The sequence below is a fragment of the Rissa tridactyla genome, chromosome 5 (assembly GCF_028500815.1).
Source record: "Rissa tridactyla isolate bRisTri1 chromosome 5, bRisTri1.patW.cur.20221130, whole genome shotgun sequence".
NCBI classification, from domain to species: Eukaryota; Metazoa; Chordata; class Aves; order Charadriiformes; family Laridae; genus Rissa; species Rissa tridactyla.
In genome coordinates, this window is record NC_071470.1 from 75,272,291 (window position 1) to 75,324,796 (window position 52,506).

The 52,506-nt window shown below is 45.6% G+C and overlaps 2 protein-coding genes across 2 annotated transcripts in view; one reads left to right on the forward strand and one right to left on the reverse strand.

The window, feature by feature from the left end:
- Positions 1 to 806: 806 nt before the first annotated feature.
- CDS1 (CDP-diacylglycerol synthase 1) lies at positions 807 to 34,765 on the reverse strand. The gene is made up of 13 exons (XM_054204108.1): positions 34,585 to 34,765; positions 26,497 to 26,624; positions 23,494 to 23,590; positions 19,097 to 19,194; positions 16,645 to 16,784; positions 15,038 to 15,096; positions 12,733 to 12,815; positions 11,181 to 11,268; positions 10,048 to 10,116; positions 9,099 to 9,251; positions 7,583 to 7,702; positions 4,772 to 4,875; positions 807 to 3,582 (listed from the first exon to the last, which is right to left on the reverse strand). Exons 1-13 carry the CDS (start codon positions 34,678 to 34,680, stop codon positions 3,453 to 3,455), a joined length of 1,365 nt encoding a protein of 454 aa, XP_054060083.1. The 5' UTR covers positions 34,681 to 34,765; the 3' UTR covers positions 807 to 3,452.
- Positions 34,766 to 51,969: 17,204 nt separating this feature from the next.
- NKX6-1 (NK6 homeobox 1) overlaps positions 51,970 to 52,506 on the forward strand; it is a 2,815-nt gene continuing 2,278 nt past the window's right edge. The window contains 3 exon segments of the mRNA XM_054204109.1: positions 51,970 to 52,300; positions 52,303 to 52,374; positions 52,377 to 52,506. The exon segment at positions 52,377 to 52,506 is cut by the window's right edge and continues 32 nt beyond it. Of these exon segments, the coding sequence (XP_054060084.1) occupies positions 51,970 to 52,300; positions 52,303 to 52,374; positions 52,377 to 52,506 (533 nt within the window).

The following is a 52,506-nucleotide window of genomic DNA, read 5'->3' on the forward strand; positions in this document are numbered from 1 at the left end:
AGATTACTTGTGTTTCCAGAGGCAGAATGTGGCAGGGTGGGAAGAGGAGTGACTGAGTCCTTCCCGAGCAGGAGCTTTAGTCTTGGCCATGCTTCACCCTCCCCTCTCTGCCATTTCTTTGCAGGTACCTGGAGTGGAAGCCACTGGTGGCCGGGAGCAGCAATGCCACCCTTATGACACAGCGGGGGCCCAGACACCAGAGAAAGTCCTGCCTGGCCACCCCAAGAAGCGTCCCCAGGAATGGGGGTCGCCCATTGAGCAAGCGCAGCACTCACTGCAGCACTTCTGGCTGTTCGGTCTAGCCCACCTGAGTGACCTCTCTCACTGGTTGCGAACCAGTGGGAGAATCAAGAGAGCCAGCATCAGGCCTCGGCACACGGGGCAGCCTCTTCCAGCCTCTCACTGGTGTGCTGTAAGGGCAGCGATATTTCCTACGGGGAGGGAAGCCATTGCAGAGGGCAATGAAAGCGTCACTTTTCCATTCTGTCTGCTCCAGGGCACTGCAGTAGCCATGCTGCACTGCACGCTGTGCACCGTCCACTCGGGGAGCACACAACGTTGAAGTGAGCACCTTTTGGAAAGGATGGAAAGTTTGCACATCTTTGGACATGAGGCACATGGTACAAGTTGCTTGCGGCAAGTCAAGGATGGCCTGAAGTGTTGAGGGGCAAAAGGCAGGAAATTAATAGCAGGCTTTGCTACTAAGACCACAACTTTAAGGAATATATTAAGTATTTCTTGTTAAGGAATCTCCACTCACTCTGCATGCTATAGGAAATAAAATACAGGAGGATTTCTGTCCCAGTTTTATTTTTATTTATTTTTTTTTTTCCCACAATGTCTGCTTCAATGAAAGATAGAAACAGTCAAACCAAAACAGACCAGGACAACATTATATGCTTATACCATTTACAATATTTACATAATATACATTTCTTTTGCTCAAGGGGCAATTATAGCAACTTGGAACAAAAGTGCAAGTGAAAGGAATCACTGCTGTAAAAAGATAAACTTTCCTGTTGGTCATGTTGCAACGCTTGAATTAACAGAAGTCACAAGTGGGGGAAATGCACTTCATAGAAAGCAAGCATAGTTGTCACTTCACAGCGACAGGTCCTGCTGAGCTTTATTTACACCAAGCCTAAGCCATTACTCTATCCAGAAAAATTGATGAGTGAGTTCACAAGTGATCCCTTCTTCATTTTAACATTGAACAGCAGAATCTCAGGGTTGAGCCGTCTATTGTGCAAATAGTTAGCAATTAGTTTCAAATGCTCTGTTGTATTAAATGCTAAAATATATTTTAACTTCCTTATTATACATGCTATAAAATTACACTAAAAAGTTCAAGTTTCTGAAGTAACAATTACCTTTCTATATATATATATATATATTCCCTCTATATAAACTTTTAAATTTTTAATTTTCTTCTTTAAACACCCAGGATAAAGATATACCAGCTCTGGTACGGCTGTGTTTTTTTCATAAGCATTTAACAAAGTCCCACACGTAACCAAAGCCTCATCTAAAAGTTAGTCTTCCAGGTACGCTACTTTGGTCACCCTCTCATTTTCCCTTCCCTTCTTTTTAAAGCACCTTCCCATGTGTCCCACTGTGACCTCAGGCTATGCTGCTTTTCCGGCGGAAGGGATGAATTTCTGTCCCCTCCAATTAATAAGCCAAGTCGCGTGGCCACTGAGGGATGAGCAGCTGTCAACATTTTCCACCTCTTGGAGGGTTCCTTCAACAGAGTACTGCAATCTCCAGGTCAGACACAGTTTAATTCTGTCAAAGACCTGACATCAACGGGAATTACTTTAGACCCAGATTTCGTTTCATAGCCATGCACAGGGGTGTTTTTTCACACACACACTGTACACATGCTACCACGGCTTAAGTGCAAAACAGAGCGCACGGTGCTCTCAGCCAGATGGTGTTCAACAAAACACAGTCTGGATTTTACAGAGACAGCTTGTCACCCACCCTAGTGATTTTCCCCATGGTTTTATCCTCAGGTAGCACCAACCATTTAAAATTTTCACCTTTTATATACATACACCTTTTAATATTTTCTCTCTATGTACATACACACACATATATGTGGCATCGGTACGTTCACTGCAGGAGAAACTTATTTACATTAAGTTGGAAAAATTCAGTTGTATCAAGTTACAGTACACCAAAACAAAATTGGCATTTGTGCTTTCTTTTTTCTACAGGAGTCATTTTTGTCATTTCAAAAAAAGTTTATATTTTTATTTGCATCGAGACATGTCACGTAATGAAAAAAAGTTAGAAAACAGCTAGGACTGAGAATTACAGGGCATCAGCTTTCCTCATATGCTCCATTAAGTCTACAGAATAGCTGCTTTCTATAAAAATGCTCCATTCAAACACCCCTGCAGCTACCCACGCTTGCTTGAGGATCTTCTTAATAAATAACACACAGCAGAAGAACCACACACCTGTCTTGCACTGTGCACATTCATGAGACAAAAGTTTCTGCATTCACTGAGTAACACATTAATAAAACAGCGCTTAAACTTCTCTTTTTATTTGGGACATCAAAGTGCTTTTAAAAAGAAGGAAACACCCCCATTCTACGCGGTAGTTAAGAGGCACAAGGAATAAGGCTTGAATTACTGTCTTCAGACACTGACTAGGCTGTGGAAACCAACGGCTTAAACTCCAGATTCTCCCCGGTCTCTTTACTGGGTCGGAGAATCCCATTTTCTCAGATAATCTCTACTCTTGAATGTAGATGCTTGTTTATAATCCATAACATTAACCAAAAAAAATAGCAGCTCCACAGCCCAAACAGCCCAGCTATACTTCAGTAAAGGTACTTTTCCCTTGAAAGCATGAGATAGTTTCATAACAAAGCTGTTTAATTAAAAACAGAGCAAAGTTTAGCCTTCATAGCAATTTAGTAAATACAGGTAGTCTGGTCCAGCGGGCTGTAAGTACCTCTTTGACCGGGTAACGAGTATTTTCCGGCCAATTGTAATTTCAGCACTGGGCTACATAAAAGTGACCGCCTGCCTCATCTGTTTATGCTTCAGTAACCGCTGGAGACCAAAACCGTATTGCTAAATTATACAATATTAAATAACTCATTAAAAAACTAACAGTGAATTTATTATTATTTTTTTTTTTAAATTAAATACAAAGCCTGTCAGGCTGGGTGCTGAAGGAACACTGCTGCCATCCACTTCAGGAACTACAACATACAGCACGTGTCCTGTTACTTTGCGAGTATGTTAAGTATTTTTGGAGTAAGAGATCTGTGTCCAAATAGGGAGCCATAGCATTCACATCCATTTAAAGAAATATTCACCTCTTCCAGACCACAAACTACTCTTCCTTTAGCTATTATCAACGTGCACGTTTGCAATGCTTTTCCACAGGCTTCTTGTAAATGGAGGTTTCTTCTAGTCCTCCACTTTGACAAACTACCCTCTCAGAGATGGCTGCAGGATCCCCTTTTCAACAAGGTGAGATTTCAGGGTTTTATACACACTTAGTTGTTGCTCAGGCTGAAGTATCAACAACTGTTTCAGTAATTTGCTGGGATTTGGACCCCTGTCAATGAAAAAAAGAAAATTTTTTTTTTGGTGAGCAGCTGCTCTAAAGAAACTTTTTGACAGCTTTCCATTTTCCTCTTGCTGCACAAACAATGCCTTCCCTTTTTTGGGGACACCAAGTTATGGATTACTCCCAGTCTATGTTCTCAGGGTAGATGGGCAAGCGTTACTGGCAGTGTTCTCCTTAGCTCAATTTGAGCAGAAACTAAAAAGCATTTCTTGTATTTGCTGTTAAATGGGCATATTAAGAAGGCTTATGACAAATAAAATTCACTTATTCATCCTTAATTGCTGTAATCAACATTTTTCATCAACAGATCCTTTTTAGTTTAGCATCTATTGCCAGATAAGATGTATACTATTGAACTAAATGGAAAGTTGGCCAAGTTGGTAAAGAAAACCACAAATTAAACCAAGCTTTTCTAAATAACAGCCTTATTTTTAGCTAGTCATTTATTTACAATCTACTTCTAGGACAGACTGAATAAGAGGCAAATAATCTGATCAGGTATCAAATAATTATTTAGCCATATGCATTTACAAAACTAAGGACACGTATCAGGACACCTACAGCCCCTTGATTCCCCCCTGCCCCAGGAACTAAAATGACTGACTGTAAGAGAATTGTCATTCCCGTGATTTCTTCCTGAAAGCTGGTGTGGTTCAGGGGAGATAAGCAGTATTTTTAAGAAGTTGTCTCCTCTCTTTAACCATAGTGTTTTCGTCTTAAACAGAAGATCCTGAGTCAAGCGACTGAGAAATACTGAAACTCACAGGAAGAACTGCAGTCTCGCAACCTACAGGCTCTTCAGAAACCACACAGGGATAAAGCAGATGCTGCAGCAGCCCTCCTGCCCCAAACCCCACCCTCACACCTCTCCGTAATCAGTAAATTCTAGTAAAACTTCTATGAGGCTGCTCCACAAAACTTTCTGGTACTTAGGGTACGCAGGTTACCTTTAACAGCAGCCATGGGAACATTAAGGCATAGCTTGAACCTGACACAAATCCTCGGCAGTGACATGTGTTTTCTGAGTAGTTCTGTATTTGAAATCATTGCATAAATCAGATTTAGAAACCTGCAATCGTCACTATGCTAACAGTGCAGAACATAAAAACTCATATGAAGTAACTGTGGTACAGCTTCTATGCAAGCTTAAGCAGTTAATATTGTAAAAAGCCCATACCTTATGAAACTGGTGATATAGACGTGAACAAAAGTGGCCATCAAGTACTGACAATCAAAGCGATCCATTATCCCACCATGCCCAGGGATTGTGTCTGCGAAATCCTTTTGAGTGTGAAGGATGAGGGGGGGGAAAAAAAAACCAAACAAAAACACGCATTCAGTGATTCCTATGAAACGCACTAACGATGTATCACTTGACAGCAGCACATTAAGGCCGCAATTAAGCTATGGTTTCACCGCACTGAGCCAAAAGTTAGCAAGAGCCTCCTTTGCTAAAGGAGGTTTTCAACTGCAAAGGTGAGTCAAGGGGCGAGAAGAAAAAGAAGAGATGAAGCAACTTGTCCACAGTAACACACAAGAGGACAGCAGTAGGTCAGGTGCAGGTTTGCTACGCTTGCGTGCCTATACACACTTCATTTTGGAGCTAATGGCTGTGTTTCTTGCCTCTGTAGAATCTAATTCTCCTCTTTAATACTTTTATTGCTTTATTCTCTACTGGTAGCTGCTGCTGAAGCACTTGTTACCAGGGAGTACGTTTTTGCTACGAGAGAAGCAGTGATCTGAGGACTCTTTCCACTGTCTAACACTGGCTTTGCAAGTTGTACTGCCCATTCACCTACTGGTTTTTTCACTGGGTTCTTGGTAACCGTAGTTAAAAACCATAATGTGTGCATACAATATAAATATATTTAACAGAATCAAAAAACCCTGTAGTGAAAAAATTATCACCACTTAAAAAAGTATATTTCTGATGCAAACAAAACTTGATACGCTACCTTTGTGTTACCTGATCTTGTCTGTAGAGCAGCTTTATAAGCCAAACTACCTGCATATATCTTTTTTGTCATCCACAGTCATTTGTATACTTGCTGGGTGAAAACCCTGACCTTAGCCATGTGGGGCAACTGCCAGCAAGTTAAACCAGTCCTGTGTCCGTGCCGCTCCAGCCACTCCAGGCAGGCATGGAATGTCCAACCTAACCTATGCTGTCCAACCAACCTAACGCTGCCTTCAGTAACAACTCCACAATATCATAGAATGGTTTGGGTTGGAAGGGACCTTAAAGATCTTCTAGTTCCAACCAACCTGCCCTGGGCAGGGACACCTCCCACAAGACCAGGTTGCTCAAAGCCCCATCCAGCCTGGCCTTGAACACTTCCAGGGATGGGGCATCCACAACTTCTCTGAGCAGCCTGTTCCAGTGCTGTTTCATAGTAAAAAATTTCTTCCTAATATCTAATTTATATCTACCCTCTTCCAGTTTGAGGCCATTACCCCTCATCCTATCACTACATGCCCTTGTAAAAAGTCCCACTCCAGCTTTCTTGTAGCCCCCTTCAGGTACTGGAAAGCTGCTATAAGGTCTCCCTGGAGTATCCTCTTCTCCAGGCTGAACAGCCCAACTCTTTCATAGAGGAGAGGTGCTCCAGCCCTCTGATCACCTTTGTGGCCCTCCTCTGGACCCACTCCAAGAGGTCCAAGTCCTTATGTTGGGAGCTCCAGAGATGGACGCAGTACTGCAGGTCTCACAAGAGTGGAGCGGAGGGGCAGAATCACCTCCCTCGACCTGCTGGCCACACTTCTTTTGATGTGGCCCAGGATGCGGTTGGCTTTCTGGGCTGCAAGTGTGCATTGCCGGCTCATGTTGAGCTTCTCATCCACCAACACCCCCAAGTCCTTCTCCTCAGGGCTGCTCTCAATCCATTCTCTGCCCAGCCTGTATTTGTGCTTCAGATCGCCATGGGATATCCCTGTCTTCCTGACAGCACTGCCTTGGGGCCCAGAAGTATTAAAACAAAAATAATGTACCTTTTAATCTTCTAGTTTAAGAATAAGTGCTGCTTTTCAGAAGCATTTTTTTTTTTCCTCCAAAAGCCCTTCTTCACACAAACAGTCTTTTGCTACCTGGATGTACAGGTACAACAGCACACAAGGCTGTAGCTAGCTGGGCAAGTGCTGGGCAAGCTGCTCAGATCGGCATAAGAAAGATGGGGGTAAGGACAAGGACATGGATGGGAGGTCAGCACAAACAGAAAGGTTTATATACTTCTGTGCAAAGCACATGCCAAAACTGGTGGACATAGGAAACAATAACAACAACAAGCAACAGGATAAGAATTACAGCAGTCCTACCAAGACATAAAGGAGGTCGGGAGAAAATTTGGGGTTGCCCTCTTCCCATACTCCTGCTGCCACTTAATACCAGCCAGGGACAACACTGCCACAAGCGACAGCGCACACCTTGCAATAAACAGAGGTTAGCACGTCACATCATTTGCCAATACACACTCTTGTTACAAGGCGGCACTGTATTGGCAAAGGCAGCCAACCACCTCATGCTTTGGTGAACCTGACACGTCAGCATCTGTGTACGACACAAATACTGTTGGTAAAACACAGCCAGCCACAATCGGAAGGGTAAACCACTGTGGTGCTTCTTAGGCATCTATAGGTTGTCTTTCACGTCAAGTCAAATATCTCGCGCCTTGCTTGTCTAAACCCCTTCTGCAGCATGACTTGGAAGAGTAATTATCAAACAAAATACGACACCAAATTATTCTTAGATTTCCAACACTGAAGTCACATGTTGATTATGCAAAGTTTTAAGAATAACATATACATCTATCTGGTAAAACTACGTACTGCGGCTGATGCTGAAAAAACCAGCTCAAACATCATCGCACCATACTAGAAACACTAGGTACTATAATGAACGATTAAAAACAAAACAAAGCAAACCCAGACCACCCATTTATCTAATTCAAAGATAAAACAAAACCAAAACCAGCTTACAGAAGTCATTACTCACCTTGATTTTGAAAGCTCTTTTAAATCCACTGGCAAAAAATCCTCCAAACGGCCCAATTAATGAGGCAAATGTTGACAGTGCAATGCTGTGCATCTGAAATGGGTACATATTCACCGTTTCCTGCAAGAAAAATAATTAGCACTGTATTTCGATATGTTTGATTGTAGGCTTTTTAAGCTTAAATATTTTAAAATGGGTCTGTCACAGAGCAAATTTCCACAAAGCTCCAGCTTCTCTCCTTAAAAGGCTTTTTGGAGCCTGGCAAAAGTACTCCAGAAGGGCACGTGGAACTACCATCTCTTTTTCGGATTTAACTGATGGCTCTCTATTAGATTGGCACAGAGCTGGGCATTCCCGTCTCCTTGCCCGTTACCAAAATACACGATATAGCTGGACGCAGCAAGATTTCTCTCCGCTCAGTTCCCATTATGTTTTTGTTCAGAAAAATCCTTATTAAATTTGCAATCAAGCCCACAGTCCCTGAGGCAACAGTACGTTCATTTAGTATGAAATACTAAATGTACTTCTAGATGTACTCTTGCTTCTCCAAGTACCAACTGTAGACATTACTTACTTTTAGTCAGTACAGTTTCCAGTTTGCGCTTTCTCCTTGTAACCACATCAGCTTTTCCCCTGTGGTGTTACACGCGTGTAACCACAGGCAAAGCCCACTGCCTTCCGTAGGGCTGTGCGCTCACTCTCTGTGCTGAGCCACTGCACGGCCCAGGGGAGCCCTGCAGAACCCACTTGTTCTGCATTTATCCCAGTCACCTGCTCTTTGCCCTAAAGCAAAAATAACGACAGACTGCTTTGTTTCTATTTGGCGTTCTCTTCCTGTTCGAGTGCCTCTGGAGCATGTGACTTCAGAAGCACTGCTTTGTGCAGTAGGATGATCGACGACCTATGTCCTGGCAGGTGAAGATACAACAGCTCACAAGAATTTCCAGGCTGGGTGTGAGGAAAAGGGTCGGTGACATTACATGGAACTATTACTGGTACTCCTTTTTCAGTCAGCATGGAAGTAATGGCACTAATGCACAAGATGCTATGTGGTGAAGTACGAGTCCAATCCTAACAGCAGCTACACACTAGCTGAAAATGGAACGAAGTTCTACAAAATTACTTGAGCTTACTACTAATTCAGGCCATAACAAGGCTTTGTCCATTTTCCATAAAAATGGAAAATTTTTAGGTTAATAAATAAATAAATAAATGGTTGCTCTTCAAAAACAGGTTTTTCTGCAAAATGCTTACGTGACATCCATTTCCAGCACAAAGAGGATACAGTCTATAAGAACGCAGGCAGATTTCCTTGAGTGACTCCAGCAAGACATTTCTAATCTGCTTGGGTGACCACCTCCCTGATCTGAGCAACAGAGCTCCTCATGGTATCGGTTCAGGTCTTACCCTTCAAGCCTTACCAGCATTCATATACCTTCCTAAAAAGGTTTAGAAAACCATTCAAGCTGGGAAGTATAATTTCAATTTTAACCAAAGCCTGTTTTTTTTCCCTTACCCATCCCAACACAGCCTGAAGCAATGGTGGCAGAGAGTACTTCTTCATCTGAAAGAGCTCTGAAGGTTCACACTCTGTCACAAATCTGTTGGTTTCACTGTTATATTCCACGGGGCAGACAAAGTACTGATGTTGAGCCAAAAAATAGGAAAACTGAAAAGCAAAACAAAGGCTCCTGAAATAGGTTTTCATTGTTAACGGTCAAAAATCATATTGTAATGGATGGCTTTGTCATCGCAAGCTGAGGATAATGAAAATCTTTTTAACAACAAAGAGACCCAGAATGGAGTAAGATTGGCCTGTTTAAGTTGCAGAATGCCTCAACAAGGCAGACAAATGTTCGAGGCACTTCGTGATGATTTCCCAGCTTGTCTTCATATCTTTCAGATTCACATCTACTGGACATTTCTGCATTATAAAATCCCAAAATGTTAGCCACTTATTTTTTGCAGTTCATTGCTCCATTAAAACTTGAACTATCACTTCTACCAAGTTTGGCATTTATGAGTTCTGCTGACCTTGGTGATAAGTTACTTATCAGAACAGTTACTGTATGCTGTTATCTTCTATGCAAATTGTCAGTGTAAACTACTTCTCATGAGAAACGTCATTATAAAGTACATAATAAAAAGTACTACTTTACAAAGCATAAATAATGTGATTACTAATCTTCAATTTCAAAGTAGGGATGCAACTGATAGCTATTCCAGATATAGTAACAGTAATGGCAAAAATGGTCAATATAATCTGTTCAGGAGAGGTGCAAGCCTTGCCTGACCTTTCCAGCTAGTTACGAATTGGCAGAATTCTCTAGCCAAAAAACCCCAAACCCCTAACTCTTAGGCTTTCAGCAGGTTGAGATTAGCAAATTTGTCAGTAATTTTACTTCAAGTAAAACCAGAAAGTTGGAAGACTGCACGTATACAAGGCAAGTCCTGTGGTTACTTACAATAAATCCAAACACAACTGTGGAAAAGAAGCCTCCAATGAACCCCTCCCAGGTCTTCTTGGGAGACAGCTAGGCACAAAAGAGATAGTGTTAGCCTCATCAGTTGCATCACTGAACCCTTTTCTACTGTATTTCTGGACCTTGTTTGTGAAAATTAAGCTCCTACTTGGGTTTTCAAAGCTATGTGTGAAATACTGAACGTCAGCAGCTGCAGCCACCGAATGTGATCAATAAAGGAGTATGGCTAGGACCTGTCCCAGGCACGGAGGGAAAGTGCCACAGTCAGGTTGGTGCCACTGGGCAGCTTGAGGGAACAGAGAGCTCCCTTCCCATCTGCTGCTGCCGTCTGGAGGCTGCTGCCTGCCTCTGGCCACAGCTGACCCCGATTAAGCAGCTGAGCTCCTTCAAGCAGAAGACTTGGAAACCTGCACGAGCCTGCTATGGCTCTCTTGGGGATCTCTGCTAGCAAGTGCACATTTAGATAGAGACAGAAGCCTGGGTGTTAGACGACTACTGCTGGGGATGCTCCTTGAGAGATGCTAGCTTGCTACATACGCACTGGCAAACTAATACAGCAAATAACTGCAGGCCTAGAGAGACCAGCTATTTTCTTCAACAAGTTCTATCACATTTTCAATTTAGGAGCAGTTTAACATCAGAACCAACTAAATGCCCAAAAGTTAACGTGGCAACATCATGAAAATAATAATTCATGTCTTTCTCTGGGGTCTTGCGTATTCTACCAGAATGGGAAGATTACTACTTGAGCCCTTCTCAGTGCTACGTCAACAAGACCAGATGAGGAACAGGTATTTATACTTATTTCAAATTACAGTTTCTGACAGTAAGGATGCAGTTAAAACTATATATTAATTCCAAAAAGGAAGCGGTTATAAATGATGATGCAATAGGCTTGAAATGTATTATACTGTATATCAATATTACATTCACATTAATCCCAGTTTCCACTTACACATCTTCAGAAACAGGACAGTCAATTCAGTTTTTTTAACAAAGATGTGTATCATGCAGTACAGCAGAAAGTATTTTTTCCATGAACACGTTTTTGATCAAGTATCAAAAACGCTATAAATTGTAAAAGCTTGTTAGTGAGGAAGTGCTGGAGTACATACCTTAATTAACGGAGTCCTGCCAAAGAAGAACCCAAAAATGTAAGCGGTAATATCATTGCAGATAACACTTGAAATTGGAACCAGAAACCTAGAGAAAGACATAAAAAGTTTCAGAGAGAAAAAGAAAAGCTGCCCAAAACTAAACACAGGGCAGAAATTGAAATAGCATTTCTTTCTGGGAAATTTTTCTGTAGTATTTAGAAGGAATTATGTTTCATAACGTGTTCACCTAGTTTCCCCCATGAGCAGCATATTTAGCTATACTGGTTTTAGTCTTCAGCCAATCAAGACCATTACAGATCCATGTTAGTTCAAGTTAAGATACGATTTTGGTGCATGAGCTTAAAAAGTGAACAGGCTGGCTTTGTCCTGTCAGACTTGAAGACTGGTACCACAGTTAAGAAGAAATCAACAGATATAAACATGTTAATGTTACTGGTAACATCAAAGCAAGCAAATTCCTCATAAAGTTTAATGATACCTAAATTTAATAAAAGAAAAATTTTTTCGTTTTTTTTACTCCTGTCAGTTTGGAGCAGCCTGTATAGCTTTCCAAGTGTTCTTTGCATGCAGACAGCGTCTGAATTTATTACTCAAGCCTGTTAATCTTCCCCCCCCCCCCCTTTTCAAAGCAGGGATGTATTAATAAGCCAATATTCAGATTTTGTTACCGTCTGCCAAATCGCCTAGCGCCAGTGGAAACAGTAGACTAGCAAGGCGACTAGGTTCAGTTTTTGGCTCATGAACATGACCACTATGAAAAGAATTTGTTAATACAAACTTTGTCAAAGGCTTTGGGTTTTCTTTCTAACTATAAGCATGGCTTCTCTGCAATAATCTCACCAGTTGTACATACATCGGGAAAAGAAAAAGGAGAACATACAGTATTATGTCCCTGGAAGAACACAAATCATCTCCCGTGTGCGTCTTCCTTCTTTCTCAATTTGTAATTTACCCTGTTCCTAAAGAAGTGGGGGGTGGAAAAACACACCCGCTCTTTGAAGAGAGGTTTTAAGCAATCAAATTCATCAGAATTTAATATATCGCTAGAAATGGGGCATTAAGATGACCCCCAAATATGCAAGATTTTAACTCTTAAAATATTTTAAGTAATCTGAATTTATCTGAACAGGGAAGGTGGCCAGACTGGGGATTTCAAATTAAATGGTCCAACTTCAATAGCTCTGAGCAACCTGAAGCTCCCAAATAATTGAAAAAGAAATGCTGGATATTCATCCATTCAGCAAAACGCTACGGAAACTATTTTGCCAAGCATGCGAGCAATCCTATTCCTTGCAAGTAAATGAAGTGGCTGTTCAAAACTACCATACTTGTGGCCGCCAATCTAGTTAAAGAGGTTTCTGCTTCCTCTCCTGTATCCTTTACCTCATCACTCACAACTCGTCCGACTCCCCTTCCAACTAGACATTAATGCTCCTTTAATTTATGCTGCTTTAACTGTTCCCACGAATATTCCCTAACCAGATCTATGTAAAAGAACCAACCTTTCAATGCAATAGAGTTACAAATCAATTTATGACTGTCCCCTTACCAGATCATGCCTTCAAAGAGATTTTGGATGACAAGATGAGATTGAGTTACAGTGATCAGCAAAGTGACATGAGTCCATGCGAACTGTTAACAATGCAACAACACAACAGTTAGTGAAAACACCAATCTGTACACCTTGATAAATACTGGCGTGTCAGCTAGAGGAACTACTTAGGAGCTCCCAGGAAAGACCAGTTCTAGTGACAATGCAAGGGATGCGTGCATACAGTATATCACAAGTTAGCTGGCTTTCTGAAGCAAGTACTGAAACTTTAACAGGTTCCCCATCACTTACCTCCGCCCAGAATTTTTTAAAGCGCAGTTTAAAGTCTGATTTAATAAGACATACACCTTCAGCATGAAAGCAGCAGAGAAATGTAAGCAATGTGATATTCTGTATATACATATAACAGACATGTTAGAACTGTAACAATAAAATGGCAATGAACCACTTATGAAAGAGTCATGTTACACAGATGTGGATCTCTCTCATAACAGAATACCAGTCCTCTTATGAAACATGAACGTTCTCGGGATTAGCAAAAACAATGTGTTAATTTTTATGCACATGGTCATTTCAACAGTCATTTTCCTCAGTATTACTGTGTGTAGTACTTGGTGCCAGTGTACAGTGAAGTGGTTTCCAAACAGTTCACCAGTTAAGATTCTACATTAGATTTTATTTTCCAAAACCTGGTAGTTTTTTTCCAAGAACTGGTAGTTTTTCCAAGAAACACCAAATTTAAGCACTCTAAGTGTCTGGGCGATTTAACATTGGGAATGTCCTACTTTATTCTCTTCTCACGTGTGTTTTCCTATGGCAGCCAGCATCTACTTCCAGTTAAAACAACTCAAGAAGGCTGAAAGGCGGGGGTGCAAGAACTGATTAAAAATTTCTAAAAATGTTACCTGCTGGTTAATCAAAGCATTGCTGCAGCAAAATTTTTAGTATTTGTCAAGCGATATTGGAACATGACCTAAAACCAAAGGGCTACTCTCCTTGTCTGTTCAAACACTGTGTTGCCACACAGTGGATATACAACTTCCCTCTGTTTTACTGCAATTCTTAGGTAGTCACACCTTAATGTTTTCTGGGCAGGTACCAAGTCGTACGACTGACACTACATTTTTTTTTCTGCCTTCTTTCCAGAAGGGGAAAAAGGAAAAAAAAAAAAAAAAAAGGAAAATTAATATTTTTACCTTGTGCCCACCTGAAGATGAGAGCTTTTTTTGCAGATTAGAACATAAAGACCACCTCTCCTAGAAAAGCTGCATCTCCCTGTCAGGCAAGTTCTCCCACGAACAGGGTAAATTTTTTTTGAGTAAAAGATTTTTTTTTTACATGCTCATACAGGGCTCAGCTAAGTCCTAGTCTAGAATTAGGGATCCTTAATGGTAAAGTGCTACCTAAAGCCCTGCAGAAACAGATAGGTTAACTGCACACCCAGAACTTTAGGAAATCTTTAAGGTTGTGCAATGCTCTGCTCAAGCTCTTTAAAGACAGCAGCTGTATTGCATCACTGTTTTATTGTTGCTTCTAGTCATTCCTATATAGAAGTGTGAGGGTTCAGTGGAGCTTTTTGGGTCTGCTTTGGTTTGGGTGGAGTTTTTTGTGCATTTTTTGGTCGTTCTGGGTTTTTTTGTTGGGTTTTTTTTTTTTTAACCTGTGATGTTACAAAATTAGTTCGACCTACAAGATACAAACAAGAAAAAGGTTCACGCTCTTGATTAGTTACTACGCTGTTTAGTAAATGGACAAACAAGAGATGAGAACATCGTTTTCTTTTAATAGATTAATGATCTATTGAGGCACAGCAGGGCAGAAGACCAGAACTGCTGTTAAATGTCACAGAAGAAATCTTCCACATAGGGGTTAAGATCAAGTTCCCTTCACAGTACTTCAGTGGGGCCTCTACAAAGTAACACTTGAGTCACAAGAACCACTTCCCACGCTACGCTGAGCTATTTGGCTTCAGACCTGGGAGGGAGATGCACACCCCTTTCTCCTGGAATCTCTTTAGTATCAGGCTATCACTAAGGGAAATATATCACGTTGCATATGCACGAAGCCTCACCAGTGACAGCCTGTGTTGACTGAAAGGCCGTATCCCGCGATATAATAATAATAATAAGCTGCAAGGTGAACAGATACCAAACAGCCCAACACCAATTGATTTCATGCTACTGTGGGTTTAAGCACATTTACCACCACACCCCTCTTCAAGCTACCTCATGAACGTGGGGACATGACTGTTTCCAGTGACATTCATAACGTGAGTGACCACAGCAAAGTGGGTAATACACACCATGTAAAACTGCAGACGATAATGTTTCTTCACTAAACTCAAAACAAACATGCAGAAGCCTGTAAAACAAAGCAGGTGTAGTTTGTACCATCTTATATTTGATTACACTGAACTGTGATATACCAGTAATTCTCTTCCCTTGAAGCAGCTTTTAATCCCTCTGCTGCTAGGAGCGTTTGCTTGCATTCAGTTAAGTGTACATATAGAATTATTCTCATTAAAGCACAAGATTTAGTTAACAACAGTAGAGAGCATCAATTTCATTACCTACAAGGTCCCATTGTAGACATCAATTTTTAGGGGAGGGGACCGTCACCTTTAAAAAACACTCAAAAACCAGGCCGACAAGCTGGTTTTGAGTAATTAACAGAAAGAATTGAAAGGAAAAGACCAGCTTGCCCCTTTCCTCCAGACAGGCATACGGCTGCATGCAACACGAGCATGAAGTGCAGGTGTTGGAGAATTCAACTGACTGAAAGAAACGTTCCGGGGGCTAACAGAGCACCTCTTCTCCCTTAGGGCCGCCTCCCACACCAGCAGGGTCAGAAGCCCTCAGAAGCCCCTTAACCCTGGGGACAGCCCCTCAGCGACCCCCCTGATCCCAGGGCGACAGCCACCGCAGGGCTCTGCTATGCTCTGCCTCCTGCTTTTGCTCACGACTGGCTTGTCTCACCTCTCCCCCCGCTGCCCTTCAGCAGCCACGATGCATTAGTTAAGTCAGTTTCCTCAAGGCAAAGCCAGCTGAAAAAGGTCAGCTCTTGCAAAGCTGGTTTCAAGTTTGCAATCGAAGCATCAATTAGAATTTTTATTTGGCTTAAAAAAAAAAAAATTTAACAGTAGACAGACTGACAGTTCATCATGAAAATCAGGTTTCTTAATATATTTTACAAGTATTTGTACCATAGCAGTGTCCTGTCCCTTAGGCCAATCTGAGCCTTCAACTGATTTAATTTCAGGCTAAAGTAATACTAACTGCGTTGCTGAAAATACCATGGACTATATCTACATGTTCACAAAGCAATACGCCAGCCAGCTCATGTCTCTTCTTCCTAGACAAGAGGTTTTTAAAAAGCCTTTCTTTGGATAGTCAGGAAAATCTATGCATGAGGCAAGCATCTGAATATCTTTCAGACAAAATAAAGCCTCGGGCATTTTGAATAATCAGTTTAAAAGATATTGGTAAATCTTATTGCTGTAGACCTAGCAGAACACTTGCAAAAAAAGCATCAGCCCAGCACAGCAATTACATACAAAACATACAAGTCATTCCCACAGACTACCAAAACAGCATTCAGGTATTCAGCTACTGAGTTCTTCAGCGATCAAAATTAATTTATGCCAACTTCTCTTGAGTGCTATTAGCTCAACTTTCTCAAGATCATTGACTTATTTAGGCTGCTTTCTTCTTCTCAGTGAATGCAAAATTTAGATTCATCTTTTCACAGGAAAAATGGAACTGCGAACACCTAATTTCCTTGAACATCAAGAGGAAAAAGAAACTGAAAGTGCATAAAGCTCGGGAGCAATTTTTTTTTTTTTTTTAAGAAATAAGCACAGAAACAAATGCAGCACAAAGTTCTTTCATTTTTGTGATTTCCTACACTTACCTGTTAAATAGAGTGCAAAAGATATAAACCTGTGGTAACGAATTAGGAATTGAAGCTGTTCTCTTCTCTGAACAAACGTAGCGAAGTAATCAGCCACAGTCTCTCCATAAAAGAAGTAGTTCACACAGAGCAAAAAGTACCTACAACATACAACAGCTAGCAGTTATTTTAACAAGATAATATGTATTTAAGCATCATTCTTAAAAACAAAACAAAAAAAACAACCACAAACAAAAAAATACCACACAAGGAAAACCAGAAGGGCAGAAAAGACGTGAGAAAAATAAAATTCAAGTATAAATCAAGTCTTATACTTGTGGGTCGGCGTCTCCTTTGACAAGCCAATTTTTGTAATTTACTTCTTCTAGAGCAACCACAATAGAAAAACAAACACATTTTGCAGGATACAATTGGAACTTAACTACACTATTGAATACTCCAAACCTAGGCAAGTTGTTTTCAGATATTCTAAAAGCACGGAACAAGTACCATTGCTATCATTGATATTGACACAAGCAATTCTGCGTATTCTTTCCCTCTATCCTAACAAGGGTAGCTTGCAATTTCTGCTTTACAAACAGAAAAAAAAGGTACTTGCATAACAAATCCCCTGAGGTTATAGGACAGTGAACCTGGCATGGGGATTGGGAATCTGGATCTACACTTTTGCCACCTGGCCTGAAGATTCTCGTCTGCTCCATCTTCTGCTCCACTCCACCACGCGCTTTGCCTTTTAGCTTTCTTTACACAACAGTAATCTTACAGGGTTAAATTCATCAGCTAACTAGTAATGCAGCTATTACTACAACTATTTCAAAACAATTTTGTGGGAGCATGTCCATGCTCAACGTTCAACTGAGGTAAAATGTCACCTTCAGCCATCTCTTTTTGAAGGCCCTTCAAAGAAATTCCTTTCAATCAAAACAGTCAGTACGCAAGTAATTCTGTCACAAGTTTTCATACAAATTCAGTTACTCAGCTTCTAAGTCACAATGGGATCTCAAATGCTGAGGCAGCACTCAATAAAAAACAAGAAATAGCAAATCCAAAACCACTAAGAGAAGCATCTCTCTAGGCAACATGCTTTTTGGTTTATTACCAAAATCAGCCACAGAAGATGGCTGTGATTCAAGACTAGATCTCTGGAGAGTCTCAGAGTGATCAGTACTCATTCTTTTTCCCCCCCGATAGATGTTAACGCTTATTTTGCAAGGCTCCACATCCCTACGTAAGCCAAATAATTGATGTTCAGACTACTAACAGGATTCTCTCATCTCACTGAAATGTCTAAATATTTAGCCTCAGTGGCAAGACGTCAGACTGCAAAGAACTCTGATGTTACCTAGTGTGGCAATGCAGAGGGGTTAATTTTGAGCTCCACATAGGAAAGCAACGGTGGTCAACTGCAAAAGACAGCGAAGCGGTCGAGTACACGTCTCCTCCTCTAAAAATTTTGGCAAGACCACAGAATCATTCATGTGTGAGTCTGTTCTAGCTGTACATCCAGAAGCCACAGACTAAAGCAGACAACAGATCAGTCCCCTGGATAATCCAGGGGTGACCAGAGGGGAACTGATGAGCATTTACAGAAGAGCCGACAGCAGGAATACACCACGTTACACAGTAAAGTTGCCTCTAGAAGGAAGCTATGCGACAAAAGACAGGGAATAACCTAGATATAACAATTCCTTAGAAAAATAAACCCAACACAAAACCAAACCAACACAACATAGGTCACATCTGAAGAATTGTCCTTAAGCACCTTAGATGCTATGTGTGCCAAACACCTTCCCACAATGCTGACTGTAATCAAAAGTTCTTCCCAGAACTCAGAAGAGTTGATTTCCCCAGTTTTATCCAGCCCTATATGAGCTGGACACTGTCACAAGTATCCAGGATTTGCCAGAAAAATTAATCTCATCTTTCAGAAGATCCCTCAGCACTGTATTTATGCAGTCCTGTGATTGAGTGCACGATTGGAAAGGTTTTAAAACTTGTAAGTTATTATTTTATTTCTCTATGTGTATGAAGAAGACCCTTTAAGGTACCTGTCCTATTTATTTCTTGTGCAAGTTAACACCCCCCTTCCTCCTCCCCACCCAAAAAAATCAAAGCAGTTCAGGTAATACATATCAGGTGATTATTCGGCTATGCACATTTTTAGATAGCTTACACATGCTCAATTCTGACTTAAAGCATATACGCATGCATATATATATGTGTACATATATACATATTTATTACACGGAAGAAATTGAAGTAGTAAAAGGCCAACTGACTTGTCCAAGTTCACAGGTGAAAGACAACTACAGAATCCTGTATTAGAGGCAGATGTCAAGTTTTATGTCCACACATGACCTACAAAACTATCATCCCACCATGACAGGATATGAAGAACATGAAGATTTAAGTTTCACATCCCTACTTATTGATGTTCTTGCTTGCTACTCACCAGCTGAGGGATCTAAACCACGGTAAATCGTATGAGTGGTACACTCTGTAACCTATAGTAATGATTTCATGGTAACACTTCACTTGGATGCTTAAGACCTAAAAGAAGAGAAATAAAAAAAACTATGTAAATATGATGCAGTTGTTTCTTAAAGGCAGTAAGTAGTACTGCAACCTGCATTAAGGGGAGAAATTATTCTGAATTCAAATTCCACACAGAAAACAGACAGCTTCAAAGCAAGTCCAAGGGAAACCAAAGCTCCATTTAGAAAAAAAACAAAACAAAAAAAAACCAAACCCAAAACCACTAGGAAAAATGACATTGGGCTAGCTGGAAGAATGCACTCGTGAAACAAGGGAAAGCTCCTGATTCTTCTTCGTTAAAACAGTTTGGCAGCAGCAGGCCAAAAGTATTTCCTGCAAAGAAGGCTCTTCTATTACTTTTGGCTATTTTACTTTTAAATTTAGTTTAAGAAATATGTTCTAGGCTCATGGAAAAAAAACTAGCTGTGCAACACAACTTAGACACCCAGGTCTTCCACTTGCAAGTGTCTCATTAAGGGCAATTAGCACTGATGATTAGAAGCAAAGCTTGTCTAACCCCGGTCTGAATGTCACACCCTCCACGGCCTTCATTTGGCTTTGCTGATCTCACTACTTCAGCGCTTGCCTGCGCAAGTCTGGTAGTACGTCCTTGCAGTCTTTGGGCTCCAAAGGACACTCTGCCAGTTTTGTCTAATCCACAGTCACCAAGCAGACTGCCCTGCCCAGATATCAAGCATTGACAAACACAGGTCATCAGTAATCCCATCCAGAGGCAGGAGTAAGAACCTACCCACACCGATTGCACACGTCAGCATGTTGGCTTTGCAGTGTTCTCTTATCACCTGCATTCATGAATAAATTTCATCTTGCTCAATGTGTGAACACAGTTTGAAACAGTCATACACCACCTAAGTGAGTTAGTTTTGAAGCTCCCCTGTCTCAGGCTCTTTCTTCTGCTTGGCCTACATTATAAAACTTAAATGCCATATGCAAGAGCAACATTAAAGGATTGCATCTTACAGTGGAAAAGGACACTGGGGTCCAAAGTCATGGAAGCTTTTTTTCCTTACATTCTTCTTTTTACCTAGTCTCAAATGTCAACTTTGTTCAATAGTTTATTATATTAGAAGACAGATTTTTTGCTGCGTGGTACAACAGAGAAAGAACTCTATTCCAATCCTATACGAACTTTAAATACTTTTTGGTTCATCTCTTGATAGCTTTGTCCATGATTGCAATCTCAGAGTATACCATAAATACACTGAATCACGCTGTAAATTGATTTGTTCCTTTTTGTTCGTTATCATCATTCTCAAGCATAACAGACTACTAAGGAAGGATTGGAAAAAAAAAAACCCTCTCTCTACAGTGACCAACAATTTAAAGGGGATTTTTTTTGTTGTTTCTTCACATACAAAAAAGAAAATCCTACACCAATGAAACAATGAATTACTAGTTTGTTATGTCATTTATCTGAAAACAGGAAATATAAACCAGACTAATTCAGATGTAGAGACTATAATGCAGACCATAATACTGGTGAAAAAGCATTCCAGTCTCTCAAGACAATACAGGGGGGAAAAAAGGGGAATTTATGACTTTTGGAAGAAGGGGTAGGCAACTCAGGAGGACTACAAGAAGTCATGAGGTCATGCTATGAGAAAATTAGAAGGGCCAAACCCCAACTAGAAATTAATCTGGCTTCTGCTGTAAAAGACAATAAAAAAAATGTTTCTATAAATGCATTAGCAACAAAAAAGGGCTAAGGAGAAGCTTCATCTTTTATTGGATGCAGGGGGGGAAGATAGTGACAGGGCATGAGGAAAAGGCTGAGGTACCTAATGCCTTCTTTACCTTAGTCTTTAATAGTAAGACCAATTGTTCTTAGGGTACCCAGCCCCCTGAGCTGGAAGACAGACCAAAATGAAGCCCCAGTAATCCAAGGGGAAACAGTTAGCAACCTGCTACACCACTTAGACACACACGGGACTGACCCCAGGGTACTGAGGGAGCTGGCAGAAATGCTCGCCATGCCACTCTCCATCATATATCAAGCAGTCCTGGCTAACTGGGGAGATCCCACTTGACTGGGGCTTAGCAAATGTGACGCTTACATACAAGAAAGGCCAGAAAGAGGATCCAGGGAACTACAGGCCTGTCAGTCTGACCTCGATGCTGGGGAAAGTTATGGAGCAGATAGTCTTGAGTGCCATCACACAGCATGTACAGGACAACCAGGTGATGAGGCCTTCTCAGCATGGGTTCATGAAAGGCAGGTCCTGCTTGACTAACCTGATCTCCTTCTATGATAACGTGACCAGCTTAGTGGATGAGGGAAAGGCTGTGGATGTTGTTTACCTGGACTTTAGTAAAGCCTTTGACACCGCTTCCCACAGAATTCTCCTGGAAAAACTGGCTGCTCGTGGCCTGGATGGGTAGGTAAAAACATGACTGGATGGCTGGGCTCAAAGGCTTGCGGTGAATGGAGTGAAATCCAGTTGGTGGCTGGTCACCAGTGATGTTCCCCTGGGCTCAGTATTGGGGCCAGTTGTCTTTAATATCTTTATCAGTGATCTGGAGGAGGGGATCGAGTGCACCCTCAGTCAGCTTGCAGACAACACCAAGCTGGGTGGGACTGTTGATCTCCTTGAGGGTAGGATGGCTCTACAGAGGGATCTGGACAGGCTGGATCGATGGGAGGAGGCCAATGGTATGAGGTGCAACAAGGCCAAGTGCCAGGTCCTGCACTTGGGTCACAACAACCCTGTGAAGCGCTACAGGCTTGGGGAAGAGTGGCTGGAGAGCTGCCTGGGGGAAAAGGACCTGGGGGTGCTGGTCGACTGCCAGCTGAATATGGGCCAGCAGTGTGCCCAGGTGGCCAAGAAGGCCAACAGCATCCCGGCCTGTATCAGGAACAGTGTGGCCAGCAGGACTAGGGGAGTGATCATCCCCCTGTACTCGGCACTGGTGAGGCCCCATCTCGAATACTGTGTCCAGTTTTGAGCCCCTCACTACAAGAAAGACATTGAGGTGCTGGAGCGGGTCCAGAGAAGGGCAACGAAGCTGGTGAGGAGTCTAGAGCACAACAAGGAGTGGCTGAGGGAACTGAATTGTTCAGCCTGGAGAAAAGGAAGCTGAGGGGAGACCTTATCACTCTCTACAACCACCTGAAAGGAGGTTGTAGTGAGGTGGGGGTCAGTCTATTTTCCCAAGTAACAGGAAACAGAACAAGAGGAAACGACCTCAAGTTGCACCAGGGGAGGGTTAGATTGGATATTAAGAGAAACGTTCTTCACAGAAAGGGTTATCAAGCATTGGAATGGGCTGCCCAGGGCAGTGGTTGATATACTGGTAGTATTTAAAAGACTTGTAGATGTGGCACTTGGGGACGTGGTTTAGTGTTGGACTTGGCAGTGTTAGATTAACAGTTGGACTCGATCTTAGAGATCCTTTCCAACCTAAATGATTCTATGAACGCCAAAAGGTGTTTCACAGGAGGCCACGAAAAAAGTAGAAGCACATTTTGACAGTTAAACAAACTTAGAGTGAAAAATCAAAGCAGTTACCCAGAAGTACCAATTTCAGTGTTTTAGAAGCCACACCCCTGCATGTTACTGGGAAAGATAGTTAAACCATTATTCAATAAAAATACCAGCCACAAAAAAAGATGGAAAGAAGCAGTAAAGGCTGACCAGGTATGCAGGGTGTATGAATTTCTTAATTTTTTTTTCTTCACTTCGTGACCTAAAAATGCACTTTATCTCTGTACCTAGGAAAGGGGTCTACGTCCACTCTACAGATAAATCCAAGGCCACAGGGCAGACCCATACAGAAGTAGGGAATTAATGGAACATGCCTGAGGAAAGCCTTCCAGTGCCAATCACAAACAGCAGACCAGAGATGCCTGCTTTCCTCAGCCTCAAAAATGAAACTCTTGTGTCTTCATTTTTTGAGGGGGTTTTGTTGTTGGTTTGGGGTTTTTTTCTGTTTGTGGCTTTTTTGATTTTTGGTTTTTTTTAAACCTCAAAGAGTGTTAACAGTAGGTGATGGGAACTGGACAAGGAAATGGATGACAGTAGTTTAGTAAACCTCGAGGAAACAACCATTCAACTTCTTAGAGTTATTTTAATTCCTACTTTAAAAAAAAAAAGCTAATTACAGTATATGAGAAGTCCTTAATCCCAATGCCCAGATGTGAAACTGCCCAGTGTTTTTCAAAAGTATTTACATTTACACAAATAAGAGACAAATTGCTCTGAACTGTCTGTGCAGTTTGTTTCCAGCTGCCTTAGGCACGATGAACAAAGATATCAAGTAACTCTTGTGGGGCAAAATGTATTTAAACAAACTTACCAGAAGCATCAGCATAAATGATCCCAGGTATATGATCAGAAAAAACACAGAAATCATAGCTAGAGTGAGAATTCCACGAATCCACCAATTTTTCCATCTATTAAAAAAAAAAAAGGGAATAAAAAGCAAGCAGTTATAAATGAAAATAAATACTACTTCCTTTACTAACTAGAGATTAAAGTGGATTAGAAACAGTGGGAGTTCCGGAAAATTTTGTGCTTAGTAAAACACAGAATCAACCAACTATACGACTAAACAGGATACACAGTAAAAGAAATTAAAGTTAGGCACCTTTCATCTTCCCCCATGCTCCCCCCCAAACATCATTTGCAATTAAATGGATCGACCCCATATTGAAGCCATATAAAGCCTTACATATGAAAGAAAGGCTGCCAGGTAAAAAGTGTACGATTCTTTGAGGAGTAACAGACAAAAAAAAAAAAAAAAGAGATGATCACCAACTTTCTGTAGCGACAAAGTAGCTATTTTGAGAGGTAGAGGGTTATCTATTGAAAGCAGTTCTGTGCTCTTGTGAGCACTGGCACCAGGGCAGTATTCAAGCTGTGCAATACCTTGACATGAATTCTTATTAAAAAAACCCAAATGACTGGGAATTTTTGCTAGGTTGTTTCTTTTTTTGCAGTTTCTAGACTAACCAAAATGTTATTTTCCACACCCTCAACCCCTGCCCCCAAAGGTCAGTATCAGAAATAAAATCAAAAGCCCCATTCATTTAAAAAAAAAAATTTAAAAATCATCATCACATGCTTCACTCTGCCATGAAAGTGTTTCTAGCTATCAGCAGTCTGCATTTTATTGTTCGCATCACTTTTAAGTTTTTCTCCTCTGTTGCCTCTGTTTTTCCCTTCAAGAATTTTGCCTCTAAAAGTACACTGAACAAACTAATCATGAATTACTGCTAAACACAAAGCCCCCTACTATAGCTTAAAGACATGCTTTCTAATGTTTTGGTTTGTATCAGTCTTGTGTTTCACTGCTGCATCAGGAGACACATCTGATTCAGGGGATCCTGTTAGCTTTGCGTAATATTCCAGTTTTAAGATAAACTTCAACTACATTAATTTGATTTTCAACGATATTATTAATCAGCTGGTTAGTGGCAGCTAAAGCCACTAACTGGATTTGCCTTAAGTATCACAACAAAGGCACAACGGGCTTTATCACAACAGATGCTTTATGTTCCTCTATGATGTGGGCTATAGAGTAGCAGCTTGCTCCTAGTGGCATATCTATAGTGAGCAAGACTCCTTGAGAAGAATTAAACTTGCCTTCAGAATAATGTTAAAACACCACATAGTATCTTGAGGGTCTTGACAAGTGCAGCACTGGAAAGACAGCTTCAGTAAGAAAGACAACAACCTCCGGAACCTAGGAAGCCACCTGACAAGTTTATTGTATCTCCATGGGAAAGTTACGGATACTATTTCTTCTAAAAGCCAGATACAGAGAGAAACGATATCTCTGAGAGTTATAGTCCAACTCACTCATGTTGCACATTATGACAACACCTCTGTTAGGACTGCCAGTTACTAAACAAATGGGTAATTTTGCATCTTGCATTCACAAAGCACCAAGAATTTAATTTTGCACTCAAAGCACCTTTGTGCAAACGCTCCGATAAAGAATTTCAAGCATGTGAGACAGGAAAGGTTTCGCCCACACTTCTTAGTTGCGGGCTTTGAGGTATCACCATGCAAGCACCCTTTGGAACAAGTCTGATTTGGAGACCTAATATTAAATGTTGCGGGAGTCTGGTAAGAGAACTCTGAAAGTGACAGGAACTAGATACTCCTTGCGGTGTGATGGCAGTAGAGAACATCACATTCTGCTCGCAGCTGGCGCAGTTTAGAAACATGCTTTTTGAAAGCCAGGAACAATATGTGTGTTTATAGCTCCCAAACATCACAGCAAAAACAGACAACAGATTAGAAAAGGAGCAAGTCAAAAAAACCTGTAGTTTCACACTTTTTTTTTTTTACAAGGACTCGGAAGTTTTTAATCGTAGTCTGGATTGGAGGTCCTCCTTCTGACTCTTGCAAGACCTAAGTTGTGTCTAAAATCTACATTGTATATTGCTTGGTTTGTCATATTGAACATAATGTATATTTGATACATACATTCATTTTACTAGGTAGTTTTTTTGGTGTGTGATCTATCACACACCTAACGCCTTTTCATTGCATTAATGAAAAAAATGTAATGTGAATTGCCACCTCCAAATGGATTGATGGATCAAGTGTTGTAAAGGGATTGTATAAAAAATTATACTAGGAACTTTATTCGTTAGCCCCCATGAATATGCAAGTCCCCACGATTATCTGTCTATACACATACACACACTCCCCCCCGCATACATGCTAGTCCTTAAACTCCTGTGAACAGAGGCTGGAGGCAGAAATCTAGGTTTGAAAAGACATGGCAGGAAAAAATTAAACATTGCTTTAAAAGGTAGGAAAATAAAAGCTATGTTGTATTTAACTGTAAAGAAAAATTATTTAGAAGTGGAAATGCTGTCACAAAAAGCTCACACAGAGAATTTACACTTCTTCCCTTTTCGTTTATACACAAATGCTGACCCCCCCCTTAACCTTGGATGTAGGAAATCAGTTTATTATAACCCCCAGAATACCAATATCTTCCGGATATCAAACCCAATTGCTATTCTTTAGCCCATTTTATTGCAATGCTTAGACTGAGTAATGGCAAATGTTTACATAAACTGTAGCTAAACATTGCAGCAGCTAACTTCGAAATGCATGCAATGGTCAATCTTCAGGTATATGCAAAAAAGTATTACACTGAATGGACTACCAAAGCATAAATAAACCAATGATATCCAGTTAAAGTTTATCCGTGATTTTTCATTCGTATCACACAAAATTTAAAACTGCAGTACAATCTGTAAGAATTAAAACTGCAACATAATCTGTAAGAATTTTAGCCAGCAGGTATTAAATTTGAGAACTGTTTGGTTTACTCTACCTGGCAGACAAGCCTGACAAAGCCCTTTTGAGGATTTCTGGAGTGCTGTCTGTTGGTGGAGGAACATCAGGAATGTCAGAATCGCTTCTAAGATCCAACTCACCAAGTCTTTCTTCCAAATCCACTTCCTAAGAAAACAAACACAACACACAAGGCTATTAACTACAATGTCAGAAAACAGTATCAGATCATGAATGTTACTTTAGGAACTGATAGTATCTACATTGCCTTCTAAAAAGACAACAATGGTGTACTAGCGAAACTGTAGATGTTGTAGGGACAAATGCATCCCAATAAATATTTGTAAGAAGGCCAGTACTCAGATGCTGTGACATTACCTGCTGCATTCAAGAAACTTCACAGTCTAGGCACTTTTTCAACCCATGTACATAAGTATGAGGATATATATTTCCAGAAATACTACAGCTGACATAGAACACATAAGTTCAACAGAAATCCCCAACCCTCTAACACATTCCCTCACCTATGTCTCAAACTAACCTTTTATGGAATAAGGAGAAGGGTCTTCTGGTGGTTTAATGTCATGTTAAAAAAAAAAAAAAAAAAGGAAGTGGAATGCATGAAAAAAAACAGTCCCTTTGTACAATGAAAAGAGGTTGCTGGCACAGTCTCGTACATACAGATGCTAGGACTTTCACCCTCCAGCTTGAAAAGAACGATACAAAAACAAACTGTGAAGTGACCAAGTGTCTTATGGACACAGTATTACTCAGAAAAGTTTCTTGTACGACTCCAACTCTGCTGTTGTTTCTTCAGTACTCACTAATGACAACTCAGGAAGACATCATCTAGACAGACTGTGTGTCTAATCCAAATGCAAAATAGGCAGTACATAAATTTGGTGACAATGTACAAATTGTCACCAATGGTCAGAGTAGAGTGCCAAGACTATTCTACCCCTCAGTTAAAAGTCAACACTAAGGGTGCTGATGATTTACTTTACTCCTTCTAATGATACAGACGCCACAACTCTGGGGAGTCAGAAGGCTGCAGTCAGCCCTGGCACAGCAGTAAGGCAGAGAGCTGTCTCTAGCTCAGCGTCTGGCTCTCTTGAGACCTGAGCTTCCTCCTGACCTCCCTGACTTGCCTCACCTCCTTACAATCCCAAAGAGCTTCCGGCCTTCCCTGCCGCCTCAGGTTCATCAGTTCTTAACAGCTCTGGGGACTGTGAAGTAACTGCGCTTGAAAACTTTTTTCACCACCACTATACTGCTATTTGTCTCTTTCCAACTTCCTTATCGCAGATCTCTGTTCTTTCACCTTAATCTACTTCCATGAACAATGCTTTTCTATCCTACTTTTCCTTAATAATATTATTTTCTTCCCTGGTTCCAAGTATTTTTGGCATTTTGGAAGACGGCAGATGTATATCCACCCTCTCGCCCCCTCCATAAGGCACCCCAGAACTAAGGTGGCCTACAATCCTGGCCATGGCATGGTTACTCCGTTTATAGGCCTTTTCCTCTCAATCCGTTGGCCTTTTCCAGGAAGTTACACTTCAGTGTAACCATTGCCTCAGTGACTGACCTCTGTAAACAAGACAGGTGGAAAAGATAAGGCTTTTCAAACCCGGCCGCCCAAAGCCAAGGAGGAAGCCTACAGCCGGACTGGGGAGGGCCGGGGGCCCGGCCCCGCGCCCCGGGAGCTGACCAGGGTGCTGCAGGCCGGCTCTCCCCGCAGCCTCCCCAGGCCCAGTCACCGTCCACCGCGCTCTCTCCGAGGACAGTAGTTCGAGGGAAAACACCATCCTTTTCATTTTTAAATTGTTTTTAGCTTTTTAGAACCCGAGACCGTGAGCTCGCACTATAGCCATGCACAAGGGAAATAGGTAATGACGGGAAGAGTAATTCTCTTCATTAGTGTTAGGCCTGTTTTTTTCTCGTTCACTTTATTGTAACACACACATGCCCAAGATGAAATTCTTGAATGGATTTTACATCATTTACTCCTTTGAAAAACACGATCAATGCTTTCCTATTCCTTGAAACCCCACAATCAAATAATTATGAGACAGACATTGTCTAGAATTAATAAGTAAAAAGAGAAAATACTCTAACTGTGGTCCAGACTTCAGAAAGTATGTAGAACACCTGAAAAAGCACATAAATAAATAAAAAAAATTGCTGTGCTTGCAACCTTGTTATTCAGAGATGTTCCTCACAGTGTTGTACCATGGCTTAGGAAATCAACTATACACATGACTGAGGGGGAAGGGATCACAGGTCTCTCCCAAAGCCGTGTTCCAACTACCGTGACCTGCAGTGGAGTGCAGCAAGCTATCTGTACAGTTCTAGAAGACACTACTCACTATGCAGATAACGGGCAGTAATCCTGGGCCTAAGACCACGATTTAGCGTCTTTAATATTAATCCCTCCTTGCACATGGCAGAGATGTTCTCTCTTTTAAGCACTCAGAACTAAGAATACCCCCAAACTTTTTTGTTCTATTTTTGTGCTTTTGGGATTGCAGAAAATGTTTCCATACTAAACTGGTGCTTAAACATTAAAAAAAATAATAATAAAAATTCATACTTCGTTTTATCTCTCTGTTATTTAACACACAACTGTCGCTTATGCACCTCATTAGAAGCAATGTTTTAGATTTGCTATTTCCAGCATCTGAATTCACAGGTGCATGGCATTTTTCCGAGTATCTGAACACCTTGAAGAAGGAGTCTGCGTTTATCCAATGTATTTTTCAGTAGCTCATGCTTCATATTGATGCTACTGGGAGCTTGGTTGGTGCAACCTGCAGGTTGCATAGAACTTGGGGCATTTGGTCTTTTTTTAGCTTTATATTGCTACAATACCCAGGTAGGCAAACCCCAACTATCTTCAACTTCCCTTTGTAACATACCTCAAAAATGATCTTGAATACTTTATTTTCCAGTTAATTGGTATAATGGCCACAGCCATTTCCTGAATAAGGCATTTAATTTGCTAAGTCAGAAGCCAAAGAGGAAGCTGTTCACTAAAAGCTAGTTAATCATCTTCTGCATCATGAAGTGCTTAGAGAAGCCCATCACAAGTCTTTCTTGCTAATTGTTTTCTTAATTATTTTACATGATTTATTGTAAATGCTCCAGTTTACAGCCACAAACATCAACAATCACTATAGAAGGAAACACTAATTTAACCACTATCAAAGCCCTTAAAAAAAAAAAAAAATCAAGACCCTTGCTACTTCAGATCGACCTTGTAGAAGCAGTTTTGGAATTCAGTATAAAACCAAGCAGACCCTTCTTCTCCTGCTCTTCAGGTTTGGGATCTGGCCAAGCTGAGCTCACAGTAACAACAAGGACCTGTGAGGGGTATTACTTGAAAAGCCATGGGTTTCATACAGTAGGTAGGTGTTTACAAGGTTTTCAGAGGTTAATTGAAAACAGCAGAAGTTGTACTGTCCTAAGTGAATAAGACACCTTTCAACCCCAATTCAAAATTAAATGTTTGATCTGAGGTATTTTCATTTTTATAGAGTTTTCAAACTGCAGGTAACAGAGCCTTTTACATACAGAACATGTGCCACTCCCATCTCGATACACATCCTAAGTGACTGTAATGGACAGGTGTTGCAATGAGGTCCTTCCTTGCTTCTCTTCCTTTGAAGGCACACGTTCCCTCAAGAGAACCTCTCTGATCAGCTCATAGAATACAAATACAACAAGGCTGAGATGATGCAGGCCTAACAAGTACAGGAAAGCACACAAACATGACAATTATTCACACACTACAAAGAGCTCAGTGCATAACAAACATGCCTATCTGACACACTAAAGTGCTCACTGGTTTTCATCATTTCCAAAGTATCCCAAGACAAAGGTTTATTTAGTTGTAGGGTTTTGTTTTGTTTTAATTTTGGTGTTCTTAAAGACAAAACTTTCACCCTTAAGCTAAATCTTCTGTACAAAACCTCAAATACCTGGCCATACAAAGGAGGAACTCAAACAGTCAAGAGCCTGAGCCTCCCTAACAGGAGTTCAAAATGTGACATCTTGCCACATGTTAAGCTTCCATGTGGATTTCTGCTTGCTGGCTACTTTGCAACAGCTACCAGAATACAGCCGTGTGTCATGCAGGAAAAAAGTAGACATGCCAACCTTTCATCATCTAAAAGAACATACGCATCTGAATTGCTGGTTTGTACCACATGCCTTCCACTACAATTAACACGTGCCAAGTGAACCACGCACAAGAATTATTTGAGTTACAAAGGCACGTGCAATGTTTTGCGGGTATTGCATTTTTTCCAGGACTCAAAAAGGAACTCCCAAGTAGACAGCAAATATGTTTTTCTTGGAGAATGCAGCATCTACGTGAAGAGCAACTGAGAAAATGAAGGCATTTTCCAACAGCTTATGTGAAAAAAGCAAGCAAAAGAATTTCATTGTTGTCATTTTACCTGCATAAGCGTTACTTAAAGTAAGTTTTCTTCTCCAGCTTTGACCTTTCTGCAGTCTCTGTCACATGTTTCACAACGAAGTCAATAGTTCACTTAGACCATGTTCTAGCATATCTAATTAGATGTACCTTGATACCTTCCTCTGAAGTCAAGATATCAAAGTGTCGGAAGATCCTGAATAATGAAACCTTTTTTTCCGAACTGTTAAAGCCTGACATACGCAGAAACACAAGTGAGAGAACTGCACTCACTGAATCAAAGACTGAAACCTACAGATCCTTTACTATCTGCATCAGTACTATTTCACCACCACTTCAAAGAAAACAGAGGTTTGGAAATAGTCAGGCCTTATTATTATTACCACACTTGTGGCAGACAGACTTCTCTGTGAAAATTAAACAGATCCATTTTCTGCATATTCTAAAAGAAGTAAGACAAATTAAGTAACTAAGTGACACACAACAGACTCTATTGTTCCACCATAACTCATACTGCCATCAAGAATTTAATTTATCTCCAAGCGGGTTTGGGAAGTTTTGGGTATCAAAGACCCAAGTCCCAAATCCAGCTTCACAGGTCTGAGAAACTTGTCTAGCAATTGATTCCCTGGAAGGGCTGTCTCAGGGAACAGAAACAGATTTTTCAATACTGTAGGAGAAACAGTGGTCAGTGATTCTAGGCTTGTTTTAGTTACAAATAATTAACAATGACCCTAGGCAAACAGGCACTTGTTCCCATGGCCAGCAATGCAACTCGATTCCACTACACCCTCCTCGTGCTACCCCGACAACTATGCACAGCACAAAGAGGAATAACTGTGATTACTTCCAGGATATACTAATTTTTTGGAAGCATTTGAAAGTAGTGTCACTTGCTTTTTAGTAAAGGATGCAAACAACTGGAATTTTAAAAGGAGCATGAACACACGCAGATCAATCTGTAAACTTTAACTGACTTACACATATTAAGTATTTGAATGCCAAATCGTTCCTCTTGCTCGCAAGCACCACAGAGTATTTGTGAAGGCACTTTGACAAGACATTCTTAGGAAACGAGCGGCCAGGGCAAGCAGCAGCAAATTCCTAGGAAAAGAGCGTCCAGGGCAAGCAGCAGCAAATAAGAAAGGGACAGGTGAAAAATCACCCCTGCCACAGGACAATGCAAAGAAAAAACAAACTCATGAAATTACAAAGCCCTGCAGGGCAAAACCTGTTCAAAGGAATTTTGCAAAAAGTCGTCGGTTCAACAAGCTAGCGAGCAACTGAAGACGCCGAGACTTGCAGAGCTTGGGAACTTCAGGAAGAAGCTTATGGCATACCATATTCCTTCATACAAACCCAAGGAAGTTAACTTTTATTTGAAATGATACGGATGTAGAAATGGCTACCAGTTGTTTCCAGTTAGTGGTAAAAAAACATACCAATGAGAAAAAAAACCAGCTTTGCTTAAATTCAGTAAGAAAGCAGCATCTATGGATATAGTAAATGTAACATGAGAAGTATCGGATCACATGCCGAAAACAGGACTGAAAGTACAAAAGATAAAACCCTCCAGACATATTTAGTGTCGTGGAGTTCTTCAGCAAAGACAGAGCGCTTCTCTACTTTGGCAAACAAGGTGCTTTAAAGCATGTCACCTTTATGTATCTGGAAGTCTGAATTAATTGGGTCAACAAGAGCAGAAGCAGCACAAAGCAGTTACCATATGAAAGGAGACAATCAAGTTTTCTCCGTCATTACAAGTGAGGAAGTGGGTGATGTTTCCAAGCGCCATACAGGGAAGCAGTGGAAACCCACTGCATCATGGCCATCCTGAGTAGTTCTGAACAAAAGAACACGTTTTGGGTCCAAATATGCAATTACCATGCCAAATAGGCCATCTCAAAATAGGCAAAGGACAATAAGTTACCCACTTGTAAAGGTCAGGTGAGAGGTAGAGCAGGAAGATAACCATCGAAGGAGGTGTATAATGTGGCATCTGTGAATCCAGATGACCAGATGCTTCCCATCAAATCACCTATACCCGTGTACTCGCATTCAAAACTGACACGCTGATAGAAAACTCAGTACAAAATGCTAGTTTATCTTTACAGTTACCAACAGCCCTAAAGACAGCTCAATATGTAAAAGCAATCCTTAATGTCACTTGTGAGCCATGACAAGGGTCACCGGTGCTGTGTGCATCACAGACAGGTTGAACGACTCTAACAGGAACAAGGAGGGTCCCCCACATAACCCATCAAAAAGCCTTCTGTGCAGTGGAAGAGGCTCTATCAAGCAACCATCACAACTGTATGCATATTGAAATTCATCTCCTGTAAGCAACATCCTAGCTGCATACACAGCAGCAGAGTCCTTTTGATTCAACATCATTTGAAGCTGGATGAAACGCTAGACTGCTGAGCAGCTAAAGTACAAGTGCAGTAGGCCTATAGGCAAGAACCGCACTTCCCTCTCTGGAAATCATGTTGATAAACCAAGAATAACATTAGGCAAGTTTTAGGTGCACCCTTCTGAGGTCTGGAGAGGAGGCTTTGAACTAGAACAGTTCTTTGAAGGCTGTGCACCTCAGAAGTGAACTTAGCCTACAAAATAAAGTAAACCTGAACAGCTCCACAGAAAAACAGCTTTTTGAGCACGCTGCTACAAGAAATCATGTTTAAAAGTTAATGCTTGTCTACAGAAAAATACTCTCTGCCCAGCTATAGTCTAAACGTTACCGTATTCGATCACAAAGCTCAACGCAGCACAGTACTGCAAATTTTCAAGTTCACTGGCTCTGAGTTACCACAACCAAAGCACAGAAAAAAACCTGACTATTGAATTTGACTTTCCAATTCCTAGCCACAACGCGTAAGGCAGACTGCACACTCTGCAGCTTCAACATCCGTGCAGGTTTAAATAGTCACCGATTCGGGAGCCCTCCATCATGCATCGCAAACTCCATTTAGCAACCAGAAAGCTTAATTGTAGTTACCAAAATGAGAGCACCTCTTTCATTTTATTCAGATGATTAGCAACTGCGATGTGCTTAGCTTTTGTAGAGATAAGCCTTAATTCCACGGCAAACAAAAGAACAGCACCGTGGCCGTTTTGCCACTATAATGAACGCGATGCATAGGCTCAGTATTTCGAAAACCTCTTGCCCTAGCAGAAATGTCATACTGTAAGCCCTTTCCGGGCCAGAGGTGAATGCCTATCACTTGAAAGGCCATAAAACAGAAACAGTTGCCGGGGAAGTGCTGACACAGCCTTTACCCGGAGTCGGCCACCATCCCCTGTTTGCCTCCCAGCTCGCACTGGCCCAGCCGCCCTGCGGCGTGCCCTCTGCCTGCCCCAGCTCCTCGGGCGACGGGTGAACCACCACAGCCGGGTCGACGGCGCCGAGCTTTTCCCGCGGGCCCGCAGGAAACCCGAACGCTCCCGTTTCGGCCTCGCCGCGGGGGAGGGGGAGATGGCAGCGGGGCAGGACACGCGTGGGCCACCGAGGCGGCTTGGCAGGTCGCCTTTCCCCTGCTCCCGCCGGCCAGAGAGAGCGGCGGCGTCGCGGCACGGGGAGGGCTCCTCTCCGAGGCCGGGGCCTGGCCATCGCTGCGTGGGGGAGGCAGCGCTGCTTCCCGGCCCCCCCGCGCACCTGCCCCAACGGCTCCCCCGGCCGCACGCCCTCACCTTGTCGCTACCCGCCGCCGCCTTCTCTTCCTCCTCTTCTTCTTCTTCTTCCTCCTCCTCCTCGGCGGCCGTCCGCCGCCGCCGCCGCGCCGACATCGCGCCGCGGGAGCCCAACGCCCAGCCGGCGGCGAGCGGGGCCGGGCCGATCGGGACGGGGAGGGCGCGGAGGCCGCGCCGCGGAACCCGGCCTCCTCTGAGGAGCCCGGCGCTACACCCCCCCCTCCCCGGGGAGGGGGGCGCTCTGGCTGCGGACACCGCCGCTACGGCTCGGGGGGGGGCGCGGCCGGACCCCACCGCCCCGGCAGGGGAGAAGCGCCGGCGTCCCCGCGGCGACGGCTGGGGCGAAGAGGGCGGGGCGGGGTCGCCCAGGTGCGCCCGGCGCTCCGCCCCCCTCCGCACCGGCCACGCCCCCGCACGGCGCAGGGGGCGGGGCCCCGACGGCCGCGAGCGACGCCGGGCCCGGCGCGGGGTCCCGTTCTCCCGGGGCGCCGTTCGTTCTCCCGGCCCCAACCGCCTTTCTCCCGGCCCACCCTACTCCCGGTCCGCTCCCCGCCGTTCTCCCGCGGCGTACCCGCAGCCCGTCGGTGGAATGCCCCGGGAGACGGGGTCAGGCACCTCCTGACAGCCCCGGCGCCTGTGTCACCCTGCGTCCACAGGCGAAGTGCTGCAGCCCGTGCGGGCATCGCTCGCTGGCTGCCTGCGGAGAGCTTTGCTTTGCTCCGGGGTGCGGGTGCCCACCTGCTGTGTGTCCATTTAAAACGGCAGGTTCGGTGCTTGCCCCGTTCCTGCCTCACTGTGCCACATGCCCTGCCAAGCATCGTGCCACCAGCCTGTATAGAAGCGTAACGCACCTGCCCAAGAGCTCACAGTCAAGAAAAACGCTCCGCAAGGGCAGTTACGCATGCGCTGTAACAGATATCACACTGTCCGCTCTACCTTCCTCTCAAAATACGCACTGTTTACCAGGCAGGAGCTGCGCAGAGGGTGCGTGTGAAAGGCACAGAGTGCACAGGCCCTCTTCACCCAAGCTGCACCTGTGTGGGAGACATTGGGGGCACAGCAAAGCAGGACACGTCCCTGTGCAGGGATGAGCAGACGCTGCTGAGCACTGTGACCTGACGAGCTGTCACCCCTATCTGTTGAGACTTGCTACTAGCCGGTGTCATCCCGGCCCTCTGGTCCAGTTCAGATGGCTGTGTTGGAGTGCCTCTCAGCCCTAGCACACTGCTGTTGGGTGATCAGGAGAGCAAACACTACCCAAAGCCCGCTGAATTCCTCCACCCGCCCTGTTACAGCATCGGTGTCCACATGCTGGCTTACTGTGTCTGCAAACACAGGGCCAGCACCTCTTGCAAGGCATCGCCTAGCAGCGTCTGCTGTCATTTTTGTTATCCCTATGGTGACTGGTTTCACCGAGCTTGATTGGTTTTATTTCATGATTAGTTTTATTATGCAAACAATGTTATTATTATGTCCCTCTGAAGGTATGCTTGGTATGTTTTTAATGACAACGCTGTGGTTCAGGAAGTTAGAGTGAGCTGCTGTGAGTGGACATGGATTATGGCGTTGATAAACTGACTCTGACCCTGCAGAGTGGACCCTGTGGTGTTCAGGAAGAACAGCCGTTTCTCAGAAATGTTTTACCCGTGCACCACTGACAGTGTCGGGAGGTAGAATGCCTGCAGTGTCCTCAAGTACGTGCAAATATCTGGTGTGCTAAGAGAAGGACTGCACCAGCAGAAGGCAAACCAGAGACCCAACGCCAGACCAGAGAGACCACAGAGGCACAATTTCTGCCATTGGGTCCTTTACGGACAAAGGTGACAGCAGCAGTCCACTGCAGATCAGCAATATGGCCATATGGCCTGGATCCTCCAGCACTTTACTCTTACTAAGTATAATTTTAAATGTATTTCTCTGTAAGTGAAATATTATGGGGGGGAATGAAGTCAAAACCCAGCTTTCCTTCCTCAGAATGTGCGAAGGTGGAAAACAGTTCCCCAGCAGGGAAGAAAGCTGGGTGCAGAGTGGATCCCAGTGGGTAACAAAGCGTCCTTTCCATTGTCTCCTCTTGCAGTATGTTTCTACTATTGAGTTTTTCCTTGCAAGCTTTCTCCAGTGAAGTTTTCAGGAGAAACCATGGTTTCCCTTACTTCAAGCACAAGATGTGCGTTTACTCTGTTGGCCCTGCAATGAGACTAACCATCTAGAAGAAAGCATAAACATTTATTTTTTTTCTGCACAGAGAAAATAAGGAGTGCTTTGTCTGGTCTCTGCAGCTTTACCACCCATGGTGGCTGCAGCCCGTGGAGCAGACATCCAGGCTGTTTCCCCCAGCGCGCAGATCCCACACGTGGGTCAGTAGCCCAGGGTGGGGCGGACACCGACTGCCCTACAGCCACCAGGGAGCAGCTGGGTCTAGCTGAAGTAGTATGTGCTTGGTTATAGACCTTCCTGGTAAACCTGGCCTAACAAATTCAGGAATGACTAGATGCTATGCTTTTGCCACAGAAAAGGCCCTTCTATGGTCCACAAGACAGAGACAATGCTTCAGTACCTGCATAAAGATCATTAAGCAGACCTTTACGTCCCATCCAGGAGAGAAGAGCCTCCATTTGTTCTATATCTTCGCTCCATCCTTAAGCTAAACGGTGAAGGGGAAAAGAATTTACCTAGAAAAGCTTGGAAGAAAAAAATATTTGTTTAGCAAATGGTGTGATGGAAGAAAGTAACAATAATGGCAAAGGAAGAAAAGGTGAAGTACTTGAAACATATTAATGAGCAGAGGCAAGGTGAGTGCAAGAAGATGAGTCACTGCATTTTGGGAATAAGAGCAATGAACAACTGGTGACAGTGGGGTGAGGGAATGAGCAATCTTCTGGGCAGGGCCACCAGGAGAGAGAGAATTAAAAACAAGGACTAAACTCTGTCAGGATCAGGTGGGAACCCAGCGCCAGCTTCACTCCTCCTCTCTGCCAGCCGGGTGCTCCTGCTGCTGCTGCCGCACACCTTTTCACCCACGGAGTGCCCAGAAACACAAGAAGGGTCAGCAAAACAGCTGTATCGAAATGAAGTGTTTCAAGCCTCTCCAGCCCAGAGAAAAAATGCAAGGGGCTCCCAGAAGAGCTGCGGGGCAGGGGGCTTAGAGAGCAAGCACAGCGTGGGACAGTCGTTGTCCTGCTTCTCAGTTGCAACCCCTTGCAGCCATGGGAGCCCAGTGTGTCTCTTGAGTCGCAGCTGGTTAGACTGGTCGGATGGGAATTTTCCAAGTCGACACCCTGTTACTCAGGTTCCTTTGGGGCAAGTAACTACACCGGCTGGAATGTAACATCAAGTCTCCAAATGTTGTGACCCCACGTGGTTTCACAATGCGTGGCAGAAACCTCTGCGTTCTCTGCATACAAAAGTATTAGCGTGTCAGCCACCGACTTTTTCTGATATGCAAATATTATCACCTCTCTCGCATGGAAGTTCAGTATCTTGATGTGTGAGGCCTCAGAGGTTTTTGTTGCTCTGTCTTGCCTTTGCCTTCCCCCTGTATTCCCACGTGAATTTAGTGGCTCAAAGCTGCCAGCAAACAATCCAAACCCCAGTGGCCCGGCCCAACGTTTTCCGCAGCGTGGGAAAGCCCCTAACAAACACATCCCCGCACTTCCCCCAGGTGCCCAAAATTAAGAGGCATCACCTGCCGTGGCCACACTCCCCCCTGCCCCGCACTCCAGTTATCCCCAGCAGGCGGATCTGCCCTGCCTGCTTAGCTGGGAGCTGCCTCTCTGCTGGGTGCCTCGACCTACCTACAGAAGGGGGAGTTCTCTGCAAGCAGACGCTAAACTAAAGCCCTGACATTAAAACAGTTATATAAGCCATGCATTAAAGTACTTACATAAGCTGCATACAGGCTCCCGACAGAAAGGCAGCCGGCTAGGGGCTGCTGCTGTCTTCGCTGAGCGGCTGAAAGCCCCTTGTGCAGGAGAGAAGCAGAGCGCAGCTGCTTCCTTGCGGCTGCAGCGGAAGTAAATGGAAGGAACGGGTCCCCTGTCCGCTCAGAGGCTGAAGAACGGAAGGTACCCGGCTCAAAACGCATGCTGGAAAGAAGGGCACATCTGCAGATGTAACAGCGAGGAGCCCTATTGCTGACAGCCTCGGAAACAGAAGCTGTTTGCAGCTTTTGGGGTTTTTAAATGGATTCCAACTAATGCCCGGAACAAATGAGGCAAATGGAAAATGTCCATGCCTACTGGTCAGCATAGACAGCAACGTCGAGCGATGTCAACAACAGCTCAGTATCCCTTCAGATAATATTAATTACAAATGATATTTTAATGATGTGCTGCATTTAATCGACTTATACCCTTTTTGCATCCCCAGATCATTATGAAGAGGATAACCCCAAGCCAGAAAGAAGGAGAGAGAGCAGCGATACAGCAGCCTCAGATCATGCTGAGTGTTTTTTCTCCAAAGCACAAGGCGAGCTATTAATACCCTCTGCTCCCCTGACAAAACCAAGAGCTGCAAAATGCTGCCTGGCGCTGCCTTGAGACGGCGCGTGGGAGCAGGACGCTGGAGCCCAGGCGCTCAGGATACGCTCGAAGCTGAAATTCCAGGTCAGAAGCTTGTTATTACACAACTTGTGCACTCTGAGATGAATCCTCCTCCAGCTCTAAGCACTAGACTCAGATGCTGAAAAAATAGGAAAGCCACGCTGGAATATAGGAGTGTGTGAGTCAATCAAGAGGCTGCTTTTCCCCCCTCTAAATGAATATAGCGTGAGCTCTAATACTGTCTTGCTGGGTTTAACATGGGTCAAAAGCCAATGACGCTTTGCCAAGGCATCCTGAATAGAGCATACGTATCTATATTTTAGTAATTTAAATCGACTGACAGTACTGAATTGTTCTCTTCTGTTTAGTTAACATGCCATGTAATCTGTTTACATTTGCTAGTCTGGCATAAAAACATCATAGTCCATGGTATTTGTGGCCGAGAATTATTTGCTTATTACTTGCACATTTGAACTTCATAAAGTAGGCCACTTGTATGCCAGAAAAAAACAAAACAACAAAACAAACTGACCTCATTATTTCCAAATTAAGCACCAAAGTCTGAGGAACATAATCTAGTGACCACTGCAAAAGGTCTGGCTGCAGAAACTTTTGCCCCAGGCAGCTGTCACCTTCTGTTTGGTCCAAGTGGCTGACTATTGCACAGCTACTGAGTTATTCTCGATCCTTCCTTCCCACCATAATCCCTGGGATGCTCTTGCTTTTTCCCCCAAAATGGTTCATACGCGGTGGGTGTTTGGCAAGCTGCTGCTGTTTTCATGTAAAATGTGAAATTAATTCTTGAACTTACTTGTTGTGGCTGTCTGAACATGCCGTGAATCTGCAACACACCCTTCCCGTGCAATTTCACGTGCACTGTATGTTGTATTATCCATGCAGATCATTTCTTTGAATACAAATTATGGAATACCATAATTTATCGGCCTGCGACTCTTCACTGCTGGCAGGGGTACCTTTTGCAAGGAGTGTGTGGGCATGGAGAAGGCGGGGACAAGCCTGATGAGCAAACAGACCGGTTGACGCCAGGGGCAGAGACTACACCTTTGCAACTCCAGCTAGGTAAGGCTGAAGGGGTAATCACTGGATCGTTTAAAGGGAATGGCAGCACTGCTGTGTCAAAATGCAAGTGACTGCCAGAGAGAAAAGAGGATATAACTCTGTTCTAGACAAATCCCACAAAACACAGCATCGACAGAATCAGCTGTTCCCCACCAAATTCAGTCGAAAGTCTTTGTATAAATTACTTTACTCTCTGGGTGTGTTAGGCAGGACTGAAGAGCAAACCATTCTCCGTAAAGTTTCATAAGGTGCTTTTAAAAAGGCCTCACTAGATATACAATAGTTCCCTTGGGTGACCCCACAGCTGGGGCTGCTCTGGGGCAGCTCCCCACTACCTACAGAGTGGTACCAGCCCGGCGGAGACTCAGGGGGAGACTCCAGATTGGGACACCTGGTCCCTCACAGGACAAGGTTGGGAACCCTAACCCACGGCCTGCAGCAGGCAGGTCAGGAGGGAGGAAGAGGAGAAATATTGCCTCCTACACAGCCCCCACCACTCTGTTTGGCAAAACCTCCTTGACAGGAGAAACCTGGCCAAGCAAACTCATTGTGCGCAGTGCGCTTCCCAGAGGTTTCACTGGAGGTGGAGACTGTTTATGTCAACACATGTATGGTTGGTACCAGCCTTAACACCTCAAGACCTGCATCTCATGGCCAGCTGTCTTCATCTGCAAGAGATAATCCCTTCTTGCATGGTCTCAATGGGACTGCGCTTGTGCCCAAACGTTGTTTTCCCTCTTCAGTCCCAGGTCATTCTGGTACTTCCTATGTAATTGAGCAGACCACAAAGTTCTCTGACAACTGGGCTCTCAGGGAAGGGGCTTTCTTGCCGCGTTGTGGCCCATCCCCATTTCATCCCGTTGCAACAGACACATGCTCCCCCGCATGCCAGACACGAGGCTGAGCCCCAGTCCCATCAGCAGGTATTTTGCCACCTTCTTACGCTGAGGCAAAAGCTGTTCTGCAGTTTCAGCAACATCTTCTCCCATTCACAGGTCAGAGTAACACTTCCACGCAAAGTATTTACTGTTTACTTGATTTGTGGTGCATGGAGCACAGCCTGCACTTGTCTCTGCTTCCTGTCACTGGACTTGCTCCCCTCCTTTTTACACTGCTTTCAAGAAGTTTTATGTCATTGTATTTTATCAGACTCTAGTATTACCCACCCTATTACTTTCCAGTTCATAAGAAAAGTTCATCAAAGGTATAAGCAGGCATATCACTATTGATTTTTAGCAGTTTATGAAATATCACTCTGTTTTTCCAGCAATACCATCTTACTATCTTATCTCAAGGGACAGGCGCAGCATTATGGCACACTCGGGCTATATTTTATAAGTGGCGAGCAGTCGGCAGGATGCAATTAAGCCAAGTATTACAGTCACGATCTGGAAAGGTTGCCCTGTAAAGTCCTGGTTTGCTGCCATTTTGTTGTGTACTTCAGATTGAAGTACATCTTGTCCTTTACAAAGATGCTCCTATGTATCCACTTAGGTGAATTCTCCGAGAGTTATCTTCCAGTGGTATAGTCATAAAAATACACCAGAAATTACTAACTGGTTATACCTTTGGCATCTTTGCCATCTTTCTCCAAACCTTGTGGACTGTAACTGTGTTACACGAGACCCTGAGCTCTTTACTAAGGGGGATACAGGTTGAGAGAAGTGTCTTCCCCTGGCCTAAAAAGAGCCAAGAAAACACAAGCTACAAAAGACAGAGACTCATGGCCTCTTCTCTTTTTTAAGTTTTCAGGACTGTGGTTTAAAAGGCCTCAGCAAATCTTGAATAGTGACTTCTGGATGTATGCCACAGGACTCCTGTTCCTGATCTCACTTCTCTCCTCCCTAAGTCACTAGCACATGTGGGGCAGCTGTCAGCGAGTTCTTCTTATGCCTCTTCTTCTTACCTGGAGGTGCCAGATTTACTGGAAAAGCACTTGGTCCTGAACAAACAGCTTCTTCTAGAGACATGCTCTGAGTCTCTAGAAGCCGAGGGCCAAGGAAGTTGGGGTCAACCAACCTATTACCTGTCCTCCAAACCCCTCAGCTGCCTGCCTGCCTCATGCTGAGATCATGGTGAAGGAGGGATCTGCAACACCAGAAGGATCAGGTACTGGTTGCCCAAAAGTGGCACCAGTTCTGCTTCTTAGAAGTTTTATCTCCCTCTGGGGCTCTTACAAAACTGGCCCATCCTCAGTCAGGTACTGCCAGAAGAGCAAGAGCTGAAATGGGAATGGAGAGCAACCACAGCAAGTGGCTTTCTACTGCTTCTACTGTTGTGCCGGATGGCTACCTGCTTACCTGAAGCCTGCAATGCAAAGCCAAAACAAGAGAAAGAGGTCCAGAACCATATCTTCAGGCTTTCTCACTTTTGGATCCTTTTTTTTTTTTTTCATGCAATTGCAGACTAAAGAAATTCCCTGTTTGCCAATACAAGAAGACTCACTTTCAGCCAGCTGCTGTACCAACACACTCAGAAGGTGCTTTCTGAACAGCATCTTTCATGCCACTGTGACAGCTAACCAGAGTGAGTACTGGAAGAAAGTATTTAAAAATAGCAAAGCGTCAAGAACACGCCTGGAGGCAGAAGAGACAAAAACTCTGCATCTCTTCCTGCAGCCAAACATTCCCTGCTGCCCTGTACCACTAGAAGTTCACACAAGCTGCAGAACATGACTCCTATTGACACCACTGGTTATGACAGATAGGAAGGAAAGCATGAATGTGAACAGGAGCAGGAGCTGGTAGAAATGACTGAGAAACCTGTAGAAAAATGGGAGTTTCCTCTGTGGGGCAAGAAATGGCAGCATGCTTTATCCCAGGAGTGGTGGGAAGTTGAATTCAAACTCTCACAGTAGGAAAATGCCCTTCTGGCTGCAGGCTTTTTAGAGGTCTGCATTGCCCATCCTTCTGCAGAGAGAGGAAAGCACAAGGAAAAAAACAAAAAGCCTGAACAATCCTCCTCTCCTAAGGATTTGGCTTATTACAGGAAAATATGACCACTAGTCTTCCTGCTTCCCTCAGCAGCTCCCAGGCTCCACAGCATTTTCCCTGACTTCCTCATCACCCTGTGGAGAGCGGGTCCTGCCGTTCTGTGCATCCCTCCCACCGCAGGGCCAGGCTGGCAGCCCCGAGCAGCTGAGAGCCTGCTGCCTCTGTGGCACAAGGTACTTTGTCCTCTCCCCTGGAGAACGGGGTTGAGCCTGGCAGAAGCCGCCACGTCCCCTGAGGCCTCTGAAGGTGCCACTCAGCTCTCAAGAGCATAGCACTCACAGCCCCTCTAACAAAACCCCACACCACTCTTGGGGCCAGTAAGGTGACCTGGAGTTTGCAGGGCTGGATGGTGCCGCACGTCAACAGGAGGGAAGGAAGTAATTCCTTCCTGTGGCTCAACGTACTGACAGGCTGCTCTGCTCCTGCAAATCCCAAGGAAAGCAATGGTGCAACACCTCAGCAGCCGTGCAGCCTACAGCCCTCACCCCCATCCAGGAAGAGATGCTCTTGCCCCTTCCATTACGGCACAGCAGCCTCTGCTGGCACGGGGCAGGCAGAAGCATCACGTCCTTCATGACTATACAAATTAGTTTGTATCTTCTCTTATTATGTTCTAACAAAGTTACAAAGCAAGCAGCCATCCCCTGTGCAGGACATGAGATGGTAAGGTTTTATGGTGGTGGGAAGGAGAGCACAGGGTCTGCTCTGCTGCTCTGTGAGGCAGGGGAACTGGTCCAGGCAGTGCATGGTGACTCCCCTTGATATTCGCCCATGCACTGAGACTAACCGGACACTTGTCCTCTTGTCACTTGCTTATGTCAGGGCAGGACCAGCATGGCGAAGACAGCAGGGTCTTGCTGAGCCTGCCTGGGTTCAGAGAAGACGTGAGGCAAGGGGGTTGGAGCAAGGGAAGCTCGGTGTGACCTGAGCATGTTACGGTGATTCGTGAGCAAAGAGCTTAGGGGTGGCAGTTCAGATAAAGTTCATTATTGAGATAAAACCCCTGTGGCCCAGTTGAAGTGGTTTTTTTTCAGCAGGCTGAAAGCATCGAGCTTCCACCTCATTCCTCCTGCCCTTCCCTGAGAAGGGCTTCTCTCTTCCAGCCTTGCTCCTTGGGGGGCTCGGCCAGGACAGCCGGGTGCTTGAAGTGATCCTTGCCGCTGCGGGGCTGGAGGACAGCTTGCCTCCGCCGGACCCCTGGTCTGTGTTTGTGGGACCAGGACTGGGGAAGATGGGGAAGACAGGGAGGACCTGTCTTGCCCTAGGGACACAGCGCTGTGATTTCCAGCGCCGGAGAGCCGGCGGAGAGCCAGAAGGGCCGGCCGGGGAGAGCGCTCCTCGCTAGGTGGAGCTGCCGGAGCGAGCACGGCGCTGGCGACCAGCTGCAGCTTCGGGACCCCGCCGGCTCCGGCGGGGAACGGCCCGGGGCTTCCCGGGAAGCGCCGTGTCCCAGCCCGGCTCCCGGAGCGCTCCCTGCCCCGGCACACCGCGACGTGGTGTTACACTGAGACTGGAACGAAGCAAGCGCGATCTTTTCTTAAACCAAGTCGTGATACCAAGTGTATTGCTCTCAGTAATTTTCTGTATCGTTCAGTCTGAATCTGCGAATCAATGCAGCCCTGTCAGCCTTTGATGTGATGGAAAATGCTGAAATATGGTTTTCTAAAAGTCATAAAAATATGCACATAATGATAACTGCTGCCGTCGCTTTCTCCCTCCCATCCCCATTTAGATCATCAATTTAACGATTTCCAGTTCCCTGACTCTGGACCACCCTGTGCCAGCAATTTCTAAGCAAAGCTCACTCTGCTGATTTCCATGGGGGGCTGCTTAAAGATCGATAGCCAGTGACGGCCTACTGTACATATATTTGTCTCACGGAGTGAAAGAAACTGTATAAAAGCTCCACCTATGCCAGTTAAATTTCCATACATTTTTGCTATTAATGTGAAACTGAAGTAAAGCCAGACATTAGGTTTAGCCTTAATAGCGTACCTGGTTGTCCACGTCATGACAGTGCTCATGTGAATGTCAGGGTAGTACCTGGACCCACACCCAGTGACGGCAGCCGTGGGGACACTCACTGCCCTGCACGTGCTTGGGTGGCTCAACTGGACTGATGGGTGCTGGGGGATGATGGGTGAACTTCTGTTTGGTCTAAATCGGTATCTTTCTCCACACATCAAGTGCACACACACTGCACAGCGGGAAATTTCTGTGCAGCAATGCACAATGGAAAGAAAAAGGCAGGCAACTTCAGAAGGGTGGTACCTTCACAGCCCTTAGGCAAAGGTAAATGAGGGCGATGGAGCGCTAATGCTCCTTGTCCCTGCTGTTACACATCTGGCCTACCATACATACATTTCAGCATGACTGTTAATAGCAGGTTTCTAAAATAGTTTCCTTGACTGTGTCTGAGCAGACACACATGTCCAGTCTTCACAGGGTTCCCCAAGCTCACCTGGAAAAGGAGCAGGCCACTCAAAAGCAATCACACTGCAGACTGAGGTGGGCAGAGGCAGCAGCAGTCCCCGGCGCTGCTGCTCCCTTTTCCAGTGGAAAGCAGGGCCATCCCTTCTGCAAGGACTGCAGTCCTCTACAAGCACGTGGCTAGAGGGAAATACCTCGTCTGAACGCCACGTCGCAACATGGGCACAGCTGTGCTGGCTGCAGCTCTCTGTAGCACTACACAGGAACAGACAAACACGGCAATGTTGAGAGATCTGTGGTGTACTAATTAGTTAGGATAAATGAAGACCTGGTAATCAGTAATGCCACACAGCTAGCAGGGCTTCAGATGCCAGCAGAGTGCTTGGGCGCACCTGCAGCAGGCCCCTGTGGCCACATGAAATAGATATACGTCGCTTCCACACCACGGCCTAACAACGGAGGTGGTGGCCAGTCATTGGCAATGTAAGCTGGACAAACTTCAGGTAAGGCTTGTCTTGTGGGGAAGGGAGCCTGCAGCGAAGGCAGAGCCTGAGCAGGGCACGGGCCTGCGGGTGGGAGAGGGGCTGGGAGCAGGAATGGTCCCTGGTGAACCCGTGGATCCCGGAGAGATGGACACGCTGCACTTGTAATCCTCTCCTCCTGGCTTTCCCCCAGCAGGGGTCAGGCTGGACCAACGATCACAAATCAAAAGTAAAAGTAACTACTCTGCTCCAGCATCAAATATTTTCAGTGCTCCAGAAAGGAAAGCAGGAAAAATATTTTGCCTTACTGAGGATACGGAAAATACTTGAACATCTCATTTAAGAAAAGCAACAGAAACATTGAAATGGCAGCAGAGGTGACTGCAGCTCACAACACCCTCCTTGTCCTTGCAGCTGTTTAAAAAGGCAACGACCAGGTCCTGTTTCCACTCAGTCTCATTACAGTTTCAGCCTCCGTTCCCAGATAGTCTGGATACACTTCAGCATAAATGGAAACATAAATTCGGCCAGGATGTGAGGAACACGGCGTTAGAGCACCAAAGTGACATGAGCGTGTCCTCAGAAGTGACTGGAAGCCCTCCGGGAGAGCAGAGCTCACAGCATCCGCCACCGGCTGGAAAGGGAAAGCTGTTACCCACAGAAACCATTCCTGCGCGGTCAGACCGAATAACAAACGCAAAGCGACATCAGTCCTAGGTTGACGTCTCCAGTACACCCCCCAGCTGGAGCTGGCAGCATTTCATGGCCCTTGGCGCTCTGAAGAGCAAACCAGGGGGTCCGCAGTGGGGTCGTCCATGAAGTGATGCCTCTGCCTTCGGCTGTCACCAGAGGTCTGCACGCAGACACTCCGGGACAAGAATGATAAAAAGCAGGTGAGATGTATCCAAAGGCCGGGCTTCTGAAAAATTTTGTGGCCAGCTTTGCCTCGGTTTATCGCCTAGCAAGAGAGGACACAGAGGATGGCATCTCATGCGTGGAATTTTAATGATAACTTTATTATATTTTAGTGTATTATTGGCTTGCAATTTTGTAGTCTTACAAGAAATTTCCGTTTCCACATCTCCATTAAATGTCTGATTCATTTTCTTGGCTCGTGGTAATGCCTCAAAGCTACATCACTAAAGAATCAGTGCTCTGCATTAGATAAATATAAGACTGAGTCTGATTAAGCTATTAACTATTTTTAATTAGCTTTTACTGTTCTTCAGATATTCGGTGTTTTTGAGGAAGCAGAAAGAGAATGAGAGAACACTGGTACTATAGAGCTGTATAGAGCTAGCATATGGACCAAGATTATTCATCATCATTGGCAGGAGCTCTGCAGTAGGGAATCTTGCAACAACATCACAATTTTCCTGCTGGAGTGAATGCCATAATGGACACATTTGCAGCGTGAATTATGGGCAAGATAGAAAAATTTTAAATCTTTATAGCATTTTTATGCTCTGTCTTCCTTTTTGGTAATCAGATCTTGATTAAGAGTTGGAATTAGCACCCAGAAGAACATTAGGCTTTCCTGGCTCAGTTCCTTTCCACCATGTAGGGCAGGCAACAGATGATTCAGTGGCTTTACAGTGCTGTAGCGCTGCTACAACAAAAAGGTGTCTAAATACCTATCCATCACTTTAAGAAAGTAACTGACTGCTTCCTTGCCATGAAAAACATACGGTAACGGCAAAATATTTTATTTGCTAAATAAAGCGATTACTTGATATAGTTCAGACAGACCCCTCTCCCCGTCACAATGATTTCCCGGGGCAAAAGCTGGGCAAGGTGTAGTCCCTGGCATCTGTCCCCGCTGCTGGAGGGCTTGACAGGGCTCTGGGCAGGGCAGAGACAACCCTCCCTTGGAGGCACCACCCCGGCCACCGCCGGACACCTCAGGTGTCAAGGAGCAGCAAGCTGCAGTCCGGGTCCCCACCTCATCGGCTTGAAGAATATCTGACCCTGCTATGCCAAAGCACTTTGGGCCTTTTTATTTTAGGTGTTCTCACGTAGTATTTTTTTTTCCCCTCTCAGATATGCTGGGACCATTCCAGCCAACGTGAATTTCAGAGGCGCAGCTGCTCCAGCGCTCGTACTTCCTACACCTCGAACGAGCAAACAAATAACTACAGCTTTTTCTGCCAACGCTCCTTCTGTATACCTCTCAATTCATACATCTTCTTCGCCTCCCCTCTGTGCGACCGGGATCTCCATCCTAACTTCAGCCCCTGTCTGCCGCCGCCTCCTCCAGCCCTTGGTCCCTCCGCGCCCCCTGCCCCTGCCGCCCCCGGCCGCAGCGGACCCGCTCGGTGCTCAAGGGGTAGTTTGGCTGCGGCGTTTTCAAGCTGCGGTGTGTTCACCCCGTTAGTGAAGTTTGTTGTCGGGGTGTTTTTTAATCCCACCGCTGCCTAGGGTGCTCACGGTTCTTCCCCCCACCCCCCGCCCCGGTTCCTGCTCGGCTGCTGAGGGGCACAGCACAGCCCCCGGCTGCCCTCTGAGTAACTTAACGGCTGTGCTTAGGAAAACCAAAAACCGACTACGGAAAAGCAACTAAATGCAAATATTTTCAAATGTTTCTGGGTGACAGTTATTAAAGACGCGGAAAGGAGGCAAAGTTGACGGCTGCTTTTGAATACGAACTATTTCTCTAGCACGGGGCAGCCCTATTGGCGCCATCTCACCTGTGATGCTGTTTTTAGGAAAGAAGTCGCACGAGGCGGCCCCCAAATAAACGCTCTTTTTCAAGACGCCACCCGTTGCTTACGGAAGGAAGGAGAAGCGGTTTATGCGGGAGGGACTGTTCTTGTTTTGCTTTCCCCAGAAAACGAACCCAGAGGCGCCGGGAGCTTGAACTCCCGCTTTGCCCGGGAAGGAAGCGCGGAGCGGGTGGGACAGCCGGTGCAGTTCGGGCGGAGGGGGGCTGAGCACAGCGCTGCTACCGCCGGCTGCCCGCCCTGGTACCCGGAGCGGTACCGCAGCCCGGGACCGCCCTGCAGGAGCGGGCGCAGGGCGGTCGGACTCGTCCCTGCGGGCTCAGGCCCCCCGTTCCCCCCCCACGCCCGCCTCCATCGCGGACCCGCGGCTGAAGCCGCCGCTGCCGGTGGCCGCCCCCGGCCAAGCTCACTCGGGGCGCTCCGAGGAGGGAGGCGGCGGGTGCGGGGTGGCGGGGGGAGCCCGTATTCTCCCCTGCCCGAGCCACACGGGTGCAGTCCCCGGCCTCCGCACCGTCTCCTCTGCAGGCGGGAGGAGAAGCAGCTCCCCTGAGTGCTGGCCACACGCTCTTGCCTCTACGCTTCCAAACACGGGTTAATTATTTTTCCTCGCCCCCCAATTAAAATGCAAATCGGTCACTCTCAGAGGTAGGCTCCCCCTCCCCACGGCCGCTGCCCGAGCCGAGCCCCGGAGCACCCGGGGCTGCGGGGTCGGCGGTGCGGGGCTGCTGCTGTCGAGCGCTCGCTGGCTCCACTGAAACCGGCGGCGAAGGACTTTTTTGGCTTTACTTTTAGAATATTTGAGAAGTGACCCAAGGTAAAAAAAAAAAAATAATATAAAACAAAAAAGTCCAAAATTCAAACCCGGAGACTTAAACGCGAGCTTCTCGGAGGCGCAGTTTGTGTGGCTGTGCAAAAGTTACGGCGAGGCAAGATCCTGCTTTACGCGCCCTTTCTCCAAATGTATTTTTTTCGCGGCTTTGTGAATTAAACTAGAACGATTCCGAGCACCAGGGGATATTTAGAAATAGGAGGAAACACTGCCGCAGGTCGAGGATCAACATGCTTCCGCTTTATCTAAGACCCGTGATTACAAAAAAATAAAATAAAAGCCGAATTCCACGCCAGCCCCTTTTTCACGCTCGAGGAACTAGGGTTCCCCACAGGCACACAGACTCGTCCCCAAGCAGCACAGGGTAAAAATGGTTTAGGGTGATTTGCACCGCTTTTCTCTCCGTGGGACGCTCTTTAGGGGCCACACGGGATTTTTTCCTCTCCAGCCCCAGGTGACGGGCCGAGCCGCCAGCAGCCGAGGGCGCTGGGGACAAGTGTCGAGGGGGCTCGATACCGCGGGCCTCGAGTGTACGGCATCGGCCAGTGGCCGGGCAGGAGGGCCCGGCGGGACGAACACGCGGTTCCGACGTGCAGCGGGTACAGAGAGCACCCACGCGGGTCCAGAAGCGTGCGGGGAGGGTCGGGCCGCGCCGCGCCGCCGGCTCGCTGCGGCCGCACGGGGGGAGGCGCCGGGGCAGGCCCCGGCCGGGAGCCGAGCGGCTCCGCTCCCCGGAGTCGTTCCCGGGGCACAGAGACAGAGGGAGGGAGAGAGAGAAAGGAAAAAGGGAGAAAGACAAAAGGAAAGACAAAAAGACAGAAGGAAAGACAGAAAGGGAGAAAGACAGAAGGAAAGATAGAAAGACAGAAAGACAAAAAGAAAGAAAAAAAAGGGCAGAGAAAGAAGAAAGAAAGAAAGAAAGAAAGAAAGAAAGAAAGAAAGAAAGAAAGAAAGAAAGAAAGAAAGAAAGAAAGAAAGAAAGAAAGAAAGAAAGAAAGAAAGAAAGAAAAGAGAGGGGAGTGGGGGATGTGAATAGATACAAAGAGAGAAAAAGAGAGGAGAAAAAAGAGAGGTAAAGAGAGCAAAAATGAGAGGGGGAAGGAAAAAGAAATGGAGAGAGAAAGGAAAAGGGAAAAGAGAAAGAAAAAAGAAATAAGAAAAAAAAGAAAAAAGAAAAGAGAAAAAAGAAAGAAGAAAAAAGCCTGGAAAGAAAGGGGAAACGAAAAGCAATGGAAAAATGAGAGGAAAGAGGAGAAGAAAAAGGAGAGGAAAGAGGAGAGGAAAAAAGGAGAGGAAAAAAAGGAGAGGAAAGAGGAGAGGAAAAAAGGAGAGGAAAAAGGAGCGGAAGGAGGAGAGGAAAAAAGGAGAGGGAAAAAGGAGCGGAAAGAGGAGAGGAAAAGGAGAGGAAGTGTCAGGGAAAGGAAAGGAAAGGAAAGGAAAGGAAAGGAAAGGAAAGGAAGGAAGGAAAGGAAAGGAAAGGAAAGGAAAGGAAAGGAAAGGAAAGGAAAGGAAAGGAAAGGAAAGGAAAGGAAAGGAAAGGAAAGGAAAGGAAAGGAAAGGAAAGAAAGGAAAGGAAAGGAAAGGAAAGGAAAGGAAAGGAAAGGAAAGGAAAGGAGGAAAGGAAAAGGGGAAAGGAGAAGAGAGAAGAGGGGGAAACACAAGAAGATCACAGGAGAGGAGAGAAGAGCCAGGCGAGCACGAAGTTGGCGGCACGGCGGGCGCGGCGCGGGTGGGCAGGGCCGGCCGCCGCCCCGCCCCCGTCCGCCGCCGCCGCCGCCGCCGCGCCCGCCGCCTGCCGTGCCCCCGCTAAAGGCGGCGGGGAGCGGGGCGGCGCGGCAGTTGCGCCCGAGCCGCGCCCGCGCCCGTAGCCCCGACAGCAGCGCCGGCAGCCAGCAGCCAGCGGGACCAGCGCCGGGAGGGATGCGGGGCGCCGGGGAGGAGGAGGCGGCAGGGCCGGCCAGCGCGGCCCCCGCGCCGCTGTGAGCCCCCGGCTCCTCGCAGGCACGGGGAGAGGAGGTATATACGTGTATACGCACGGACCCTGCGCATATACGCGTATATATACACCCGCCGACAGCACCACCGCTTTTTTTTCCCCGGGAGCGGCCGCCCCAGGCGCAGCCCTGATGCCCGGCGGGGCGGCGGGGCCGCCGCTCGGGCGCGCAGGTCCCCGCTAGAGGCGGCGGCGGCCCCCGCGGGCTGGATGCGCGGCGCCGGTGCGGGAGGCACCCCCGGGCCGGCCGCCGGGGCCCCGCGGCGCTAGGGGCCGGCCGGGCCCCCCGCCCCGGCCCGGCGGCGGCGGCGCGGGGGATGCTGGCGCTGGGGCAGATGGACGGCGCGCCCCGGCAGGGCGCCTTCCTGCTGGGCAGCCCGCCGCTGGCCGCCCTGCACAGCATGGCCGAGATGAAGGCGCCGCTGTACCCTGCGTACCCCCTGCCCGCCGGGCCCGCCTCCTCCTCCTCCGCCTCCGCCTCGCCCGCCTCCGCCTCGCCCTCGCCGCCGCTCGGCTCCCCCGGCCTGAAAGCGCCCGCCGCCGCCTCCGCCGCCGCGGGCGGGTTGTCGGCGCTGGGCTCGGCCCCGCCGCAGCTCTCGGCCGCCACCCCGCACGGCATCAACGACATCCTCAGCCGGCCTCCATGCCCCTGCCAGGCGCCGCGCTCGCCTCCGCCTCGCCCTCCGCCTCCTCGGCGGCGGCGCCCGCCGGGCTGCTGGCCGGCTGCCCCGCTTCGGCAGCCTCAGCCCCCCGCCGCCGCCGCCGCCCGCCCTCTACTTCAGCCCCGGTGCCGCCGCCGCTGCCGCCGCCGTGGCCGCCGGGCGCTACCCCAAGCCGCTGGCCGAGCTGCCCGG

Coding starts and splice junctions, on each gene's coding strand:
- CDS1 (XM_054204108.1), bottom strand. CDS start 34,680: ATGTCGGCGCGGCGGCGGCGGCGGACGGCCGCCGAGGAGGAGGAGGAA. Junction 16,785..19,096: donor TGGTTTAGATCCCTCAGCTG/GTGAGTAGCAAG, acceptor TGTATGTTGTAG/GTACTTTTTGCTCTGTGTGA. Junction 7,703..9,098: donor TTCAGGCTGTGTTGGGATGG/GTAAGGGAAAAA, acceptor TTTTTCTTGCAG/GAAACGGTGAATATGTACCC.